Source organism: Dunckerocampus dactyliophorus, chromosome 10 (genome assembly GCF_027744805.1).
Source record: "Dunckerocampus dactyliophorus isolate RoL2022-P2 chromosome 10, RoL_Ddac_1.1, whole genome shotgun sequence".
Taxonomy (NCBI): Eukaryota; Metazoa; Chordata; class Actinopteri; order Syngnathiformes; family Syngnathidae; genus Dunckerocampus; species Dunckerocampus dactyliophorus.
The window spans coordinates 1,978,027-2,038,974 of record NC_072828.1 but is presented as its reverse complement, the minus strand read 5'-3'; the positions used below and the strand labels follow the sequence as shown (position 1 = coordinate 2,038,974).

The 60,948-nt window shown below is 40.8% G+C and overlaps 4 protein-coding genes across 9 annotated transcripts in view; 1 reads left to right on the top strand and 3 right to left on the bottom strand.

Moving 5' to 3' along the window:
- Positions 1–5,753: 5,753 nt before the first annotated feature.
- On the bottom strand, positions 5,754–17,875 carry loxl5a (lysyl oxidase-like 5a). 2 transcript variants are annotated; one of them, XM_054790661.1, is made up of 8 exons: positions 17,803–17,875; positions 14,803–15,767; positions 13,217–13,325; positions 11,375–11,512; positions 8,537–8,693; positions 8,360–8,455; positions 8,178–8,293; positions 5,754–6,037 (listed from the first exon to the last, which is right to left on the bottom strand). In XM_054790661.1, exons 2-8 carry the CDS (start codon positions 15,566–15,568, stop codon positions 6,031–6,033), a joined length of 1,389 nt encoding a protein of 462 aa, XP_054646636.1. In that variant the 5' UTR covers positions 15,569–15,767; positions 17,803–17,875; the 3' UTR covers positions 5,754–6,030. The 2 variants fall into 2 exon arrangements, with proteins under 2 accessions (XP_054646636.1, XP_054646638.1); XM_054790663.1 differs by lacking the exon at positions 8,178–8,293.
- A 1,088-nt stretch (positions 17,876–18,963) lies between these two features.
- Positions 18,964–29,049, bottom strand: mibp (muscle-specific beta 1 integrin binding protein). 2 transcript variants are annotated; one of them, XM_054790664.1, is made up of 8 exons: positions 28,717–29,047; positions 27,938–28,028; positions 27,535–27,583; positions 27,210–27,384; positions 25,694–25,765; positions 25,508–25,614; positions 22,737–22,822; positions 18,964–19,592 (listed from the first exon to the last, which is right to left on the bottom strand). In XM_054790664.1, the coding sequence occupies exons 1-7, from the start codon at positions 28,740–28,742 to the stop codon at positions 22,737–22,739; spliced, it is 606 nt and encodes a 201-aa protein (XP_054646639.1). In that variant the 5' UTR covers positions 28,743–29,047; the 3' UTR covers positions 18,964–19,592. The 2 variants fall into 2 exon arrangements, with proteins under 2 accessions (XP_054646639.1, XP_054646640.1); XM_054790665.1 differs by lacking the exon at positions 27,535–27,583 and having other exon boundaries at positions 28,717–29,049.
- A 2,956-nt stretch (positions 29,050–32,005) lies between these two features.
- Positions 32,006–52,155, bottom strand: atcaya (ATCAY kinesin light chain interacting caytaxin a). Of its 4 annotated transcripts, XM_054788816.1 has the most exons (13): positions 51,686–52,155; positions 45,341–45,439; positions 40,218–40,276; positions 39,889–40,137; positions 39,646–39,819; positions 39,478–39,580; positions 39,274–39,405; positions 37,755–37,841; positions 36,425–36,523; positions 36,268–36,303; positions 35,635–35,700; positions 34,860–34,918; positions 32,006–34,235 (listed from the first exon to the last, which is right to left on the bottom strand). In XM_054788816.1, the coding sequence occupies exons 2-12, from the start codon at positions 45,415–45,417 to the stop codon at positions 34,885–34,887; spliced, it is 1,116 nt and encodes a 371-aa protein (XP_054644791.1). In that variant the 5' UTR covers positions 45,418–45,439; positions 51,686–52,155; the 3' UTR covers positions 32,006–34,235; positions 34,860–34,884. The 4 variants fall into 4 exon arrangements, with proteins under 4 accessions (XP_054644791.1, XP_054644794.1, XP_054644793.1 ...); XM_054788819.1 differs by lacking the exons at positions 45,341–45,439; positions 51,686–52,155 and adding an exon at positions 42,828–45,330; XM_054788818.1 differs by lacking the exons at positions 45,341–45,439; positions 51,686–52,155 and adding an exon at positions 42,800–45,330 and having other exon boundaries at positions 32,007–34,235.
- A 631-nt stretch (positions 52,156–52,786) lies between these two features.
- The window catches only part of zfr2 (zinc finger RNA binding protein 2), a 35,056-nt gene continuing 26,894 nt past the window's right edge, over positions 52,787–60,948 (top strand). The window contains exons 1-4 of the mRNA XM_054788812.1: positions 52,787–52,859; positions 56,595–56,850; positions 57,167–57,278; positions 60,648–60,878. Of these exons, the coding sequence (XP_054644787.1) occupies positions 52,807–52,859; positions 56,595–56,850; positions 57,167–57,278; positions 60,648–60,878 (652 nt within the window). The 5' untranslated portion in view covers positions 52,787–52,806. The remainder of the gene's footprint in view (positions 52,860–56,594; positions 56,851–57,166; positions 57,279–60,647; positions 60,879–60,948) is intronic.

The following is a 60,948-nucleotide window of genomic DNA, read 5'->3' as shown; positions in this document are numbered from 1 at the left end:
TTCACAAACAATGCAACATCAAACCAAGACGCACGCACCTCAACTCAATAGAAGGAGAACTCAAATTAGCAACAGGTGCAAGTGATCAAAAAAAGCAAAGCTAGCGGACGCAAACCAGGCAAAACAGGAAGCACTACCAAAATAAGAGCATTAAACAGGAACTAAAGCATAAAAGTCAGGCAGGTTAACTCATGGATCCTGACACTTTCACGGTGATTAGCTAGCTAGCGCTAGCACGCCTGCTATTATTTACATCAGTTCTCGTCTTCAGTCATGGTAAGCTATCGAGCATGCGCGGCAATCCCTTCGCCAGCAGCCCAGGCATCTTCAAAGAGCAGAGGTCAGCTTTTGCAGTGTGTTCCTTGTATTACTGTGGAGGGCACTGTAGAGTATCATATGTACAGCATACCTCCATGTGTGGAGCCTCTGGGCGTTGCTGCGTGTTTGCCCTTGTGGGCCGCCGTACTGTACGTACTCCATAACCCTCCACAGCCTCCCTGTGATTTTGCAAGTAGTTGTTTCACAGCAGGGGTGTAACGCTTATTCCAGCAAAAAACATGAAAGGATGCAACTTTGCCACTTTGATGTTTTGTAAGATGTGCTTAGAAGTCGCCCGTTATTCACATCAACTTTGCTCTTTTCCATTTTTGATGTTGTTTTTTTACATTTTTAAAATTATTTCCACTTCTTTCTTCTTCTTCTCGTAATATTATGGCTTTATTCCCATATTATTTGGACTTTATTAGACCATTTTGCCCAGCTTAAATATCCGAAAACTACAACTTTATTTAGTTGTTTGTCAAAATGTTGCATTTAAAAAAAAGGACATATTTTTCTTCAATATTTCAACTCTAAAAGGACGTTATCCCATAATACTAGAGTTTATTTCCCTAAAATTTCTACTTTTGTCTCTTCATATTTTGACTTTATTCTTGTAAAATTACAACTGCTTTTTGTTTCCATTTCTGCTGGAAACAGAAATGGAATTTCCAACTGTCTTCTTGCAAATTTTCTCCTCGTAATTTGGTTTTGCTGCTCTTTTTTGGTTTTTATGCTTTTATTCCCATAATATTTTGACTTTATAATATTATCATTTTTCTCCTAACCCAAGTATCCAAAAATGACAACATAATCCATTTATGTCTTTGTTTCCCGTCACATTAACACTTTTTTTTAAAACTCTTTTTTCTTCAATATTTCAACTTTATGCTACTAAAATGATGTTATTTTTCCTCACAATATTTATTCTTATTTCATTCTTAACATTTTGACTTTATTCTTGTAACTTCTTCCGCAACCTAATTTTCAACTTTATGCTATTAAATTATTATTTTTTTCCTCATAATATTATGATGTTATTTTCATATACTACAATTTTTTTTCTTGATATTTTGTCTTTATTCTTCCATTTTTTTCTGTTGTTTGTTTTCAAAAAATCCTTTTGTCACGTGTCGGCATGTTGACGTCGCGGCGGCGACCCCGGGATGTGAGAAATGAGACCCCGCTGCAGGCAAAACGTTATAAATAAATAGTAAATAACCGCCATCTGCAAAAGAACTTTACACCGACAAACTGAACTAAAGTAGGAGAACGGGACTAAATAAGGGCACGAAACAGGAAGTGAGACATGAAAGGGAAAATAAAGCAAAAGTCACGGAGCGTGATGCTTTTTGTTCAGTGCTATTTTGAGAATGTGCTGCTGGCCAATGAAAAACAGCTGTGGGACGCAAACGTAGTTGCTTGTTGCTCGTGGATGATTGTTACATCACGGTTGGCTCCGATACTTGTTGACTGCCAGCCTCTCACACGCACGCACGCACGTCAACATAAGAACAGCTGCTGACGTGCGCATTTTGCAATCTGGTTTTCCTGGTTTTGCCTGCGGATCTGTGAAATGTCTCTCCTGCCTGCCATGTGGGGTGGAGGAGGAAGGCTGACAGGCATCTCTGTGCACCACCACCTGCCCTCAGCAAACACCCCCCGGGGCACCCAACTGTCTCTCTCATTCACCCCCGTGCTTCCCTTCCAAGAGGCCAAGAGGGTGGGGGTGGCGTCATGGGGGTTGTGGAGTGAGGTCAAATTTAGGCTGATGTGGAAAAATGTCAGTGCTTCCTACTTCCGGGGCGGCCCGCCACGAAGACGCTTACACCACATTTGGCGCTACCTGTTCACTCTTGCTCATAAACGTAAGCACTGTAATGTTTCCCCGTGGGACGAGGTGGCCATTTGTGGCTCGCGGACGTTGTTTTAGTTATGAAAAACAGCAAAAATGGAAAAACCAGCGGTCATGTCACAAGAACGAAGTCAAAATGTGAAGAGAAAAAAGTAATTTTACGATCATGATGTTAAGAGGAAAAATAACGTCATTTTAGTAGCTTCGAGTTGAAATAATGAAGCAAAAAAAGACGTTATTTTAAGGTTGTACCATGACGAAAAACAAACAAACAAAACAACAAATAAAGTGGTAACATTTGGAGAATTAGGTTGCAGAAAAAGTGACGAGATTACGGGAATAAAGTCAAAATATTGTGGGAAGAAAATTTACAGGGAGAATGCTGAAGTACTTGGAAATATTTTTTTTCAAAAAACAGCAGCAGAAATGAAAAAAAACAGCTGTAGTTCTTCTAATGAGAAAAAAGTCACAATTTTACGAGAATAAACTCAAATGAAACAATGAATTAAATGAATACATAATTAAATAAACAAAAATATTATGAGGAAAAAATAATGTCATATTAGTGGCGTAGAGTTGAAATATGAAAGAAAAAAAAGACGCAATTGTAAAGTCCTAAAAACATATAAAACAACAAATAGCGTGGTAAAATTTAGAAAATTAGGCTGCAGAAAAAGTTATTGTATTATGGGAATAAAGTCACAAGGTTATGCACATTTACAGGAAGAATGTTGAAGTAGTTGGGAATTTTTTTTTTTTTTTATTTTGAAAAACAAAACAAACTAAAGATGGGATTTTTGGAAAATGAGGTTGGGGCAAAAAGTTATAATATTATGGGAATAAAGTCAAAATATTGAGAGAGAAAAAAGTCACATTTTTACAAGAATAAAGTTGTAATATTATGCGGAAAAATAATGTCATTTTAGTAGCATAGCGTTGAAATATTAAAGAAAAAAATATATTTTAAAGTCTTTTCATAATATTATGACTTTATTCCCATAACATTATAACTTTTCCCCAACCTAATGTTCCTAACATGTTCCTAAAAAGTTTATTTTGTTTTGTTTGTTTCTCATCATACTATAACTTAAAAAAAAATAACACCTTTTTTCTTTAATATTTCAACTTTATGCAACTAAAATGACATTATCTTTCCTCATAATACTACAACATTCTTCTCGTAAATGTATAACTTTTTCTCATTGGATTACACATTTTTTCTCTTAATATTTTGACTTTATTCTTGCAAAATTACTGCAGATTTGTCCATTTTTGCTGTTGTTGTTTGTTTAGTTTTCTTGGCAGAAAAGCCAGGTTTGGCTGTGCAGTAATCAAATATTGCTCCCTCACTATATCGCGTTTTTTGAACTAATAAATGATGGCTGTTTCGTGGTTGACTATGGTCTATTAGTTAAAAATATTGAATTACAAGTTTATATGCAGTATTGTGGTCACTATACATCCGTAAAGCACTGAGATGACATTACCTTTCACACTGCAAGGAGACTGGCTATTGAGCTAGCAGAGCCGAGCCGACATGCCATGGCTGAGATGGAGTGAAAAAAAGGTACTCCTCTCATTCCGTCTGGAAGTGGTAAGTTTTTGTCTCCTTTGTTCTCCTTCCCCACTCTGGTTGAAACAGTTTCTTAAGTTTAGTATAAGTACATTGGAGAGGCCAACTAGTTAGCTCGCTAGCTTGCTATGCTAGCGCAGCAGTCTGTTAGGTCCACTGATCTAAAAAAAAGACTGGATCGAGCTTCTATTGTTTTATTTTTGAAGCCAATGGAAATTTGCGGCGGCCATCTTGGTGAGACCACTTTGCTGTGAGCCAACAGTATGGCAACGCACTGGTAAAACTTCGATTGATCGTATAGCCACCAAAATCAACTGCTAAAGGTTATAACTACTCAGATTTATACGCTTTTGTGTCATTTATCAAGCTAGTAAGATGTATTTTAGCTTCGAGACGGACGAAAAATTGGCTGTGTGGCAGCCTGCAAACATTGTTTACGTACGGAATTTAAAGTCTATCTTTGTCTAATTATTTTCCTACGGTAAACCATTATTTTTTTAAATCTCAGGATAAGGTTAAGGCAGGAAGAAAGCAGAAATTTTGTCACATGTCTTCTACCTTTGCGTGAATCATGTGTGGTATCAGAATTAATGTAACTTGGTAGTTGTGGTAGCTTTTAAAAAAGCTGTTTTTGGTACAAAAAGACATTAGATAAGTGCAAATACTCAAAGTCTACTGTAAAAAACTGCATAGAAATAATTTTATCATTGATTGCTAGGCTAGGCACCAAAAAAGGCCTCGTTGTTACAGGAAGGTGTAACTAGAAAATTCTTGCAAAACCACCCATCAAAGTTCATACTTTAACTTTTGGTTACATTTCGAGAACTTTTCAAAGCAAAGCCGTTCAAGTAGTGGCACATATATCAGGTCAAAAAAAGGTGCCAAGTAAAAGTACTTACGAGTGGAAGGTTCTTGGGAAGTGCTTTTTAAGTTGTGTTTCCTCATCCTCGCTTCCTTCACTGGCACTCCTGATGTTTTTGATGATTTTTCACTAATTCTGCGTTCGTATACCAGCACAATCACAAAGCTGTGGCGCGTAAGGTGGTCTCACCAAGATGGCGGCGATCGAAAAAATCTGGCTTCAAATTTTGGCGCGTGAAAACAATAGGTTGCTCGATCCAGTCTTTTTTTTAGATCAGTGGTTAGGTCCCTGCAGTGATCCCGTAGCCTGAGCAATGTGACGTAAACAAATAATGATATTGTAAAAGTGGCTATTGGGGAGTTATTTCATGCCTACCGGGCTCTAATAATTTTGAAACCCCTTCTTTTGAAAGCCATAAACAGGTTTAAAACTCTTTCGTTTGTTGACATAACGTAAATTGGAGAGGCTAGCGAGTTAGCTCGCTAGCTAAGCAGTCTGTTCTGTCCCTGCAGTGATCCCGTAGCTTGAGCATTGTGACGTGAACAAAGAATAAGAGTGTAAAAGTGGCTATTGGGGTGTTATTTATTGTCTACGGGGCTATAATAAAGTTAAACCCCCTATTTAGTGAACCATAAACAGGTTTGAAAAGGTTTCTAGCTTTAGATCAAGTAAATTTGAGAGGCTAACGAATTAGCTGGCTAGCTTGCTATGCTAGCGCCAGCAGTCTATTATGTCCCTACAGTGATCCCGTAGCCTGTGCAATTTGACGTAAACAGAGAATAAGATTGTAAAAGTGGCTGTTGGGGTGTTATTTCATGTCTCTCTAACAATGTTAAAACCCGTATTCAGGAAAGTCTTGTATGTTTACGTTCTATGCCATAACTACCAAAATATTCAATTTATTAACATGGACTCATATATTGTGGAAATTCATTGAACACTTGTCAGGCGTGGGACCAATTAGCCGCAATAACCAAGGGATATTAAAAAGACAACACGAGGTGACACAAAGACACAGCAACAGTTGCTGGTAAAAGTGGTGGCGGTATGTTGATGTCTTTGTACCGATGTCAAGGCTGCCTTTTGTGTGACGTGTTTTGGGGCAAGCGAGGTAAAGCATGCCTGCACCTTTTGTGGGGCTCAATTCTTTATTCAATAACAGCAGGTCATACATTCAAATACACTTTCATAAATACACACTGTCAGGGTTGAAAAAGAAACGTTAAAAATGTTTAAATAATTCATGCAAAGAAGTAAGCACCTACTTTTTGTTGGCTATTACACCTCAAGGACGAAAACACACACTTTTCCTGTTCATTTACACAAAGGAATGAAGATTTGAAACGTCGCCAGGCTGGTTGCGTGGAAGGAATGAAAGGAATTGACGAGCTCCAGCGTGAAGATCATGTGACGTCCCTCAGGTCAGCTTCTGTCCAACACACAAAAAGCTATTATGGCACCAGTTAACTTGACAAGACAATGTTGCCACATGGAGTTGCAATGTGCATGCCAGGCCAGTAGATGGCAATGTGACTTTGTAAGGCTTTCACGGGACTGTATGAGTCAGTGTAAGTGGCGCTTCTGCTCCCGAAGCGCAGCACACACTAGGATGAAAATTGGCCAAAACATGCACGCCTACTGTGCTTGCTGTGCTATTATATTTCGGACAAATACACCACATGGTGGCGCTGTTGGGTGACGTTTCTCACACAGCTCAACGCGCACCACAAAACGCCCGCTGTAACTTTCGGGCGTTTTTCCCAATCACCGTGGGATTTGGCACACACCTTTAGGGGACCGACGAGCACGTGTGTGTAAAATGTTAGCAAGATCGGTTGAAAAACATGGCTGCCACGAAAATACAAACAGGCACGGGCGGGCAACAAACGGTCCGAGTGATTGAGCATTTGTCTAATGGTGTCCAAAGTGGTCCCGCGGCTTGTCTGCGATTGGCCAGCAGCACTTCAGAAAAATACAACTCAACAAAAAACGACGGCAGAAAAGGAAAAAAGAGCAAGAAGGTAAGAAAAATGTTGACAATATTAACACTATTACTCATAATAATGATAATAATATGCATTGTTAGCAATAACTAGCTTAATTGATATCCGAAGTGCGCCACAGGGACCACGGCTCGTTTTTTTTAGCCGGCACATTGTGAAAATACAGTAAAATACAGTCCCTCGCCACTTGGCGCTTCCAATTTCACGGCTTCACTGTATTGCGCGTTGTCAAAAATATATCCATGAAGAAGTCATCACTGTTTCCTGGTTGAATGCGGGCGATTATTACTTCAAAAACACAAAGGTTGCGATGATATGTAGTATTCCACTCTGGTCACTAGGTGTCAGTAATGTTACATTGATGAGCTCATAGCTACCGCAGGAAGTACTGTACAGAACAGGAAGTCAAAAAGAACAACAAGGAACTCTCCCAATGCTAACATGTGTGGGTCTATAATATGTCTTATTTTGTCTTATTATGTCTACTATATTGGGTAAGAAGAGTGTAAAGGTGACTATAGGGGTGTTAGTTCATGTCTAGAGGGCTCTCATAATGTTAAAAGCTGGATTTAGAAGGTGGGGCAACTCCCAAAATGTTCCATTTATGAATAACAAATCCTACTTGGCCCTAAAAAAGTAAATATAAAAAAATATATAAATTATATATATATATATATATATAAAGCAATAAAAAAATGGAATAGAACTATATTCTAAAAGTTAAAAATCATTGAAATATATGTAAAAAAAATTCAAATTAGTCAAATAAAATAAGTGTGTTTTTGATGTGCATTATTTCCAAGCTTTTGCCAGCCACCTCATATCATATGGATATATTTATATATATATTTAGATGAGTAATAACATTGACTACATTTAGAAACATTGCAATAATATTAAAAAGAATAAATAAAATAATACAAATATAACAATATTTAAAAAGTAAAAAATATATAAATTAATAAAAATGTAAATATATGTACAAATATTTTAAAAATAATATTAAAGTAATAAAATAAAATAGTGTCTTTTTGACTTGCATTATTTCCAGGCTTTCGCAGGCCACATACTGTAGAATGACATGGATGTATATAATACAAACATTCCATGAGGAAAAAAGAAAAAAGTAATAAAAATTGCAATAATATTTACAAAAAAATCAAAATGTACAAGATACCTATATTTAAAAAGTTAATAACATATAATTCATAATATGAATACAATTTATATTTTTATATACATATTTTTAAATATAACAAGAAAATAATAAAATAAAAATAAGTGTCTTTTTGACATGCATTATTTCCGGGCTTTTGCGGGCCACATCAGATGATATGGCGGGCCGAATCCAACACCTGTGTCCCAAGCTTTTGGAGCGCAACCCGCAAGGGGCGCCAGTCATGTGAAGGAAGGCTGTGGTAAGTCTGCTGGACTGACTGCTGGACTGCAGTAAACATACACGTTGCTAGACAAGCGTTACGAGCTACATCAACGTTGCTTGGGCTGTAACTTACTCGTGCGTTCTTTTTCACAGACACACGTAGAGCAACGGAAACCCTGCCTTACTTGCTGATTCTGCAGTTTGTGGCTTGCACGTGGCTTCCTGTGTAGCGGATGTCACACTGAGCCACGTTGTTGGAGAAGTCCGACTCCTGAACCAGCCGACTGGGGTTCACCGTCACCTGAGAAACACGCACAACACACGCAGTCGGCAAAGTCACCTTTCATTTCTCGCACGTCTGCCTTACCTGGAGCGTGTAGTTCCCCGGTGGCACGTCGGTGATGTCGATCCACTGGCAGTCGATGTTGGCGTGGTAGGTATCGTAGCAACCCGGACTGAGACCCTGACGGGTAAGACAAATAAAAAGGGTGTATGAGTCTATGCCGCAGCTAAAGTCCAAGCCACAGCTGATTAGAGAGGAGACCTGTGTGTGAGTGGTGCAGGCAAAGCGTCTCCGTACGCCCCGGTCGCACGACGTGTCCTCCAGACAGAAACTGGCCTTGTGTCCCTCGGACACTTTGCGTCCGGTGGAAGGATCCAGCAGGTCGTAGTTGCTAAAGGCCTCCATGCTGTGGTAGTGCCTTCACACACACACACACACACACACACACACACACACACAGGTCAGAATTACTGGAGTGCCTAAGTCAACTCCAACCACCTCCACAGAAGCTATTCTCGTGCTTGCCTTGTGCGAACATACACGACTTCTGGACAAATGTGCAGAACCAGAAAATTCACAGAAAGAAAGTTGAAATAGTTGTAAAAATGTAAAAAAATAAATAAATAAATAACAGCAAACATGAAAAAAACTGCTGTCATTTTACGAGAATAAAGTCAAAATATTGCAATAAAAGTCATATTCTAACAAGAAAAAAAGAGAATAAAATAATAAGTCATTTTAGTAGCATAGAGTTGTATTGAGAAGTATTAACAAATAAATTACTTTGTAAAAGATGTAATATTATGATAAACAAACGAAACAAAATAAATGTATGGAAATTAGGTTGGGGAAAAGTTCTAATATTATGGGAATACAGTCAAACCTGCCTATAGCGGCCACTAAAGGGAGACGCCAAAAGTGGCCGCTATAGGCAGGTGGCCGACATATTAACATGTCTGTGATTAGAAGCTTGTTGTGTTGCAGATACATATAATTATACTGTTACATGTTGACCAGTAGAGGGCACTGTGGGACTGCGGATAAAAGTTGTAAAGCACTACTAGGTTAATAAACCGCTGTTAATAAAGCAATTAAAGTGCATCGGCGACGTGAGTCTCTCCTTCCCCACAACAAGGGGCATTACAGTATTGACCAGTGCATATTGTTTCACACCAGGAAATAAACGGTGTCACTTTCTGCAACAAGCTCCAAAGAAGACGGCTTTTTTGATGTGGAACAACTGACAGTTTGTGTGGATCTTGTGAATGATTGTGACTGAGCTAGGACTCAGTAATTAAAGACTACACACGACGGCTTCTTTGCTTAAAAAACGAAACTTTTTCGTGCATGAAGCTTCTGCTTGAGTCGGCATTTTGGCCGCTATATGCGGTCAGATATTGACCAAGGGAGACAAAATGGGTGGCCGCTGGCTGCGTTAGACAGGTGGCAGCTATACACGCAAATTTTCTGCGGGGATTTTCAGTGGCTGCTATAGGCAGGTGGCCGTTCTATAAAGGTGGCCACTAAGACAGGTTTGACTGTATAGTCAAAATATTATGAGAAAAACATTTACAAAGATTATTGAAGAAGTTCAAATATTTGGAGAAAGAAAACCAAATCAAAGCAAAAATGGGGAAAAAAGAGCAAAGAGTGAAGTTGATATTAATAATAGTCTTTTTCACCAATATGACAAAGCTGAGATGCACTTTTTCTTGAAGTATATATAACTTGTTTGCATATGTGTGTGCATCTGTGTCATGGTGCGGGGAGCTTGCACGGGAAGTGCCGCTCTAGCCGCTGGTTGTTTATACTAGGGACCGTCAATAAATTACCATTGCATTGAGGAGGGCATTGAGGAGAATGATTAGTCTTACCCTAAAATTGAATTTGCATGCCCGTTTTTTCACATTCAATCTTTTATTGGATGGATCTTTTATTGGCTCTTTTATTGGATTCGGGACCTGACTCACGGAGGTTTGTTACAAAAGCCAAACAATATTGTTGGTCTTGCTGTGGAACCAAAAAACTTTGTACAAAAACTTATTAAAAAAAAAAAGAGGATCGGAATGGGATTGACTATAACTATAGAAATCGATCGGAAGCCAAAAAATGTTGATCGGGACATCCCTGATATCTGTGTTGCTTTACGAAATGTCAAAGTGGTTGCATCCTTTCATTTTCCACACTGGAAAAAGTTTGGACACCCCTGCTCTAAACGCAAACAATGAATTAAAAGAAAAGCACAAGATCGAAATAAGTACAACGGTACCTCGGTGAGCGTCCACCCCGGTTAGCCTGTTTTTTGGTGAACATCCAAAATTTTTGCTAAAATTTGGCCTTGGCTTGCATTCGCCTGCTCAGTTAGCGTGCAGTTGGGGCGTAACAAACTGTCGAATGGCTTGCTTGGTTTGTTTTGGATCACACCCCAAGACAAAGTCGTAGTTCACCCTGAGCTACGGCAGCTTGTAAGGCACATACAGTACATTACATTTCATGCAGAAGCTGGTGCTGGTGTGGACTAGCGTCATGGTGAGGTGACTGGATCTCAAGTCTGTTGATGAATTTAAAGCAAGGCCGAGAACAGGCATACACAGCGTCCTGAGGCATGCCGAGGTTGTGCAGACAAACGTGCCTCCAAACTTTGTGAAGGGCGTCCACTAGAGGTAAAATCATGTTCCTATGTCCTGCTTGTGTCATTCTTATTTGAATGTAAAACTGTGCATGATAAAAAGCCTTTTACTGCCCCATGAGTGCAAAAATAAAAAAAGGGCTTGCCCTGCAAGCACAATCTCCTCTCCTCCCTTTCCCTCTTTGCAAAACAAGGTAAAAGTGATGTTAAAGGGATAGTTGGGATGTTTTGACATGAAGTTGTATGACATCCCCATCAGCAGTGTCGTGTATCAACAGTGACTTACCCCCCACTTTGTTCCGTGAGCCGAGGAGCAACATAGTCACGGTTAGTTGCTGGGGTCACGTAAGTAAAGAGTTTGGCTTCTCAAAAGAATATGCGTTCCAAAGAGCAATACATTTGCATCACAAAACCGTATAACCACTGTGTAATGAAGCAATAGCTACAAAAATAGCGAAAAATGATCTCACTGATGACAGCTGTGCCATTCCCACTGGTGCCTGGGCTTCATTGGGAGGAAGTCTGCTGTTCCTTGGTTCTTCACACGCTGGGGGAACCTCAGAAGAACCCTGTAGTCCAGCTCTCTCACGCTGGGATGGTACGCAGACCTGCACCACAGCAAACACCAGTGAATCAGTGAAAGTGGTCTTTATGTGAACTAACTACCGTAACTAAGGGTGGAGGCCCCGCTGCTGTCAAATTGTGTGATCAACGCTCCTCATGCCACATTTTTCATCATGCTTGCACTTACTGCTCATTTCCTCCTCAACGTGTCGGATGGTTTTGCTACTTTTTTCTTTGCATTCATCTCAGGAATGCTTCTCTTTTCCTTGGCAAAGCGGTTCTTCCGAGTGTGCCAGCCAGGGAATGGGGCCAGCACACATCCCAATGTGCTACAACGCACGGGAAAGCGAGGTTTTCCCCCTTAGATGTGTCACTCTGAATAAACGTCCAGCTACGTGCAGTAGGCGCTGGTTCACGTGGCTCCATACACACTTGCCCTGACTGAATGCTGCTCAGTCCTTGCTAACAGGATGCCACTTTGCCACTGTGATATTTTGGAAAGCAGCACATGGACATATGATAAGAACTTATGTATACTTCGAGAAAAAAAATGCATCGACCAAAATAGTCAAGGTATCCTGGAAAGAAAGAAAAGCCGACAAGGAAGTACTAAGAATAGCAAATAGCAAGAATAAAGAATAAAGTCGTAAATGTAAAAGAATGAAGCCATAATCTTATGAGAAAAATATCGTCATATTACGAGAATAAACTCATCAATTTACTAGAAAAAAAACATGTAATATAACAAGAATAAAGTCATAATATTATGAGAATAAAGTTGCACATTTCCAAGAATAAAGTTGTAAATTTAATAGAATAAAGCCATAAGCTTAGGAGAAAAATGTCGGAATGTTACGAGAATAAACTCAGCAATTTACTAGAAAAAAACGTGTAATATTACAAAAACAAAGTCATAATATTATGAGGATAAAGTTGTAATATTATGAGAGTAAAGTTTTACAGTTACAAGAATAAAGTCATAAATTTACAAGAAAAAAGTCATAATATTACAAGAATAAAGCCGTAAATTTACTGGAATAAAGTCATAAATTTAGGAGAAAAACTCGTAAAATTACGAGCATAAAGTCGTAAATTTACGAGAAAAAAGTTGTAATATTACAAGAATAAAATTGTGAATTTATAAAAGTAAAGTCATAAATTGTAATATTATGAGAATAAAATCGTAAATTTAGGAGAAAAAAAGCCGTAAATTTACTAGAAAAAAGCTGTAATATTACAAGAATTAAAATCGTAAATTTATAAAAATAAAGTCATAAATTGACAAGAAAAAATCCTTACCCCGCCCCCTCCACATGCCCAAGGCCAAAGGTCACATAAGTCCCCTCTTTTCACAGCTATAACTTTGTTACAGTCCTAAATTTACCACTTTTTCTTGTAATATTACGACTGTTTTCTTGTAAATCTATGACTTCATTCTCATAAATTTATGACTTTATTCTCGTAATATTACGACTTTTATCTCGTAAATTTCCAACTTTATTCTTGTAACATTACAAGCTTTTTTCTTGTAAATTCATGACTTTATTCTCTGACTTTTTTCTTGTAATATTCCAGGCTTTTTTCTTTTTTCTCTCGGTGAACCATAACCTCCAACCTTCCGCCAGAAGGTGCGACCAAATGATGACGATGATGATCTTATCCTGAAGTGGACGCTTTGTGTTTGAATGAGCAGCGTAGAACGTGAAGGTGTAACATAGATTGTACAATGTGAGGAAGCGATGACCCACCTGGACAGGCAGTTCTCCTCAGCAGCGCAGCGCAGGGCGTACATCTGCACTCTCTGGATGTAAGATGCAGCTTGGATGTAGTACGGGTCGGGGATCAGGTCCGGGAGACCTGGAAAAGACCGTGAGGTTGCTGTCTGAACAGCCACTACATTAGGTACACCTGCATGACCTAATGCAGGGGGGTGTCACAACCTTTTCCAGCAAGAGCCTCATCCTAAAAAAAATCGATCTCATTTTGCAAAAGAAGGCTAAAACCAATCCAGTGGATCTGTGCACAGATTTTGGTCAAATCTTATTTCCTCCCAAAATTAGCTATTTTTTTCCCAGAAAGCACATCTCATCCACCGTAAGTTGCTAATCATTTAGAAATAGCTGATCATTCAGCTAAAATGTAAGCATGTGGTAAAGAACAACCTGCAATTTTGACATGTTTACGTCTTTATGCTTCACTGACAATGTTTTTTTCCGCAAGTGTTGAGATTTCGCACTTTTTTCGCTGTCCCTTGAACACAACGCAATCGTGAGCCGAGACGCAATGTTTGCTTGGCCACGTTAGCGCTAGCTTCCGCTCATAACTTGGTGGAACGACAACAGGCAAGCAGTGTGGCTTATGTAGACCTGCTAGCCTGTAGCGCTAGCCGGACGACCAGGCGAAAGACCACACCGTGACTCCCATTCCAAGCGTTGATGGATCACCGTACATGATCCTTGATCAGCCGTGAGCAGCTGGACATTTTCTACGTGAAATGCACTTCATAAGTATATGAGGCATATTCAGGGATTAAACCTGATTATGTCGCGAGTGAACAATGGCAATCGAAGAGAGAAGGCAAGGATTATGGATCTGAATCTGGTCTAATTGTACAACAATTACTTTTATTGCAATCGTTGATCCGAAATCTTGTAAGATTGCAACTCTAACGTGTTTTTTCCCGTATATTTTTCTTGTTAAATTGACAACTCGGTTGTAGTAGTAGAACCCGGCTAAGTCAGTCCCGCTTACGTCGACAAATGTTTCTCCTCGTAAGTTTATGACTTTTTCTCGTCCAATGTGAATTTCATTCTCATAAGATGACAACTTAAATGTGTTTTTCTTCCTGTAAATTATTTTTGTAACAATTTCTACTCTGATAGTACAGTGCAACCCGTTTAAGTCGGTCCGCTTATGTCGACAAATGTTTTTCTCATAATTTTATTACTTTTTCTGGCCCAATGTTTTTACAACTTAAAAAAAAAAAATCCTGTACATTTTCTTGTTACATTTTTACTCTAGTAGTACAGTGCGACCTGTTTAAGATGGTCCGCTTATGTCAACCCCCAAAAAGCGGGGATGTACTGTATCAGCATCAACACTTCTACTTTTTTGTTGTACTTGTTGCAGTTTTTGGTTGGTTTCTTTAGTTAGAATGAGCCGTGGGTCCATTACAAATGAGCCGGATGCCGCAAATGGCCCCCAGGCCGCAGTTTGGGCACCCCTGGTCTCCACACATGTTAATATTTCCCTAATGCTGTTTTAAAAAGGTGCTAAGTTATCAGCATTTAAAATGTCAGGTTTCAGGCAGTTTGATTGATGACTGTGGTCATACCGTTGTAGAAGAACCTGGTGCCGTGGCCCGGTCCTGGTAGAACTGGTCTTGCAGGGACTCTGTTCCTTTGGTCCGGTGGGTAGACGTTATAAAAAACGGAGTTCCTGTGATGGATACTGTGCGGATCCCGCGGGTCACTCACATCCGGATCCGTGCTCTGTTGAGAGTAATGTACCTCCACCACGTTGCTGGACAGTCTTGAGGGCTGTGCCGGCTCCGGTCCGCCTCGTCTGTGGTCCAAATTTGGCGTTTCAGTGCGACCCGCATCTCCTTCGTCGTTAGCCACCGTTACCCATCCAGATGTGGGCCGGGGAGTGGAATCCAAGCGTCCCGGCGGTCTCTGCGTAAAATCCAGAGATGGCGCATCGGTCGGCGCGCCGGTGTCGTCTCCGGACGCGCTCCGCTCTCCGCCGGAGAACTCCTGGCTGCTGGAGGCTGCCGCCGCTGCTCTGCGCTCTGACCACGCCTGGTCCCTCGGAACCGCAGCCTCCGCTCGACCGGGCTCGCTGAGATCAACGGACGTGCTTCTGGGAGGCGAGTGAGCGTTTGTGGTGGTCAGCAGCAGCTGGGTTCGTCTCCTGGACTGCGCCACCGGTCGGTACTGGGTCCCGGTGCTCAGCAAACTGTACACCCGGCCGTTGCTCTCCCACTGGAAGCGCTGCCTCCACGGACCCGCCCCCGTGCGTGCGAGGTGATGCTGAGCGCCGCTCAGAGCCACCAGAACACCGAGGACGCAGAGCAGCAGGAACTCGGGGAACTTCTCCATCTGTGGTGCGGGGGCTCGTTCTGGGCGCGAGGAGGTGAGAGCGTGTGAGCGGGAGCGGCTGGCGAGGCAGCGCTTATAAAATCCCTTCCGTCACAGCCGCCTGACACATTTTCCTCAATGTTTGCTGAGACCCATGTGACTCACTTGTCAGCACACCGTCAGCAGGACCTCCGCCAAGGCGCAAACATTTCTCAGCTGCCTGAACAAGAAATCAACACAATCACAATACCGCAAAATATCCACAACAAATCACATTCTGCAATGGGGGGGTTCTTCCTCGATTCTTTTCTTAGCAAAATCACAAGTTTATTGGAGTAGCGCAGGAGAGCTCGCTTATGTCGACAAACGTTTTTTTCCGTCATCTTGTGACTTTCTCTCGTCAAATGTGGACTTCAGTCCCGTGAGACTGCAACTCCAGTGTTGTTTTGTTCCTGTTAAACTGACAACTGTAGTGTGGTGGTGCAGTGAAACCCCTTGAAATCGGTCCGCTTATGTCGACAGATGTTTTTCTCTGAATTTTATGACTTTTTCTCATCAAATGTGGACTTTATTCTCGTAAGATTACAACTTAAATGTGTTTTTTTCCTGTAAAAAGACAACTTTATTGTCGTAGTCCAGTGGAGCCTGCTTACGTCAATCCCGCTTATGTTGACAAATGTTTTTCTCGTAATTTTATGACTTTTTCTCCTCAAAAGTGGACTTCATTCTCGTAAGATTACAACTTAAATGTGTTTTTTTCCTGTAAAAATTACAACTTTGTCGTAGTGGTGCAGTGCAAGCTGTTTAAATTGGTCCGCTTATGTTGACAGATGTTTTTCTCCTAATCTTATGACTTTGTCTTATCAAATGTGGACTCCGTTCTCTTAAGATTACAACTTAAATGTGTTTTTTTCCTGTAAAAATGACAACTTTATCGTAGTAGTCCAGTGGAGCCTGCTTAAGTCAATCCCGCTTATGTCGACAAATGTTTTTCTCGTAATTTTATGACATTTTCTCATCAAATGTGGACTTAATTCTCATGAAACTACAACTTAAATGTGTTTTTTCTGGAAAAATGACAACTTTATCTTTGTAGTCCAGCAGAGCCTGCTTAAGTCAATCCCGCTTATGTCGACACTACAAATGTTTTTCTCGTAATCTTATGACTTTTTCTTGTCAAATGTTGACTTTAATCTCGTAAAACTCCAACTTAAATGTTTTTTTCCAGTAAAAATGACAACTTCATTGTAGTAGTCCAGTGGAGCGATTAAGTCAATCCCGCTTATGTCGACAAACGTTTTCCTCGTAATCTTGTGACTTTTTCTCATCAAATGTGGTCTTTATTCTTGTACGATTACAATTTAAATGTGTTGTTTTTTCCTGTAAAAATGACAACTTTATCGTAGTAGCACAGTGGAGCTTGCTTAAGTCAGTCCTGCTTGTGTTGACAAATGTTTCTCTTGTAATCTTGTGACTTTTTCCCCTCAAATGTGGAATTTATACAACTTAACTGTTTTTTCCTGTAAATTTGTTTTGTTAAAATGGAAACTTTACTGGAGTAGTCCAATGGAGCCCGCTTAAGTCGATGCCCCTTATGTTGACAGTCCGTCTAAGTGACCAACTAGCCGAGTTCCGGCCCACCCTGTTCTTCTTATTCCTAAAAGGTGTCCACTTAGGATGATTGAAATTCGTGCGCGCTGCTAGCATGAACTATTACCATTAAATTATTATTTTATAAATAAATAAATAAATGAAAAAAAGAGAAAACGCGCCGAGCATAAATCAATAAAAATGAGTCTTTTGTTTCTCTGGCATCCTTGCGGTGCCCCCTAGTGAATGCCACCACAGACTGCACCGCAGGGTTCAACTTGTGTCACGTGTTTCCTTGTGCCTGTCGCAGCAGGAGTGCGCGGTGAACAGGGTGCATGCTTTGCTTTCCTTCCACCACAAGGGGGCAGTGGAAGCTCACTGGAGTCAGCAGCTGCGCACGGACGCTCACTGGCCATAACATTAGGTACAGAAAATGTTACAACAAATGTCACAATTCTAAGAAAATTGTTTTCTGCATGTAAAACTAATTAGTCTATTTTTTGTTCATATTTTTGGGTGCTAATTCAAATAAATGAAAATGAAATGAATTGATTGGATTGACATGATTTCCTATTGCTGGTGTTATTGTGCGTTCCGTTTTGTGTTGGACCTTTAGGAATGAACGGGTGATGGCCGTGACGCGTGGGTGGAGCGTGCAGGCGTACTTAATAAAGTGTCCAGTGGGTACAGCATGCAGACGGCGACTGAAGGAGGCGTGGTGAGTGTGTGAAAGCTTCCTGCACGTACCGTATCTAAATATACACACACACACACACACACACACAGAGAGAGAGAGAGAGAGAGCACTGGTAACAAGGTGGAAATAGAAATCCATCAAGTGTGAGCAACACGAAGAGGCGGCCCGATGTGAGATGGAATCACGAGCGTGTCAGGATGTTTGCCGTCGCGCCGTCTCATTCTTTCCAAACGCTCCTGGCAGACGTGATGTCAAACACGTACAGTACGTCTGACGTGGAGGACATGTGACACCATCAATGAGTTCGGCGTACCCTCGTTGCATGGGGGGGTCTAAAAGGGCAAACCTGTGCCTTGTCACTCATGCGGTCTCTTTGCCTTGGTGAGCAGAGGCGGGGCGGCTAGCGTACGCACAATGCAGAAGAGTGCAGCCTCCTGAGGAGCAATGCAAGGTCACCGAGTCATTTCGCTACCACCTAGAAATGTTACCAAGTAAAGTCGTACTCTAACAAGAAAAAGCAGTTTAGGAGAATGATGATGTGATATAATGAGGAAAAAAGGGGTTGTCTTTTGAAAAATAGCTGGGATTGAATGAGTTAAAATGAGTCTTTTTCACTTCATTTTTCTTTCATCACCAAGCTGAGATGCACTGAAATATACATCACTTCTTAGCATGTCTTTACAAAACATCATAGAGGCAAAGTTGCGTCCTTTCATTTTTCAGTGTGGCCTTCGCTGGAAAAACCTTTGGACACCGCTGCACTAACTTCATTCTTTTCAATCACTCGTGCTGAAAATACAGTGTTTTTTATTTAGCAGCATGCGTGCGTATGAGCTGATTGACCTTGGGTTGTGACATTGAAGGAGAATGCTTGTGGGGGGAGGAGGGAGGGACATGTGGCCTATTTTGTTAATGAAGGTCAACGTCTGCCCGTGCCTTGTAGGCTAAGCTGGTGGTGAGCCGCTGGGGTATGCCGTCCCGAGGTTAGCCTCCCAAAACATTCCAGTCAAAGTCAACATGCAGCCTGCAGGCCGAAGAAGGAAAATGGTGTTCAAGTTCATCTTCCCAAAGCTGACGCTCAGTCGGGCCCGGCTTAATGTGGGCCACGCCAGAGCAGGAACGACCCAGATTCCCCAAACGGGACCAAAATAGGATAAGCCCAGAAATATCTACTTGCAACTCTCCCAAATGTGACAGGCAAAAACAAAGCAGGTCAGCGTACATCTTCTGACAGCAAGAGACAGAGCGTTTAGACGGAAGAAGACGTAGCAGGAGGGATCGGTGTTGCCTTTTTATCAATGTTGTTGCTAGATTGAGGAATCGATTTGTTTTGCTTTTCACTCTTTGCTAGTGTCAATTTGACAGTTATGTCACCCCCGGCAAACCAACGCAACCACAAATAGATTGTCGTCCTGTGGGAATGAATAATCAATGAATTTTAAGAATAATTCAAGGCAGTAATGAGCCACAAAACACTTTCCAATTCTACAAGAATAAAACAGAAGCTTTATGCTAAGGTCTTCATGATGAATCCATGCATTTATTGCTGGAAGAAAGAAGGTGATTGGCCAGTCAAAGCTCCAGCGCAAATAACAGCAATAAAAATTAAAACAATGATGGTCGCACAATGGAAGGAAACACTGATAACTTAAAGTTGATCCAGTCTATTTACAAAAACAACAATTAAAAAACTGCCATAAAAAAGGATGAGTGGACTATTTACAAACATCTGTACAGCAATGGAGTGGTGTCTTCATGCTGCAACAAAAACAAACACACACAAAGTCAGTCTGGACGGCAGGAAAAGGCTGCAAACAACTTCATATACAGTGTTCCCTCCTTTATGGCGGGGGATAGGGTCCCAAAATAGACCACAATAAGTGAAATCCACCAAGTAGCCAACTTTATTTGTTGACAGTGATATGTGTTTTAAGGCTGTAAAAGCCCTCACCATACACTTGATACACTTTTCTCAGACAGGCATGAACATTTGATCACATTTCTCTCTTGTGTAAACACTTTAAATTTCCTTTGAATTTTAATGATTCATTTACAAGCTAGCAAGCAAACAGCAATGACACAGGAGACCTGGCAGGGCGGCATGAAGGACATTGATTGACAATGGTCTACAGCCAATCAGGACGCAGAAAACAATGGGCAGTGCAGAAAGACACTCAACTTCCCACTGTGCAATTCTTCTTAAAGGGCCAGGCTCGGCCTGGAACAGTGTTCATACGCTGTAATACCTTTTTTTAAAATCCATGAAACAGCGAAGCCGTGAAAGGGGAATCGCGAGAGAACACCTTGTTATATGATATACTGTGTAATATATGTATGTGTGTGTGTGTGTGTGTGTGTGTGTGTGTCTATATATATATATATATATATATATATATATATATATATATATATATATATATATATATATATACATACATACATACATACACATACATACACATATATACACATATATACATATATATATATATATATATATATACATACATATATACACACATACACACACACACACACACACATATATATATACTGTATATACATATACAGTCAAACTTGTCTATAGCAGCCACTAGAGGGAGTCTGCAAAAGTGGCCTCTATAGACAGGTTGGTGTCCAGTTTGAATGTTGACCAGTAGAGGGAAAAAAAGAAAAAAAAGGGATAATAATAATAATAATAATAATAATAATGTTGACCAGTAGAGGGCACTGCGGACTGCTGATAAAAGTTGTACAGCACTACTAGGCTTGTTATTATCATGGTTCATGGTTTTAATCCTGAACATGCATATGAGTCAAACAGTAGCACATCACATAGTACAATTCACAATTTTGCATGTCCAAAAAGGAGTAGGAAGAAGCAAAGCTTATTTAATCCTACCCCTCATCAGTTTCACATCAGTTGCAATACATTTATTCACCTCTTGTTCTTCCAAGTGTACTTTGTAGGTCTACATGACAATGTAGTGCAATCATAGCCAAGGTTTTTACTTACTAAAAGGAAGCTAGAGGCTTAATAATAACTGATAGAATATATCCACCACCCACAGAACAAAGCTGTGCTAGTAATGTCTTACGCTTGTTTTTAATATTTTACTTTTTATACGGCAGAGTGTCATTATAGCTTTAGTTCATCAGGAAGTGACGGGAAGTGACGGTGGGCGTCCCGAGCAGGAGAGCTAGGCTCAGTGCTAGCTGTGAGTTTGGAGAGAGTTGGGAAGTGTGTTTATGTTGGCGTGGATGTAAAGTCCTGCAGTGTTCTCCGCTGTTAATAAAGCCATTAAAGTGCATCGGCGACGTGAGTCTCTCCTTCCCCACAGAAGGAGAGACTACAGAAGATGAGGACTTTGATGGATTTGTGGATGAGGATTGATGAAAAATAACGTGAGTACATTCTAAAATACTTCAATTAAGTAAAAAAATTAAGTATTTTGCTCCCGCTGCCGCATGCATGCTAGCGTATGTTTTTTTTTTATTGTAGCGTCGCTGGGAGCACGTCCTGTTCCCAGCCTACTTTGCGGTAATGTTTTGGTGCAAATGCTCTTAAAGTTACATGTTTGACCAGGAAATAGCAAGCTCAAAAGAAGACGGCTTTTTTATGTGGAACAACTGACAGTTTGTGTGGATCTTGTGAATGATTGTGACTGAGCTAGGACTCAGTAATTAAAGTCTACACACGACGGCTTCATTGATTGAAAAACAAAACTTTTTCGTGCATGAAGCTTCTACTTGAGTTGGTAATTTGGCCGCTATATGCAGTCAGATATTGACCAAGGGAGACAAAATGGGTGGCCGGTGGCCGCGTTGGACAGGTGACTGCTATACACAGGGTCTATAACATCTAAATTTGCTGGGGGGATTTTTCAGTGGCTGCTATAGGCAGGTGGCCGTTCTGTGTATGGAAAAAAATTCACACCGTATTATAACTTTTTCCCCCAGTTTAAAAAATGACAACTTTATTTTGTTTTGTTTCTAATATTAAAACATTAAAAAAATATATGCTAAAATGACATTTTCCCTCATAATATTTTGAGTTCATCCTTGTAAAATTGCTTCTTTTTTTTTTTTTTTTTTTTTTAAATACGTTCTTCCCCCAAATATTTCAACTTTCTTTTTGTAAATGCTCCCATAATATTTGGACTTTATTCCCATATTTTTTCCCCAACCTCATTTTCCAAACATTGCTACTTTGTTTCTCATTATGACTTCTAAAACTTCAGATATTTTTTCTTTCATATTCCAACTCGATGCTACTAAAATGACATTATTTATCCTCATAATATTACCAGTTTATTCTCATAAAATTGCAACTTTTTTCTTGTTAGAATGTGACTTTATTTTCATAAAATTCCAGCTGTTTTTCCGCATTCCTGCGGTTATTTTTTACATTTATTTTTTATAATTTTCTATGGCAACATTCTTCTTGCAAATGCTCTTCTCGGAATATTGTTGACATTGTTCCCACAATATTAGAACTTTTCCCTCAACCTGGTTTTCCAAAAATTACAACTTTATTTTGTTTTGTTTCTCATGTTACGACTTTTAAAAAAACAAAACATTTTTTCTTTATTAATTCAACTTTATGCTACTAAAATGATTATTTTCCCTCATAATATTATGATGTTATTCTTGTAAAATTACAACGTTTTCCTGTTTTTTGTGAAATGAATGAGCCACAGGCTGCAAATGGCCCCCGGGCTGCACTTTGGACACCCCTGGTGGATGCAATTCACAATTTAAAAAGAGAGAAGAACATAAATAAATACTACTTGACTTTTCTTACCTACTTCCTCAGGCGCTAAGAAGAATTGGAGCATTGAGGGTGCTAATGCTAACATGTGCAGCCTAGAGGGACATATATTGTCTCGTGTGTTCTCTCACCTATAAACGATTAAGGAGGTTGTTCTGAATGTCCTCGTACACCTGGTTGTAGATGTCTTCTTTTGATTTTAATCCATCCAGGTACTCTGGAAAACATCAAACCCTTTTGTTAAACAAAAAACAGCTAAAGCAAATAGAGACTGAATGTTGAGCAGACTGCCAATAATACATTGGGACCGCCACAGATAGATCAGCACTACGTGTTCACCCTCGCTCATAAGCACAAGCAAGCACAAGCAAGCACTCTGTGCATTGTTTTCAGCACCCTGGCCCGTTTGTTCCATAGAACAACGGCATGAACGGAGTTTTGTCAGTCATACAGTCTCTTGGTCTCGGTGGGTGGAGGCGGGGCCGCTAGCATACATACAGAGTGCAGAATAGTGTAACATAGTAGAAGTTCACTTATTCAACACCAAAGACGTAGTTATGTTTTTAAAACCCAAACGCCCCATCCCAACAACCTATTTATCCATCCACGTCTATACCGCTTCTCCTCATTAGGGTCACGGCGGCATGCTGGAGCCTATCCCAGCTGACTTCGGGCGAGAAGTGGGGTACACCCTGGACTGGTGTCCAGCCAATGGCAGGGCACATATAGACAAACAACCATTCACACTCACATTCATACCTATGGACAATTTAGAGTCTCCAATTAACCTAACATGCATGTTTTTGGAATGTGGGAGGAAACCACACCCACACAGGGAGAACATGCAAACTCCACACAGAAATGCTCAACGGAGATTCAAACCAGATCTTCCCGATATCCAGACTGTGACTGTGTGGCCAACATCCTAACCACTAGCCCACCGTGCCGCCCACAACCTATTCATAAAAGTCTTACACTTTTTGCGCGAGAGGCTGAGATGATTATGCAACTACCCACCAATGTATGATTTTTAACGTGCGCACACACACACACACACACACACGTACGTACATGCACACACACATAGTTCAGTTCCAAATGTGAAAATTGTAAATAGTTCATGGTGTTGTATTTGTAAATAAATTGTTATTTTGATGTCAAACAAGCCCTTTTTTGTGTTGTTTATGTTGGTATAGTTGTTTAGATGTTTGAGCTGTCACAAAAGCAAAAAATATTTGTGTCAAAGTCAAAGTTATGCTTGAAATTAGGGCTCAACGTTAAAGCATTGGGAACGAAAGGCACCATTTCCCGCTATGGAATGCGCTCTAACTTCTTTCATACTTGGCATAGAGAAGTGAATGAGGTACACTAAGTCCCCAACTAACGAACACAATTGGTTGCAGACGACCGTTCTTATGTCGAATTGTTCTTAAGTAGGGAAAAGGTAATATTAGCAGTGATATAGGTACTACATGTACGTGTATACATATACAGTATATGCGTATGTATGTAAATATGAGTTTGGATGCAGTAGTAATATTAAAACAGGATTCTTGAGACATCAGCTGTGCTTCTGTGAAGAAGGTACTAAGCCTTTCCCTCGATGGACAACTCCTGTACGACTGAGAGCCTACACAGACGCATTAAACCAGGATAATGAATGAAAAAAACAATAATAAAAGTGATATAATAATACGTAATGATAAATGTTATTTACCTTTGAAGAGGAGTGGTCGAGCATACGTTGTTGTGGAGGAGGAGGAGGAGTTATTGAAAAAAAGGACAAATGGTGGTGGTGGTTAGACTCTTCTAAAAGAGGTAGTGTTCTGTGGGTGGTGTAGAATTAAGCAGGCCTATTAACTCTTCATAAACTTTAATCACACCCTCTGTCCGGGTTGTACAATTTAGCTTTCCATTTAGCTTTACACTGTATCTCCCTAGTCTAACTCTTCCTGTGTTGGTCCCATTAGCAGTGTCACAGTGCCCTCTACTGGTCAAGCATGTACAGTATAAATACTGATGGAGCGACTGACTACAAGGCAAAATAAAATAAAATATAGACCAGTCGGCTTGTGTTCGTATCCGCGAGTGTTCGCTAGTCGGGTGTTTGTAAGTTGGCGACCTACTGTATCAGATTAAAGTTCACACGTTTTATCAGACAGAATTAATCAGACTTGATCGTGTTGCTTGCACTTTATTCAAATAAAACGTGAATGCTTACTTGTTTGTTTATATCCATAATGAATTTATACCTGATTCCCTTACAAAAACAAGGGGAATCTAGCAAACTTCATCTGCACTGTCCAGTACCCAGGTTTTTATTTCACTGTCCCACTGGTTGAATTTTTGGCTAAAAAGTTACGGAATAGATTTAAAGTTACTGAATCGTATCGTTCTAAATGAACCAGTATTGTCCTTGAACCGTATGGGCAAAAACCAATCATTATATGAATCGAATGGTTATTCAAAGGAATCATTACAGCCCTACTTGAAATGTGTCTTTTCACAAAAAGCTACTTTTCTCCGTTTTCTAGTTGGGAACTGATATTTTCCTGAAACCACTAATTACTAAAGAGTGGAAAAGGCTGAAACGAACTTTTTTTTCCTCATGAAAGAGTCTAATGTTTCTTTTGGTAGGTTCCATGTTTATATAGCCATAGAAGACAATATTCTGTGTGCCTTGAAAGATCAGTCAAAATGGCGCTTACTGAAGGGGTGAATCTCAGGTTTAAAAACCTGAGATGTTGTCGCATTTCTCATGACACAAACCAAGAAGCTCAGTTTTATCCGTCCGCACACAAGCACCAAGTTAAATTATGGAAATTAGGTAATGACTCCCCCTGCTGTGTAGTGTAGTTGTGTGGGAAAGACAGAAGGAGGCAGACAAAGTAGTTGCGTTTACCGATATGTAAGCTGCTGTCCTCCATCTCTCTGCGGTGCTTGAGGTACATGGGCCAAACGTGGCCATCAAACAGGCCGGGGGGGTCCGGGACGGTGTATTGTCTCGTGCTGTCAATGAAGACGCGCATCATGACAGGAACACGTGCAGTTATGTGAAAAACACAAGTTACACCGGTGGTCCGCTCACCTTCTCCTCCTCTTGCACTCCTCGTAGGGAATGGTGATGTAATAGCACTTGTCATACACGTCCAGCAGCTGCCTGTAGGGGGAGGGGGCAGGGGGTGTAAAAAAGTGTGAAACACTTGACGTAAAGCAGGGGTAAGTGCATCACGCGCTCTTTATCTCGCCATTCATGTTGAGGGCAGCCTTTCACTAGAATTTGTTATCTCCAACTGCAGCGTACGACCCAGTCATGTGACACTTGCACAATGACACACCTACAACACACTCCCACAACACACCAACTTGCATCCTTCACAGTCTTTATTCATGGATTCATGCTCCAAGCAGCCGGTGTGCCGCTACGGAGGTCAGGAGAACCCGAGTACAGAGTGGGAGGAGCCACCTGGCGTGGCACTGCAAGATGCACTGTACTCAGGCATGGAGGCATGGAGGTCTCTGGCAAACCTTTCGCACTTTTCAAACGCTGCGGAACTGGCGTTTCGGGTGGCTGATAAGGTTTTTTGTGTGCTCGATGTCTTTCCACCCCCCCCCCTTGTGGAGCATTTGGAACAATGTCCTTCCTCTTAAAGTCAATGTTTGTTTACAAGTTAGCTCAGGGGAAGTTATCATAGGCTGTTAACGTCACAGGCAAGAGAATAAAGGAGCGCTTGATTTGCTCACCCGCACAACACGGGTAATCTCGCCTCATTGGAGCGTTTTTTTTTTATTATCGTTTGCTAGATCTATTTTTAATGTTATCGGATTTATCTATGACGTCATAATTCCCTTATTTCTGTCAGCTTTTTTTTTTTTTTTTTACAAAGTTAAAAAATACATAATACATAAAATACATAGGTCTCTAATTGTTAAAAAATGCATATTTAGAAGGTTGTAAACAGGTTTTCCATGTCTAATTTTCTCTAATTATGTCAACAATATTGGGTAATAGGAGTGTAAAGGTGACCATAGGGGTGGTACTTCATGTCTAGAGGGCTCTAATAATGCAAAAGCGTATTTAGAATGTCGTAAACAGGTTTTCTATGTCTTATTTACTTATTTTATGTCAACTATATTGGGTAATAGGAGTGTAAAGGTGACCATAGGGGTGTTATTCCATATCTAGAGTGCTCCAATGTTAAAAAGCATGTTTAGAAGGTGATAAACAGGTTTTTTATGTCTTATTTTCTATAATAATGTCTACTATATTGGGTAATAGGTGTGTAAAAGTGACTATAGAGGTGTTATTTCATGTCTAGAGGGCTCTATTAATGTTAAAAGGCGTATTTAGAAAGTCATAAACCAGTTTTCTATTTTATTTTCTTTAATTATGTGTACTATATTGGGTAATAGGAGCATAAAGGTGAGTATAGGGGTGTTATTTCATGCCATCTCTAATAATGTTAAAAAGCATATTTAGAAAGTCATAAACAAGTTTTCTATGCTGTAGCTACCAAAATATTCCATTTATAAATCAATTTACTTATGGTAGGAACTAGAACCGAATTACCGCGATTGCTGTGCCTCATAAAAAAGGTACTTACGGGTCGTTATAGAGCAGGAAGCCCTCCACAATGAGGATGTGGATCTGCTTCTCCGGGTTGGCCACATCAGGGGAAGACAACAACGTGACACCGTGAGAACGGGCAAACTTCACCGGGTTTTCCATCCAGCCTTTGACTGTGTTGCCCATGGCCTCCATGTCCAAAGCTGTGATCACTGCGGACAACAAGCAGAAACAGGGCAACATTAAAAAAAAAAAAACACCAAAAACGTGGACTAAGGGTAATTGCACTGTCCAAATGACTGGACTTGTTTAGACGTTTACAACATCGTGGAGGGGCTGGCAGGGCTCCAGTGAGGTCTTACCATCCCATTGTTTAAAGCCGTCGTCCCCGACTTCTATCTGATCGGGTTTCTGAAATAACAGTCACCAATAAAACACTGATGCAACCTCACAGCCGTCTGAACACTTGAAGACCCCCACTCACATGCAAAGGCCCGAAAAAAAGCATACATGCACTAAAAATGATAACCACAGAGAAGGAAATGATTGTTCTTAGATTTGAGGTTTTGGCTAAAGAGGCAAAAGTCCATTGTGAGTGAAGGAGGCTATGTGCAGAGGCCTCTTAGTAAGCATACTGTGTAACTTTAATGAATGGATTCAGCAGTTAGATAAGCACAAGCAGTTCATAGTTTTCCTTGTGTGCAAGGCTGTGTTCAAACAATAAGCCAAAAACACTAATTCATTCTCCACTTGTCCGAAACTCACCTTGAAGAAGTCATCCTGGTGCACAACACAGCAGTTGGGCAAATTCTTGACCAACTTATCTGTCAGGGTGGTTTTACCACCATTTGTCACTCTGTAAATAAAGAAGAAGTGAATCAAGCAAATGTAATTCAGAGTAAAGAGATCATGTATCACCTTTTCTAACAGAGACGTGTTAAATGTTTGAAATAGGACGCTAGCGTAGCTAAATGTAACGTCACCACAACACACGTCAACATCAAACGCTTTGTAATTAACACAATGTCATTCGACCTTTGAATCAACGTAAGCCTGGTTAAAGAATCCGTGCTTTTCAGTTCTGATCGACGCCCCGTGTTTAAATCTCCCTCCATTTTAAGCCTGGGTCTCGCGCTCACATTTCAAATGTCCCGCCCAAGACACGTACGCCTGACTGGTCCGGGCTCGTGTCGGGCTGATGACGTCACGAAACTACTCAAAACGATGGGGACACCAAATATTGTATTGTATGTACTTTATTGATCCCACAGCGGGGAAATTTACTTGTTACATCAGCAAGCAAGCAAGACAAGTAAAGAGAGCAGTAAAGTAAAGCACTACAACATGGTGTACATGGTTACAATAAGATCCGAATGGTCACCGAGGGCGCCACAAATGGCACACATACTGTTTTCGTGTGATCCTTGTAACTCTTGTAACGTTTTGGCAATTTGTGTGCGATTTTTTTTCCAAGTTAGTTTTACAAAACGACGTGGTTATGTTAGCAAACAACTTGGCGCGTGGCACAATTCAATATCACTCACCCGCCAATTCCTATAACGTATTTCATCTTCTGACGTCTCTTCTCGTTAGTCTTGCTCAAGTAAAAGTCCGGTATTCTCTCAAAGCGAGGATTTAAAAAAAAAATCCCAAACAGAAAACGTATAGAAGAAGAATGCCGGTGAGTTCCTGTTGCTTCTTTCAAGTCAAGCGCGAGCCACCACCGGTTATATTCCCTCCGAGACCCGTGACGTCACAGCCGACGTAGCCTTCTCGTGCTCGGGTGTACTCGTGCACTCGTGCCCCATTTTCCGAGCGTACGGCGGCAGCCAATCGTCTGCTTCGGCGCTTGGCTCAGACAGCCAATCACAACCTTTATATTTGCATATTCCTCAGCACCTGCTTGTATCGATCATCGTCTGTATTTTTCCCTTCCAACTGCTGGGATTGGCCGATACTGCACATTTACTACTGTACTGTACTGTATTACAGTGTTACTTTTCAAGGTCATTGAATGATTTTATTTGGCCTTTAATTGGTTGAGCATGATTAAAATGCCACTAAAACACAGCGTAAAGACTTTACACAAAAATATAATGTAATATAAATATATATATATATATATATAAAAAATATAATTATATTATAAATAATACAATAATAATAATACATTTGAAATATATATTTTAATATGAATAATTATAAGATTATACTATAATACGTATTATAATTATATTATATTATAAATAATAATAATAAACTAATAATAATAAACTAATCATAAGCATTTATATATATACAGTATATACAGTATTAACTGTGATGATTAATTTGAATATGAATACAAATAAAAAATATAAAAATAATCAAATGATTCCCCTTTATTAGACGTACATATTATTAAACATAACAATGTAACAAAATGAACAACACAACAACAAAGAAACCAGATATTTGTGCAAAAAAACATAGACGTTAACTGAAAAATATCAATCTCATCGCACAAGAATCAATTTGATACTGACACTACTCTTGGTAACAATATGATGTACATTTGGATGGATTCTCCCACCCCTACCAAGTGGTCCTTCTATGCTGCTGTGGTCACCACAGTGTGGAGCACCAGGAGTAGAGTCCTGGTGATTGCTTTAAGAAGCGTAGTACCAAAGTGTTATCGGTCAAGTTAGTGTCACTTCCCGTTTGGGCTACGTCGACAACCGCTGATATCGACGTCAGTCGGCCAGTCCGAGGGGCGTGGGTGTTGCAGCGTTGATCCCTCACCTTTACACAGACTTTTCTTTCCTGACTGTTTCTATTTGTGTGAAAGCATGCGTGTGCCAGGTGAATCCTCTCCCAGAGGTCAGGAGGTGAGCTGTCGGGGGCCGCATGCTTCCTTCCCCCATGTGGAAGGAAGCATGCGGTGTGTGTCTCATGTGACCGTGTGATGTCACAGGACTCCCCCGGGGGTGAAGAAAAGACACAGGAACGCTGACGTGGGTACAGTACAGCCTCACCAACAGCCGAAAAAAGCATCTCAGCTTTGTCATACGGGTGAAAAAGCCTATTATTGATATCAACTTCATTCTTCGCTCTTTTTTTTCCATTTTTGCCGTGTTTTTTTGTAATTTTCCAAATATTTCACCTTTCTTCTTCAATAATGTTCATACATTTTCTTTCCATAATATTATGACTTTATTCCCATAATATTAGAATCTTTTCCTCAACCTAATTTTCCAAAAATGACAACTTTATTCAGTTTTTTTTGTTTCTCATAAGCTGTGGCCGCAAAGTGGTCGGTGTCAGTCGTGGCGGCAAGCCCCGATCTCGATGGTGGACACCAGAGGTCGCAGAAGGAGTCCTATCGAGCACGGGTGGCTCGTGGGACTTCCGAAGCAGCTGACAGGCACCGGCAGGCCAAGCACGTCGAATGCAAATTCTGTTCAGAATTTTCATGGACACAATTTCTAGCTGTCAAAGGAGTCCAGTTTGAGGGCCTTAGGATCTGGTCTGCGACCTTCAGCGTTTACTGGGTAAGTTTGCATCTGAGTGTGAAGCTTCTGGGATGAGACTCAGCACCTCCAAATCCGAGACCATGGTTCTCAGGGCACGGTGGTCTAGTGGTTAGAACGTTGGCCAACACAGGAACAGCTCGGAGATCTGGGTTTGATTCTCCCCTGGGCATTTCTGTGTGGAGTTTGCATGTTCTCCCCGTGTGCGCGTGGGTTTTCTCCGGGTACTCCGGAGAAAACGACTCTAAATTGCCCATAGGTATGATTGTGAGTGTGAATGGTTGTTTGTCTATATGTGCCCTGCCATTGGCTGGCCACCAGTCCAGGGTGTACCCCGCCTGTCGCCCGAAGTCAGCTGGGATAGACTCCAGCATGCCCCCGCGACCCTAATGAGGAAGAAGCGGTATAGAAAATGGATGGATGGATGGTTCTCAGGGTGATTGCTCCATCCGGGTTGGGAATGAGGTCCTGCCCCAGGTGGAGGAGTTAAGTATCTCGGGGTCTTGTTCACGAGTGAGGGAAGGTTGGAGCGTGAGGTCGACAGGCGGATCGGCGCAGCGTCTGCAGTAATGCGGTCGCTGTACCGGACCATCGTGGTGAAGAGAGCAGGAAGGGAAAGCTCTCAGTTTAACCCTACATCTAACATCTACAGTATATTCCCACCCTCGCCTATGGTCATGAGATTTTGTTTGTGACCCAAAGAAGGAGATCGTGGATACAAGCAGCTGAAGTGAGTTTCCTCCGTAGGGTGGCAGGACTCACCCTAAGAGACAGGGTGAGGAGCTCAGTCATCTGGGAGGAGCTAAGAGTAGAGCCGCTGCTCCTTCACATGGAGAGGAGCCAGTTCATGTGGCTCGGGCATCTAGTCCGGATGCCTCCAGGACGCCTCCCTGGTGAGGTGTTCCGGGCATGCCCAGCCGGGAGGAGGCCCCGGGAAACAGCTAGGACACGCTGGAGGGATTACGTCTCACAGCCGGTCTGGGAACACCTTGTTGTCCTCCCGGTGGAACTGGGAAAGGTGGCCCGGGACCAGGAAGTCTGGGCTTCCTGACTGAGACTGCTGCCCCCGCGACCCGGAAAAGCGGAAGAAATCAGACGGCTGGATGGATGTTTCTCATAATATTCTGACTTTTAAAAATAACATTTTTCTTGAATATTTCATCTCTATGCTCCTAAAATGACATTATTTTTCCTCATAATATTACTACTTTATTTTCATAAAATGGAAAATTTTTTCTCATTGAAATACATTTTTTTCTTAATATTTTCACTTTATTTTGGTAAAATTACAGTCGATTTTTTTAAATTTCTGCTGTTCCCCCCCCCCCCCCCCAACTTCAATTCAATTTCAACTTTGTACATTTTTTTCTCGTAATTTTGACTTTATTCCCATGATATTTGGACTTTGTTCTCTTAAGACAACAACATTCTCTGCAACTGAACATTCCAAAAATTACAACTTTATTGCTTGTTTTGTTTGCTTGTCACAGTATTACAACCTCAAAAAAAGAACGTCTTTTTCTTTAATATTTCAACTTCAAGCTCCTAAAATGACTCATAAAATTGAGTTTATTCTCATTTCAAATTTCTTCATGTTTATTCCCATAATATTTTGACTTTGTTCTCATAACATTACAACTTGAAAAAATATATCATTTTTTTCTTTAACATTTCAACTATATGCTACTACATTTTCCTGAGAATATTACCAATGTATTCTCATTTCTCATTGAAATACGATTTTTTTCTTAATATTTTGACTTTATTCTTGTAAAATTATGCAGATTTTTTTTCTGCTGTTTTTTCCCCCCAACTTTTTTCTTTTCAATTTTCATCTTGCAATGATGACTTTATTCCCATAATATTTTGACTTTATTCTCGTAACATTATAACTTTTTCTGCAACCTGACTTTCCAAAAATTACAACTTTATTTGTTGTTTTGTTTGCCTCTCATAACATTACAACTTAAAAAAAAAAAACTTTTTTCTTGAATATTTCAACTTCATGCTACTAAAATAACATTTTTTCCTCATAATATGGTGATGTTTCTTGTTAGATTACAACTTTTTTCTCGTAATATTTTGCCTTTATTCTTGGAAAATTACTGTTGATTTTTCATTTTATGCTGTTTTTTTCCTTTAGTTTTCTTGTTAAATGATATTTTTAGAATATAAAAAAAAAAAAAACAGCCACTTGCTGTAAATGGCCCCTGGGCCTGGGGCCGTCTCTACACTGGGCCCCCCCCCCCAAATCAAAATTTTAGAGGCGAAAACTCCACCAGAAGCAGCCAAAGACACAGGAGGCATAAAGCAAAATAAAAACGAGATTTTTGGTGGAGGTACTGTTTATTCTATTCTGTTGTATTCACAAGGCAGATGCAATAACGGGTGCTGAAAACTGCAAACAATAAATTACCCGTTTTATAGCAAACAATATCGCAAAAAATATCAGAATCCATCAGATTATTTTGTGCTTTTTGTTGACTTGAGTTCATGTTGCAAAACATGTGCAGGGTTTGGCTACATATACCAAGTCTATCGGACTGAATGCTTCGTTTGGTTATGACTCGTTTATGAACTTAATACAGAGCGTAACAATTTTAAACACGTGTATTTTTTTCGTCCTGGCGGCGTTCCGCTGTACTGTAGCGTTTTTGTATCCTCGATAAAACATATTGCCGTAGTCCTTCCAACCGAAGATTCATTTACAAGCTAGCAAGCATGCAAGCTAGCGATGACACAGGAAGCACGGTAGGGCGGTACGAAAGAGATTGATTGACAAGGGTCCACAGCCAATCAGGATGTAGAAAACAATAGACGGCGCAGAACAGACCAGTGAAGGAAGAGAGACACTCAACTTCCCACTATGCAATTCCTCTTAAAGGGCCAGGCTCGGCCTGTAACGGAGCTAAAGAAGCACTAAAAAAATAACAGCGAACCCGCCAAAGGTGAACCGCGATGGAGTGAGGGAACACCGTATTGGTAAGAAAGCCAATATCATCAATAGCATCCCTGATCATAAGCATGCAATGAGAATATAAAAGTAAGGTTGCACTGCTTCCTTTTTTTCATGAATGTCTCCCTTTCAGTAAGATGTTTCTAATGAGGCTACACGGGCTACACGTGAGAGATTTAAAGCGGTCTTAGTGCATCTGAATAATTGCCAATTGTCAAACTCGCTTGAAAAGGCGTTACTTCACAACAGGATGGCGCTAAATAAAGAAGACTGCTATTTACATAAACATACACGAAGCCTCTTTCTCTCTGTCTTGCATCACATGTCTCTGCGTCCACGAGGCAGCATTTCTTTGCGGACTTTCCATGTTCCAAAAAAGAGCAAAAGCTTTCAGTCTTCCAGTGCATGAGTTCACCCGTCAAGTCCAAAGAAGCGCTCCTTTGCAAATGCTACAAAGTGTGAACCCCCGTGGTAGAAAGGGCAAGGATGAGCGTCTGATGAGCAGCTGGATGGTGTCGGGACAAGGAAGCACGGGGAGAGAAGTTGGATTTGCTGCCTCTTTCAGCTTGAAATGAATACATTCATGCTACGCGGGGCACTGCAAACACAGAAGAACATCACAACGTATGTTTATGCTATTTATTCATTGCTTTGTCACCCGTCAGCAACCTGCTGATGTGGTTTCTCTTTCTCTTTGCTGTGCGTTCTAAAGGTATAAAAAGAGCTAAAACGCAACAAAGTCTTTTATTATGGAAATGGAGCTTTGTTTGGAGGTTTTTTCAGAAGGCTTTATAGGCGGAATAGATGCGTCCCATTACGTCCCATATTTTAGCTTCCTCTTTTTGGCTGTTTTTATATCTTTAGAACGCACAGAGAAAAACGTGTGTGGTCATGTCTCACATGAGGATTGTGGATGACGGGCAAAATTCCTAAAAGAGTGCACTTGTCCTTTAACAGCGTTGTCTACCTCTGCATGCGCTTTCAAATGTCAGTTGCAATAGCCACTTGTTGGTGTGAAACGGGCGCGTGTTGCACTTGCCGTGCTGTTGTTTACAATGCACTCGCCAGTGTTGAGCAGTTTGTTATTACAACATTGGTTGTGTTGCTGCTGTACTTGTTCGTAAGCCAGCAAATGGTTAGAAAGAGACACATTTTTCTTTCCAATTTCTCATGCACTCTAAATCATGAATACAAAAACCTTTCAGGTGAGTAATCAGCTTACCTTTAGTCCGAGAGTTCCTCCCTTTTCATAATCCTTGCTCTACAATCGTTGACTTTGGCCTGGAATGAGAGACATTAAGAGTCATTGAAATGTTGAAAAAGTCGATCCAAATATCCATATTATCGATACCCGGGAAGTATCAGTACCCGATCAATACTAGCGTGATGACATCTATGTTTATTGTCACAAAGATATGTTTGGTTTTTGTTGTGTTGTTGAAAAATATTGCACGTATATTTACTAGGGCTGTCAAATGAATTAATCATGATTAATCACCATTTGCTCCAATGTGTGAAATATGTCCATTTAGACTGTACTTTATGAAGGAAAGATAAACGAGTGGCCACCATTATATACTGTATATTGGGGGTGCTAATCATCAGGCTAATATGAGGGAATTATGATGGCATAAATCCAGTAACACTAAAAATAGCTCTGATAACCGAGAATTTTAAATGAGGCGAGATTCCCCGTACTTCAAGTATTTACATATCTAAATGAATACTTTCTTGACTTTTGTTTGAAGTATTGACTTCACCAATTGTATGCAATAAAAGGAAATCATCCTATTATTTTGCTGATATTGGATTCATCGTTAAATTGTCTGCAAATACGTGTGTTGATGCAAACATTGTCTTTGTTTGGCCTGATCTTGAAAAATGTATTGGTATCGACGATACGGGCCCTGTATTTACTTGGTATCGGATCAATACCAAAACTTGCAGTTTCGGCGCCACCCCTACGTAACAGCTGTAGGGAAACCTTAGACCAGTACCTCTCCGATTTTTTGTTGACTGGTTCCTGTGAGACTGACTGTTGATGCTTCTGCTCTTGCTCCATCCTACACATACACACACACACGCACGCACACACACACACACACACACACACACACAGACACACGCGCACACACACACACACACACACACACACGAAACATGAATGAACTGCATTTTTCTTGGCAGGAATAAAGTAAAATAAAATAAAAAACAAAGTCAAAATAAAATAAAATACTGTAAAATAAAATACAATACTCTAAAATAAAGTAAAATAAAATACTGTAAAATAAAATACAATACAGTAAAATAAAATACTGCAAAATAAAATAAAATACAGTAAAATAAAAATAAGGTAAAACTAAAATAAAATACAGTAATATAAAATTAAATAAAACTAAAATAAAATACAGTAAAATAAAATAATGTAATATAAAATTAAATACAATAAAATAAAGTAAAATATATTACATAAAAATAAAGTAAAATAAAATACTGTTAAATAAAATAAAATACAGTGATATAAAATACAATACTGTAAAATAAAATAAAATACAGTCAAATAAAACCAAATACTGCAAAATTAAATAAAATAAAATACAATAAATAAAAAAATGTGATTAAAAACTCACCTTTCCTTCCTGGCTGTAATCCTTTCCTCATCAAAGCTGTAAAGAATAAAAGTCTTTTATCCTCACTGCACAATCCAAACAGGACATTTGTGAACTCTTAACAGAGTTTCCGATGGAAAAGACTCTTTTTCTCCACCTAGTGGTGACAAGCACTTACTGCACTACACATTCTGGGACATGGACATGCTCCATGGGGACCATCTGGGCCAGTTCATCCAGGCTGTGGACATACTGGATCTTATTCATGAACTTCACACTGAAGATGACAACAGGAGAACAAGGCAGTGAGTGAATACATGAACGTCTTCATGTCCCTCATCAACCCTGGACAGTTTTTAGCCTTTTTACATGCTTTTGTGTTTACCTTTACAGTGGTGTGAAAAGGTGTTTACCCCCTTACTGATTTCTTTTTTTTTTTTGCATGTTTGTCACATTTTCAATGTGTCAGATCATCAAACAAATGTAAATATTAGTCGATGACAACACAACTGCGCTGTGGAGGAATTTTGGTCCACCCATCTTTGCAGAATTGTTGTCATTCAGCCACATTGAAGGCTTTTTCTTTTGAAGGTCATGCCACAGCATCTCAATAGGATTCAGGTCAGGACTTGGACTAGACCACTCCAAAGTCTTCATCCATTCAGAGGTGGACTTGCTGGTGTGTTTTGGATCATTGTCCTGCTGCAGAACCCAAGTTGCTTTCAGCTTGAGGTCACCAACATTCTCCTTCAGCACAATTCATGCTTCCATTTATCACAGCAAGTCTTCCAGGTCCTGAAGACCATCACACTACCACCACCATGTTTTACTGTTGATATCATGTTCTTTCTTTGAAATGCGGCGTTACTTTTACGGCAGATGTAATGGGACACACAGAGCCACATGAATCATCTCCAGCTCTGAGAAGCTCAGGGAGGGGTCTCCTGCGGGTGCCCAGAGTCAGGACTAAACACGGTGAGGCTGCGTTTCAGTTTTATGCAGCCAAAATCTGGAACAATCTTCCAGAAGATGTGCAACAATCCTCAACTTTGACAATGTTCACATCCAAGCTGAAAACACTTCTATTCAACCGTGCATGTGACAACTCCAACTGTTTGATCTGCACTCTTCATTCTTAATCTGTTTTGTTTTATGGAATGATTTGTGGAACTTTATGTCATGTCATTTTAGAATGATTTTACGTTTTTATGGAATGATTTTATGAAGTGGCTCTGTAAAGCACTTTGAATTACCTGGTGTATGAATTGTGCTCGATAAATAAACTTGCCTTGCCTTCCATGTTGTGGCCATCACTTTTTCACACAGGATCATGTAGCTTTGCATTTGTTTTCCTCCCTTAATAATAAAAAGTTTCATTTAAAAAGTGCATTTTGTGTTGAGTTGTGTCGTCATTGACTGATATTCACATTTGTTTGATGATCTGAAACATTTAAGTGTGACAAACATGCAAAAACATAAGAGTCTAGAAGTGTCCATAAGTGTCTCACCTGATGAAGGGCCTGGATATCGCCAGGACCGTGCGTATGAACCAAGTGGGATGAGCAATGACCAGAGACTTCAAGTTCTTCCTCAATCTGGTTACACAAGACAGAAATAAACAAATGCACCGCCACGAATGCTTACACGCTAATACCCGCAAGGCATGCTGGGTAGCGTCAACATATTTGTGTTAATGTTCTGCATACTGCAGGCTTGTCTCCAAAGCGCAGGCCAGAGGCCATTTGTGGGCTGCGGGACATTCCAAAAATATAATTCAACAAGAAAAGTAAAAAAAAAAAAAAAAAAAGCCAACAACAACTTAAAAAATGGTAAAATCTTCGGCAATTATACGAGAATAACGTCAAAATATTGTTGGAATAAAGGAAGGAAATTTTACAAGAAGAAAGTTGAAATAGTTAAAAAAAAAAAAAACAGAAATTGAAAAAAATGGCTGTGATTTGATGAGAATAAAGTCAAAATATGATGAGAAAAAAGCTGTGTTTTAACGAGAAAGTAAGTCATAACTTTACGAGAACAAACTCGTAATATTATGAGGGAAATAGTTTTAAAAAATAACAACAGGAATGGAAAAAAAAAATTATTTAAAAGGAAGTAAGTCAAAATATGAAGAGAAATAAGTCGTATTGTAACAAGAAAAAAAGTCAAAATATTATGGAAATAAAGCCATCATATTCCGAAAAGGAAATGTACAAAGATTATTTAAGAAAAAAGTTGAAATATGTATAGCGATGTAATTGATCTCATTTAGTATGTATTGTGGAAAACTAAGACAGCAACAACATCACATGAAAAGCACAAAGTGAATGCAGAGCCACCATCCACCAAGCTTGGAGTTTGAAGATGATAGCGCTGCTTGATGTGTGTGCTAACAGGCTAGCTAACAGGCTAGCACGAATTAACTTGAAGCTGTGCACTACAAATACACACATTAGCACTCGATAACCTCATCAAACTTTACCTTTATGCATTCCCACAGAGTATCAGCATTTGGGAGCAAATATGAAGTGAAAAAACCCCGGTAAAAATACAGTATAGTTGACAGTCTGTACAGAGTGGGAGAAGGCTAGTGCACGTACGATGGTGCGTTCAATGACTGTCAAACAAAGTGGGACACTCGCAATAAACAAAATAAACATGCAAAAACTTCAAACTATATTATTTTTTCAATAAAATAATGGCCCATATTTCCAAAATTGTTATGCATTTACTTAAAATTGTATTTAGTTCTTTATAAAAGTATTTTTTTTGTGTGTGTATTTTTTTATCATTGTGCCTGAAAGGTTTCCTCGGCCCAGTTCGGCCCCGCCCACAGACCGGTACTGGGCCCCGGCCCGGTGGTTGGGGACCACTGACCTACAGTATATCACAAAGCTGAGATGCAGTTTTTTCTTGAAACATATAGAACTTCTCACAAAATAAATAAAAGTGGCAGAGTTGCATCCTTTCATTTTTCCCGATGTGGCCCTGGCTGGAAAAGCCTTGGGACGGTTCTTCTACCTTTCTCACCTTCTGTCGATCATCTGGTAGCATTTCTTGAGCCAGCTAATGCCGGGCATCTTACTCCTGGGCGTGGCTCCGTTCATGTAGATAATCAGGTAGTCTTCGGCGACCAGCATCTCCAGGCTGCTCACCACGTACCTGGAGGAGCAGGAGCGTGCCATGCTCAGTAGCAGCGACTGGGGGAGTCATGGAGGAACCCGGTGGACTCACAGGAAGAGGTTCTCCATGATGTAGTGGTAGTCTGGAACGCTGCTGTCAGGCAGGTAGCAGGCAGAGAACACGATGATGGCGTTGAGGCCCTCACCAAAGTAACCTGAGGAGAGAGTTTGAGTCGGATGATGATTGTGCTGCTAAACGTTCCTCTGCGACGTGACGCACCTCCATGCGTGATGACTCTCTGGTACGGGCGGATGATCTGCATGTCAATCCGGTGCTCCTGTTCCCCGATGATCACCGTCCTCCAGAGGCGGGCGCTGTTGGCGTTTCCCTCCTCGTCCACGTCGCCTGGGCCGCCGGTCGGACCCGCCTTGGCCGATGCCACCGGGGTATCATCTGGAGCGACACAGGTATCGTTACGACCTAAAAGATGAAACGACAGGACATAGTCGGACATCGTCCGACCTTCCCATTCCAGATCGTTGCCGTTGGTGATGAACTCCAGCGAGTCAGTCTCATCTGGCGTGTCGATGTCGTCCACGTTGATGTCCAGGTCGTCGGGTGTGTCCAGGAAGTCATCAGACAGCAGAGAACCCTCGCTCTTGTCCAGGGACAGGTTCATCTCCGGGGCAACCAGCGTACGCCTTTTACGGTGCGAGGACGAGACCCCTGCGCCTCCTCCAGGTGGGCTCACGTTTAAGGAGTCGGGAGGTGCTTTCAAGTGAAGAGAGGAACCAATAATCAGGAGGAGTGCTTTGCAAAAAAGAACCAATGAGATGCCACCTTTTACTTACAGGCTCTGTTGTCTGTGAGGCCGCATGAGGCGTCCATGTCTCCGTACTCCGGTAGAAGCCTGACAGAAAACACGAAAAAATCCAAAATCCCCAAATTCCACCACGTTTTTCCCATTGAAAATGAATGAGCCAGTTGTTCAAACTTCCACCGTTCTCACATTTCTCAAAGGATTCCAGCCACTCCACCATGAAACCATTCCACTCACTCTGGCCTTTCAAACTCATCATTTTTCACATTTCAAACATTTAGATTTTTTGCAAAAGTCACACTTTTTGAAACACTACTTCCTCTTCTTCTAAGATTTCTTTCCAAGTCCAGATTCTTCAATTCATTCAAGCCATTCCAACATCAAACTTTGCAATACGTTCAGGACATCCAGGCTACCTATTTTTCACGTGACAAACATTTTTTTTCAAGCAAAATTATCGCTTTCTTTAAAAACAAATCAACTGGTTTCTACTACCACATTTCTCAACCGATTCAAGCCATTCCAACATCCAACAGGACATTCAGGCTACCTGTTTTTCACATGACAAAAAAAAAATGTTTTACGGAAAATCACACTTTTCTCTAAAAATATCGTGTATCAATTGTTTCAACTGCCACCAAGAACGTATCAATTGTTTCTACTACCACATTTCTCAACTCATTTGAGCCATTCCAACATCAAACTCTTCAATGCCTTCATGACATTCAGGCTACCTACTTTTCACATTTTTTGTTTTATGCAAAATTCCCACTTTTCTCTAAAAACATATCAGTTGTTTCGACAAGCACATTTCTCAACCAGTTCAAGCCATTCCAACATCAAACTGTTCAACATGTTCAGGACATTCAGGCTACCTGTTTTTCACATGACAAAAATGTTAATTATACGCAAAATTCCCAATTTTATCTGAATCTAAACATAACAATTGTTACTGCTACCACATTTCTCAGCTGATTTAAACCATTCCGAAGTCAAAATGCACAGCTCAATCAAGACATTTAACATTCCTGGTGTATTGCCCTATCATGCTATGTGTTAGCAGTTAGCATGTTAGCATTGTTAGTATGCTAACATTAGCGTAGTAGCATTTTCTGCCATTGTTATGAGTATTAACATACGTAGACACGTAGCACTACCATGCGATGTGTTGCATGCAAATGTTAGTATGCTAAAGTTATCATAGTATCATTTTAGTACAACTCATAGAAACACTTTTTGATTTTGGTTCTTTATCATGTTAAGTGTTAGCATGCTAACATTAGATGGACTCAAAGACTTGCGTTTCACTGATTTCTGGTGTATTGCCCTATCATCCTACATGTTAGCATGCTAGCAGTTAGCATGTTAGGATGCTAACATCAGCATAGTAGCATTTTCTGCTATTGTTATGAGTATAAACATACGTGGACCCTTAGCACTACCATGCTAGGTGTTGCATGCTAACGTTAGCATGTTAGCATGATAACACTAGCATCGTAGCATTTTTAGCCATTTTTATAAGTAGAACTTGTAAAAATACTTTTTGTGATCATGTTAAGTGTTAGCATGATAACATTAGGTAGACTTGAAGACTCGAGTTTCACTGACTCACGGGTGCTTGAATAGGCATCGACTTTCACTTACTCACAGGTGCTTGACAAAGACTCGAGTTTCACTGCCTCACGGGCGCTTGAAAAGAACTCGACTTTCACTGACTCACGGGTACTTGACAAAGACTCGAGTTTCACTGCCTCACGGGTGCTTGAATAGGACTCGACTTTCACTTACTCACAGGTGCTTGACAAAGACTCGAGTTTCACTGCCTCACGGGCGCTTGAAAAGAACTCGACTTTCACTGACTCACGGGTACTTGACAAAGACTCGAGTTTCACTGACTCACGGGTGCTTGACAAAGCCTCGAGTTTCACTGCCTCACTTATACTTGAAATGTGTTGAACACGTGTGTGAGGCTTATGAAGGGAAGGATCAATTCTAATCCAATAATTACAACAGTCACTGTTATTGCAAACGGTGATCCAAAATCAGAGAAGAACGTCAACGTCAGGCTAGCAGGAATGTAGCTAATGTTGTGGCCCATGCCTGTCCAATGCCGTGTGTGAGATTGGGGTAATAATAGCCTCTAGAATATTGCAATTACTATAATGTCCAACGGAGCATTTCGGGCTATGCTTTTGCCACTAATCCGTGTGAGCAGTAAAAGTGGCAGCAAGAGAAGAAGCGGGGATGAAGATGGTAATTAACTTCTCTCGGGGGACAGATGAAGATTACATGGCTGCCAGGCAGGAGGACAGAGAAGGAGGGAGAGAGAGAGATAAAAGGGGTGCGGTCAAACAGCAGCAGCTATGCAGAATTGTTTACATCACGTCTACGCATCACGGAATTCTCAGGAGGAATGCAAGCGAGCAGCACTGCAGCTGAGATGGTCTTAGCTCGCCAATGCTTCATCAGCCCTCTGCAGGAGGTGGCAGCAAAGGCAGCAGTAAAACAAGCCCGACAGACGCATGAGGGAGGATTTTCTCTTCATCAAAAGCAACATAATCCCTTTTTGTTCCAGTCTACATCCCAAGCCTCAGGATCAGCAGTGCTGCTTACCTTCCAGAAAGGAGGTCCAATCACACACCTTTATCTTCAGCATGTGTGTTCATCTTGCCTCCGTCAGACTGAGACAGAGCATCTCTCGGAGGCCTCAAGGTTACACCTGCTTGCCGTGCTCTCCTCCACTAAAACCCGACACCATTTTAATGACGACGCTGTGTTTTGGAGGGTTGACTGCTGCTGCGTCACATGACCGGCCCCACCATTCACAAAAGAGAGAGTCGCACCTGCTCTCTGCTTGCCGAAGAGGAAGAGGAGGAGGGAGCATTCATCTCGTCACATGTCCGCCGTTTTCCAGTCCACTAAGCTTTTTAGCCTCCACCCGGAACATCATGACAACGACTCGCGAGTTTCTTTCACTGAATCGTGACTCACGGGTACTCGTCTTCGTTAACTCCTCCACCGACTCACCCTTGCTAGCGCGAGCTAATTCACTGTGCATTATTTGGATAAATGGATTCTTCTGGATTATTTGTAGAAGCGCATGAACCTTGCCTCAAATCAACTCTCCTATCACGCTCCTGCGCAACAAACACTCGAGTTTCACTGACTCACAGGCGCTCGAGGAATACTCGAGTTTCACGAACTAACTCGTTGACGAATACTCAAGTTTAATTCAGTCACGGGTGCTTGACAAAGACTCAAATTTCACTGACACACAGGCGCTTGACGAAGACTCGAATTTCACTGACTCACAGATGCCTGACAAAGACTTGAGTTTCACTGACTCACAAGTGCTCGAGAAATACTCAAGTTTTACTACCTCACTGGTTGATGAGTACTCAAGTTTAATTGACTCACGGGTGCTTGACAAAAATTCAAATTTCACTGACTCGCGGGTTGAAAAGACTTGAGTTTTACTGACTCACGGGTGCTCGACAAAGACTTGAGTTTCACTGACTTATAGGTGCTTGCCAAAGACTCGAGTTTCACTGATTTGTGGCTTGGCAAAGACCTGAGTTTCACTGAACCACGGTTGCTCGACGAAGACTTTGGTGTTACTGACTCACGGGTGCTGGACAAATGCTTGCGTTTCACTGACTCACAGGTTGACAAAGACTCGAGCTTCACTGACACAGAGGTGCTCGATGAAAACGTGATTTTCACTGACCAAAGATTCGAGTTTCACTGATTCATGGGTGTCAATGACAAAGACTTGAGTTTCACTGACTCACAGATGCTTGACAAATACTTGCATTTCACTGACTCAGATTGACAAAGACTTGACTTTCACTGACACACAGGTGATCGACGAAGGCTTGAGTTTCACTGACTTGCCAAAGACTCGAGTTCACTGACTCACAGGTTGACAAAGACTCGAGCTTCACTGACACAGAGGTGCTCGATGAAGACTTGAGTTTCACTGACTTACGGGTGCTCGACGAAAACGTGATTTTTACTGACTTACAGGTGCTTGCCAAAGATTCGAGTTTCACTGATTCGTGGGTTGACGAAGACTTGAGTTTCACTGAATCACAGATGCTTGGCAAAGACTTGCGTTTCACTGACTCACAGGTTGACAAAGACTCGAGTTTCACTGGCTCGACATAGACTTGAGTTTCACGAACACACAGGTGCTCGACGAAGACTCGTGTTTCACTGACTTATGGGTGCTTGCCGAAGACTCGAGTTTCACTGCCTCATGGGTACTCGAAAAGAACTCGACTTTCACTGACTCACGGGTGCTTGACAAAGACTCGAGTTTCACTGCCTCACCGGTGCTTGAAAAGAACTCGACTTTCACTGATTCATGGGTTGACAAAGACTCGAGTTTCACTGACACACAGGTGCTCAATGAAGACTCGAGTTTCACTGATTCATGGGTGCGCAACGAAAAATGAGTTTCACTGACTTACGGGTGCTTGAGGAAGACTCGGGTTTCACTGATGTATGGGTTGATAAAGACTTCAGTTTCACTGAATCACAGATGCTCGGCGAAGACTCGAGTTTCACTGACTTCACATAGACTTGAGTTTCACGGACACACAGGTGCTCGCCGAAGACTCAAGTTTCACTGATTCATGGACTGAGAAAGACTCAAGTTTCACTGACACACAGGTGCTCAATGAAGACTCGAGTTTCACTGACTCATGGGTGCTCAACAAAGTCTCACGAGTGCTTGACGAAAACTCGAGTTTCACTGACTGACGAATGCTCAACAAAGACTCAAATTTCACTGACACATTTCACTCGCGCTTCACTGACTTGTGGGTGCTGGATAAGACTCAGTGTCACTGATTCATGGGTAAACAAAGACTGAAGTTTCACTGACTCACGGAAGCTTGACAAAGACTTGAGTGTCACTAACTCCCATCTGCAACACATGATTTGTCTTTTCTTTCACCAAAATGAGTTTTGTTTATCCAGGGTCGTATTATATTCTTGATTTATTTCTGCTTTTTATCCTAACATGCATGTTTGGACTGTGGGAGGGAAAGCGGAGTAGAAGGAATAAAAATGCTCGATAAAAGTACGATGAAACAGTGAAACAGCAGTGAGAGAGAGGATGGCCGCCGCTAAAAAGTCAAAGTGTCTCACCGGGGGAAGTCTTCATCCTGCCACTCGTCCTTCACTTCCATGTTCTCCATCCTTAGAGTTGCTTCGGTGGTGCCCATCCCTCAGCGAGGAGAGCGGGGGCTGACATGTGAAGACACACATTCATTTCAAAACACGTGCAGGCGTGCAGGAAAAAAACGACCACAAACAAAGATAGGAAAAACTAGTCCGAGAGACACACTGCAGGAGTTTCATGTCGATGGCAAAGGAAATGGACTCAGTCCTAACGGCTCTTCATGGTGACATTTGGGGGCGTGAAACTCCTGTGGGTCACATGCCTCTAACCCACAGGAGCACATGTGAGAGGCATGTGATGGGATGAAGCCCATTTTGGTGAACTCAAGTCAAAAGTCAGATATAAAACAAACATCCTGCCAGGTGGAAGTCAGGAGGCCGTTGTTGGAGATACAGTGGTGGGAAAAAGTGTTTGCCCCCTTCCTGATTTCTTTTTTTTTTTTGCATGTTTGTCACACTTAAATGTTTCAGATCATCAAACAAATTTAAATATTAGTCAATGACAACACAACTCAACACAAAATGCACTTTTTAAATGAAAGTTTTTATTATTAAGGGAGAAAAAAATCCAAAGCTACATATCCCTGTGTGAAAAAGTTATCTATCAGTGTGGAAAAGGTTATAAAGACATTTCTAAAGCTTTGGGACTCCAGCCAACCACAGTGAGAGCCATTATCCACAAATGGCCAAAACATGGAACAGTGGTGAACCTTCTCAGGAGTGGCTGGCCAACCAAAATCACCCCAAGAGCACAGCCACGACTCATCCAAGAGGTCACAAAAGACCCCACAACAACATCCAAAGAACTGCAGGCCTCGCTTGCCTCCGTTAAGGTCAGAGTTCATGACTCCACCATAAGAAAGACACTGGGCACAAACAGCCTGCATGGCAGAGTTCCAAGACCAAAACCACTGCTGAACAAAAACAACTTTAAGGCTCGTCTCAATTTTGCCAGAAAACATCTTGATGATCCCCAAGACCTTTGGGAAAATACTCAAAAGTTGAACTTTTTGGAAGGTGTGTGTCCCATTACATCTGGTGTAAAGAAAAAGAACATGATATCAACAGTAAAATATGGTGGTGGTAGTGTGATGGTCTTCAGGACCTGGAAGACTTGCTGTGATGAATGGAAGCATGAATTGTGCTGAAGGAGAATGTTGGTGACCTCAAGCTGAAAGCAACTTGGGTTCTGCAGCAGGACAATGATCCAAAACACACCAGCAAGTCCACCTCTGAATGGATGAAGACTTTGGAGTGGTCTAGTCCAAGTCCCGACCTGAATCCTATTGAGATGCTGTGGCATGACCTTTAAAAGGAAAAGCCTCCAATGTGGCTGAATGACAACAATTGTGCAAAATTCCTCCACAGTGTTGGAAGTGGACTAGTCCAAGTCCTGACCTGAATCCTATTGAGATGCTGTGGCAACAAAAAACTTTCATTTAAAAAGTGCATTTTGTGTTGAGTTGTGTTGTCATTGACTAATATTTGCATTGATTTGATGACCTGAAACATTGAAGTGTGACAAACATGCAAAAAAAAGAAGAAACCAGGAAGGGGGCAAACACTTTCACACCAGTGTGTTTCATGCACCCTCACTTGTCGCTAATCCTACCTTAAGTGTGTTACAGCGTGTGTTTGTGAGTGTAAGTCTGCATCTGCTTGGCACGCCCAGGTTTGGATATCACCACATCATGATAGAAATGCTGTCCACCTCATGAAAGAATATGACATCATTAAAGTGTCAGTCCTGTGTAGCAATTTCAAAGCCATGATGCGCTTCTCCGTACCAGTGGAACACTTGAAGGCAGTGTTGGCTTACCCTCGGCCCTGTCCTTCTGCAACCAAAACGGCCTCTAATGCTTTGATTGCTTTTTGTCCCCCCACCAATACAAAGGTGGTGTCATTTTGTCATTTTTATTTTATTTATTTTTATTATTTTGTACACTTTTATTAAAGTGATTTTGAATTTTTTGTTATTTGTATAATTTGTTACGCTTTTAATTGACTCATTTTTATTATTTATATTTTTACACTTTTATTGAAGTCATTTTTATTTTTATATTTTTTCATTCCATCTTTGATTTATTTATTTACTCATGTTTATTATTTACTTTGTTGTTTTTTTTTACACTTTTATTTTTCATTTTTATTTTCATATTTATTCATTAATTGATTTATTTATTTTATTTATATATATTTTTAATAAATGCTAAATGCTCAATTGCTGTGTTTTGCTGCCACGTCGTAAATAAAAGTTGCCTGAAGCAAGAGGAACGTTTCCTTCCTTCCTGAAGAGCTATGCTCTATTTTCCCTCTCATACGTACGACACTATCACTCCTCATATCAACACTTTATTCTCATACATTTAACACTTTATTCTCATACATTTAACTCTTTATTCTCATACATTTAACTCTTTATTCTCCTACATTTAACACTTTATTCTCCTAATATTAACTCTTTATTCTCATACATTTAACACTTTATTCTCATACATGTAACACTTTATTCTCATACATTTAACTCTTTATTCTCATACATTTAACTCTTTATTCTCCTAATATTAACACTTTATTCTCATACATTTAACACTTTATTCTCATACATTTAACTCTTTATTCTCATACATTTAACACTTTATTCTCCTAATATTAACTCTTTATTCTCATACATTTAACACTTTATTCTCATACATTTAACTCTTTATTCTCATACATTTAACTCTTTATTCTCCTAATATTAACACTTTATTCTCATACATTTAACACTTTATTCTCATACATTTAACTCTTTATTCTCATACATTTAACACTTTATTCTCCTAATATTAACTCTTTATTCTCATACATTTAACACTTTATTCTCATACATGTAACACTTTATTCTCATACATTTAACTCTTTATTCTCATACATTTAACTCTTTATTCTCATACATGTAACACTTTATTCTCATACATTTAACTCTTTATTCTCATACATTTAACACTTTATTCTCATACATTTAACTCTTTATTCTCATACATTTAACACTTTATTCTCATACATTTAACTCTTTATTCTCCTAATATTAACACTTTATTCTCATACATTTAACACTTTATTCTCATACATTTAACACTTTATTCTCATACATTTAACTCTTTATTCTCCTACATTTAACTCTTTATTCTCATACATTTAACACTTTATTCTCCTACATTTAACACTTTATTCTCATACATTTAACTCTTTATTCTCATACATTTAACACTTTATTCTCATACATTTAACTCTTTATTCTCCTAATATTAACACTTTATTCTCATACATTTAACACTTTATTCTCATACATTTAACACTTTATTCTCATACATTTAACTCTTTATTCTCATACATTTAACACTTTATTCTCATACATTTAACTCTTTATTCTCATACATTTAACTCTTTATTCTCATACATTTAACACTTTATTCTCATACATTTAACACTTTATTCTCATACATTTAACCCTTTATTCTCATACATTTAACTGTTAGTTATACATTTAACACTTTATTCTCATACATTTAACTCTTTATTCTCATACATTTAACTGTTAGTCATACATTTAACACTTTATTCTCATACATTTAACACTTTATTCTCATACATGTAACACTTTATTCTCATACATTTAACTCTTTATTCTCATACATTTAACACTTTATTCTCATACATTTAACTCTTTATTCTCATACATTTAACACTTTATTCTCATACATTTAACACTTTATTCTCGTGCATTTAACACTTTATTCTCATACATTTAACACTTTATTCTCATGCATTTAACTCTTTATTATCATACATTTAACACTTTATTCTCATACATTTAACACTTTATTCTCCTAATATTAACACATTTTTTTCTCATACATTTAATAAAGTCGTAAATTTACGAGAATACAGTCGTACATTTACGAGAATAAAGAGGTATTTTTTTTTATATTACGAGAATGAGGTCGTAAATTTACAAGAATGACGTCATAATATTACAAGAATAAAGTGTTAATATTACAAGAATAAAGAGGTAATAATATGAGAGTAAAGTGGTAATATTACAAAAAATTACAGACTTACAGACTATTATGTAGTATTACAACTTTTTTTGTGGTAAATTTACGACTGTATTGTCATAAATTTCCGACTTTATTCTTGTAATATTACAATGCCAGCAAGGAAGGGGAGGCCTTGGCCTAACAACTAGCCGCCCAGCCTGGAGGAATGCCACTGCTCCAGTGCGGAGGAAGATGGTGGTGAAGGAAGTGCGACGTCAGGAGGAGATGGCAAGATGGGCCAAGGCAGTCGCCCTTGGCAAACAGGGACTGTGGACACGGTGGGAGAGTGTTGAAAGGAGGAGGTTGAGCTGGAAGGATGTGTGGGCCATGGAAGCAAGGGGCCTGAGCTTTGCCATCAGGGCCACATATGACGTCCTCCCAACACCAACTAATCACCACCAGTGGTTTGGGGAAGATCCCGGGTGTGTCCTGTGCTCCACACCAGCCTCCCTCTGGCATATACTCACGGGGTGTAAAACCAGCCTTGCTCAAGGATGATACACTTGGCGCCATAACCAAGTCCTAAAGAGCCTTGCTGCTACACTGGAGGAAAAACGAGCCAGCACCAACGCCCTAGCACTGCCAACGTCTAACACTCCAACAACACCATGGGCAACGGCCTTTGTCCGTGAAGGGGCTACAGCTACCAGAAGCAACTCAACTCCATCAGAGAGAAGCCAGCTGTCCCTTGCACGTGACTGGAAGATGCTAGCAGACATTGGCAAACAGCTGGCAAACAGAGATTGCCACCACCACCTTGAGGCCTGACCTGGTGCTCTGGTCCCCCTCCATAAAGAAGGTGTACATAATCGAACTTACCGTACCCTGGGAGGATTCTATGGAGGAGGCTTTTGAGCGGAAGCATCTGCGGTATGCCGACTTAGCCGCCGACGCAAGGCATCGTGGCTGGAACAAGGAAGTCCGCCCAGTGGAGGTTGGGTGCAGAGGGTTTGTGGGAACATCCACCACAAAACTGCTGAGGGACTTGGGAGTTAAGGGCAAGAACCAGCGCGCAGCCATCAAAGCGGCATCGGAGGCCGCAGAAAGAAGCAGCCAGTGGCTCTGGCTGAAGAGGACAACCCCAGTTGGGCCAAGTAGGTTGACAGGAGGTATGCGGTCGGCTTAGGCTTGACTCAGGGAACAGGACACCCCTGCCATGCATAGTCCCATGAGATGTCCAAGGTGATTCTCATGGCTAATTGGACTTGGGACGCAAGCTGAGGACTGATCACCCTGCAGCTGGCCGCCTCTGGTGAGGGTGTTTTGTGTAAAAGGCTGAAACACCCTATGACCCAGAGGAACACTACTGAGGATGCGTCCCGTAAATTTCAATTCTTCCCACAACCTCCATCAAGTCTACTGTCCACTAAGAGTTATTTGCGTGTGCTCGCACAGGAAATCTACATCTCATTTTGTGTTGTTTGGAACCTTATTCTTGTAAACTTACCACTTCATTTTCGTAAATTTATTGACGAAATTTATTAGAATGAACGAGAATACAGTACAGAAAAAAACATGTCGTAAATTTACAAGAAAAAAGCCATAAATTTACAGGAATAAAGTCGTAAATTTATGAGACTAAAGTCTTAATGTTACGAGAATAACGACGTTATTACATATTACAACGTTTTTCTCGTAAATTTACGACTTTCTTTCTTGTAAATTTACAACTTTATTCTCGAAATCTCTGCATTTTTTCCCAATGTGGCCCTAATACTCCGTCGTGTGAATGAGCTCAGTTTATAATTTTACTGAATCTATCAGGCCAGAATTTCAAAACTGTGCACTCTACTTTATTTTTATACAGACGTTTGTGCAGAAACGTGCAGCTTCCCAAACGTATCAGCATTATTTCATTGGACGCCAGCCTATTTAGCTAACCTGTCGAACTTGTTGCAAGTAGGAGGTCACTTTCTTTTAGTTGAACATTGCTTTTTTCATGACTCTTTTAGCGAGACAAAATGTTTAAAATGAATACGGCACTTTTTCCATAATGCGTATTTTGTGTTTATTTGTGAAATGCATCCAGTGGCATCACAGTCCAAGAAGCATCATGTGTTCATTACATGACAGTAGTCGGAGGGAAGAGCTGCTGCCCACATTGGTATCGGCTGATATCGTTCGCGGCACATAGGATATCGGTACGAAAGCATCGCTTTCCCGTACATAGCATTCCGGGGGAAAACCAGTGCAGCATCTTTTCTTATGTCTGTGGCTACGCGGTACTCACATGAGATGTTAGAGACCCCCTTCAAAACCTCTCGATGCTCCGATGCTCCTCACTCGCGGGAGCAAAGATCTGTGTCAAATTCATCGGTCTCCTCTCCTCTTCTCTCGCCTTTATTGACATGCACGGACGCACAGACGAGCAGTGTCCTCAATGTCAGATGCTAGCCAGCAGCAGGTGCTTGAGGACAGGGGGCACCTCTGTGGCGGAAAGCCCCCCCCAACGCACACACACCGTCCTCGTTTCTTTTCCTCCGTCTCTGTCCACCGTTGTTGGGGAAGACTGCTGATGTCTTCAATCAGAATGAATCTTCATCTTCTGCAAATATTCCTATTTTCCCAACCCCCGCTTCAAGCCTGGTTTTCCCGTGGGAGCATCTTATTTAATCCTGTAGTAACTTGGGTAAAACAAGCACTGATCTCTGCAGTTGTTCCCTGGCAACAGCATCCCTTTCTCCCCTCCCTTTCACACCCAATGGCCCAACTCGCAAACCCCGGCTGCACACATTCATTATTCAGCTCCTTACTTCACATGCGCTCAGCCAATCAGAAAAGCCGTGCACCAAATGCAGCCCAATGCAAAGGTTATGTACACCTATATGATATTTGGTGGATTGTAAGAGTGTTTTCTTAATATTTTTGTTCCTCCACCTTGCCTTAGTTTGGGGCTTTTCCTGGGAGTAATTTTGCTTTCTGAAGCATCGTTTTTAGCGTACAGTAAAATAAACACGGATATTTTAACTGCAAATGTTTAGATTTGTTGAGTAAATGCCCAGAGTTTGGTTGCCTTTGCTTGTCTGTGACATTAGAGCCTGCAAAGATTGCAAGAGACCCAGCTATGGAAGCAAGATAATTCCCTGTAAACCACTTCCGGCAACGCCGCCGCGTCGTGTCTGGGAACATTTCTAAATCGCAATGAATCCATCAAACAAATACTTGAACTATTAAACACTAAAAAATAAAAGGAATTTTTAAAGCACTGTCGAAATATGTATATATACTTTGAAAGTAGAAAACACGTACTATCTTGTCGTACATTTGGCTGCAGAGGAGAGGGTGACCTCTCTTGTCTTCTTGCTGTCAGCGACTCTCTCTGGTGACTGTACTGTACCGGAGAAGCCCAAGATGGCTGCAAGTAATTATTTCGGCTTCACCCACGCTGCCGGTTCCCAGTACAGGTAAATCACACTATATGTGCCTGCGTGAGCTGGGCTAGCGCTTGAGTCATAAAAACGTGTCGTCGTTCTGTTTCTAGAGAGCCATTTGTTGTTCTTTTCCGTCTACGCCTCTCTGCTGACACGAGCTAACTTTAGCCATTGAGCTAGCCGCGTAAGCTAGCTGGGCTCGTGCAGCCCGCCGTCAGTTCTGTTTTGGTCGGTGGAAGGTCGGGTTAGTCCGTACTGCTGCTGACATTTTAAATGTCAAGCGGCAAGGCCAAGTGTGTGTGCCGCCGTTAAAGTAGCTTGTTGTCGGATAAAGTGTCTAATGGAACCTGACTTTACTTTAGAGCACAGGTGTCAAAGTCACAGCCCGGGGGCCAGCTCTTGGCCGCCACATCATTTTATGTGGCCCGCGAAATGGCCCGCCTGGAAATAATGTGCATCCAGAAACCCAACTTCATCAATCTTGCGAAATAGTAAAACCCCCCCAATGTTTTTCAAATTCATTGTTAAAAATTAATGTTCTTTCAATTTGGACAGAATAATGTATAATAATAATAATAATATCTGATCATGCAACAAGCTATCTCAACCATATTTTGCTATCAGCAACACTATCTGCGTGTCACCTTGATTTATCCATCAATTTGTTAATAAAAATATCTGATTACCACACACATGGGTAATTACAGTATATTGACTGTTACAGCCGTAAACAATAAAAAGACACTCCTGCTTTAGAGCTTAAATGATGATGACGTGCTGCCACAGATAAAAGCATACACTTTAATCTACCACTTCACAACATAGACACATTTTCTTTCAAGATTGCTGCCTTTAAAATGTAATAACGTACCACTGAGTTAAAAAGAGGTATTAAAGTGCACTTTTTGTGGAATTTTGCCCATCATTTGCAGTCCTTATGCGCGACATGAACACACGTCTTTCTTTTCTGTGCGTTCTAAAGAATAGAATAAAAATGTCTCAACAGCGGCGGCTAATTAGTGCACGTAATGGGACAAACCTATTCCGCCTATAAAACCATCAGAAAAAAAACTCCAAAAAGCGCAGAAGACGCCCCATTTACATAACGTGCCCTGCATATTAACCGAGCTACAGCGACATTGTTATTGTAGGTGCTAAGACGCGTGTGGCGCTGTCAACAGGCACGCAGACGGAACCACGTGACACTTCAAACCATAGAAGAAGAAAGAACGGATGCGCATAAGTTCGTCTTCCGCGAGTCATTATGGCGTATAAGACAACAAAATATCAGGAGCATGTCGACTGAGGTGAGTCATGTCCGTCTAAATAATCAGATATTATGTTGGCCTGTCATCAAAGCTCACTTCTGTACACGTGACAACGACGAGGTGGCGGTGGGTTTATGACGTCATCGTTCTCGTGTTGCCTGTATACACGCCTGCTCTGGAGGTCATTTAAAAAAAGTACCGTTTCAGGTCACCCGGAACGTCGTTCCAGTGTGGATGAGAGGCTGAAACGATAAAATACTTTATGGCCTCAGTTGATGTTTTCATTGTACAGGAGTGATAGGAGTACCGGATACTGGCACATCGACTAAAAAGAGAGAAACTTATCTCTTTCAGAGCGGACGGGAACATCTCATCTCTAGCATAGCGGCAGCACTACTGACAGACAGCTCCTCCATACAAGAGACATACTCCAAAGATGCCTAACACATTAATGCAGGGGTGGACAAACCTTTTGACTTGCGGGCTGCATAGTTATTTTATCTGTAAAAGTATCACCCAATGGTTAGGGTTAGGTTTAGGAGGGTTGGGTTAGGGTTAGGTTTAAGTTGTGTGTCACATATTTGTTGACTTGTGTGTGTTTGGCACCATGGGTGAGGTAGCTGTCTGGATGACTGCATGTGAAAAGCTACTTCAACCATCAAAAGGTTGTCTAAGATTGATTACTTGCAAGTCATGTTGCCAGCTTGTATGTTAAAGTTTATATGAAATGCTGTGGAAGCAACTGGCGGGCCGGATTCAAACACTTGGTGCGCCTGATGTGGCCCCCGGGCCGTAGTTTGCCCACCCCTGCATTAGTGCTGTCCAGGGGCATTGATGTGTAGCAGCATGACACATACAATATACAGTATAATGCTGGCACACAAGCCTGGAGCGCCCTCTTGTTGCTGTCAGTGTGGAAAAAAAACAAACATACATATAAGGCGCTCCGGAGTACAAGTCGCAGGACCAGCCAAACCATGAACAAAGTGTGACTTATAGTCCGGAAAATACGATATATTTTTACTAAATATGAAAGTAGCAAAGTTGCATCGTTTAATTTTTCACTATGTGGCTTGGCTGGAAAAGGTTTGGACACCCCTATGATTTAAAAAAAAAAATGTGGCCAATTTTGGAGATATTAGAGGAGAGGACAAACACTCTCCTCTCACAGGAGCTTTTTTATGATGTTCATTTTCACTTTCGTGGTGATGGCTTTTCTTTTCCTTGGCGCACGTCCACCAGAAAAGCCTGCCTTACACTCGGGAGACATACTGACGTGCAAAAAGTCCATTAATAAGCAACGTTATCCACTCTAGTTCCAGTTCTCGAGCGAGTCAAGTGTTAACAGACCAATGATGTGACACATTCCTTGCCTGTAGTCATTCCAGTACTGACTTAGGAGCAACATTAACTTTTGTTCACCTGGGCAGGTTTTCCCACAAATTAAAAAAAATAAATAAAAAGGGATGCAGGATAGTTACTGACCGATAATTATCCAGCAGATATGAGGCAATTATGTCATACCGATAAATCCAGATAATAAAAAAAAACACTTCTTTTTTTCTCCTGCCTGTGATGCTAACGGCCTGTCCTAACTTCCTGAGCTTACTTGTAAACAAACATTCACTTCCCGAGGAAGACATTTCGCATGCTAATTGTACCAAATGCTCCCCGATGAGGGGGGAAAAAACCCCGTCGAGCACACAAAAAACCATGCCAGAGACCTCTGTGGCATCACGGAACATGCGGCCGAATACAGTGCACCTTGCTGGGCCACAGGAGGTGGCTCCTCCCCCTCTATGCTCTGGTTCTCCTGATATTAGTGATGTGGTCGTAGTAATGTCATCATATTTGATTAGGACTAATCAACAAATCCTAATTTGTTCCAGTCCTTCTTACCTCCGGGTGTGCACAGATCAAAATTTAAAAAGTAGACATGCGAAGCAGGATGTTACCATTACTGTATCTGTATCGGTTTGGAAAAAAACGAAATCATGCATCTCTGGGGGAAAAAAAAAAAGACAAGGAATGAATGCTGAATGGCAATAGTCACCTTTACACTTGTATTTTCCAATGTAGCAGACATAATAAGAGACATAATAACACATAATGTAGACTCACACATTTTCGCTTTGGGAGAGTAACTTCTTTTTTAAAATTGTTTTTACTTCCTGTTCTGTACAGTACTTCCTGCAGTGACTGTTGTCTCAATACTGTCACATTATTGAACCTGAGTGACCAGTGTAGAATACGACGTATCATCACAACATCTTTTAATGCATCTTAGCCATTTTTATGTTCCATTTAGGCAAAATAATACATATAATTTGCTTAAATATGCGTTTTTTTTTTTTTTTTTTTTACTAATAATAGTCTGTATTCAACCACGAAATAGCATGATTTATTCATTTTGAAAAAACGGCTGCAAATTTGGCATAGATTACTGAAGTAACCCCCCCTGCTGACCCATCTGCTTTTCTGCCCCCCCCTGCTCACTTAGTGCACCTCCTCCCCCAGCCTACTCGCATCCCTCTGCGGCCACCTATAGCGCCCAGCAGGCTCCGGCGGTGCCTCACTCAGTGACCGCCTCCTACTCTCCTGCCACGGCGCAGGCAGCCCGGCTTGCCGTCACTGCTCCTTACGCCGCCTATCAGAGCCACCAGCCCCCGCCAGACTACGCCTTCAGGCAGCCCGAGCCCCCGGCACGTCCCCAGCCTGCCACCACCACACAAACGTATCAGGTGTTCTCTGATGCGGTGAGATTTTGTTTATGTGTTGACATCTCATTGTGATTGTATGTTCTATAGTTGTGGGTTGAAGCAAATGCAATCAAGCGATGCGGTTCCCATGTTTTATTTTTAACTTTGCGAATACATTTTGCTTGTTAGATAGCGAAATAAGTAAAGTAAGTAATGCTGGCATGCACATTCGTTTATAGCCCTCTGATTTACAAAACGCACTATTATGTATTTATCAAGCTTGAATTCAAGCATGGGAAATGTGTCTGACGGTTTGAAGTTGGATGGTTTAGTACACTGCACTGACAATGGATGCCTTTCTCCTGTGCAACAGGACAGCTACAGCTATGCACGTCCTGCTGTTGCGACCACCTATGACAGTAAACAGTACTACCAGACAAGTGCCGCTCCAGCCCAGAGTTCCACTGACAGCTACTACCAGACTGGTGAGACACGCCTTTGCATCGTGCCCGTTCATCTCTTTGAAGTGTTCTAAAGAATCATTTATGGCAGGGGTGTCCAAAATTTTTCCAGCAAGGGCCAAAAACAAAAAAAAATGAAAGGATGCACGGGCCAGTTTGATATTTTGTAAAGCAAAAAATAAAGTGAAAAACTGTATTATTAGTATGAACTTCGCCCTTTTTTGCGACCATCCATCCATTTTCTTTACTGCTTCTCCTCTTTTTTGCAACCATTTTCCCTCTTTTTTGCCCCCCCAAATATTTCCTACTTTCTTCTTAAATAATATTTGTAATTTTTCTTCTCATAATATTGTAACTTTTCAACTTAATTTTCCACTTTATTTTGTTTGTTTCTGACTGTATTTTGTCTAAAATATTGCAACTCTATGCTACTAAAATCTAAAATGACATTTTTCCTCTCAATTCTAAAATCATAAAATTGCAAAATGTATTCTCATTAGAATACAACATTTTTTCTTAATATTTTGACTTAATTCTCGTAAAATTGCAGTTGTTTTTTTTTTAACCATTTCTGCCATTTCAACTTTCTTCTCGTAATCATGATTTTACTCCCATAATATTTTGGCTTTGTCTTTGTAACATAACTTTTTCCAAAACCTAAAAAATGACATCTTTACTCGTCGTTTTGTTTGTGCCGCATATTTTGACTTTATGATCGCAAAATTCGTATTTTTCCTCACAATATTACGTAATTCTCATAAAATTACGACCTTTTCTTGGTAGATTCTAACTTTTTTCTCTTAATATTTTGAATTTATTCTTAAATTACAGCTGAATTTGTAATTTTTGCTGTTTTTTGTAGTTTTCTTGTTAAATTATATTGTTACAATGTGCCACGGGCCAATAAAAAAACCCCCATCCTCGGCCCACACTTTGGACATCCCTGATTTACGGCCTCAACCTAGCATAGACGGCTTGTCCCACAGGACTGCAATGTATTAGTGGTACAGTCTTCCTTTGTTTAGCGTGGTTACTTTGTTCTAGGCCCGACTGCGATATGTGAATTTCCATAGAATGTATTAACAAATGGAACATTTTCATAGTTAGAGATAGAAAGCCTGTTTATGGCTTTCTAAATACAGTCTTTACCATTATTAGAGCCATGTAGACATGAAATAACAGCCCTGCAGTCACCTTTACACTCCTATTATTCTTTATTTACACCACATTGCTCAACTGTAACGCACAGGCGTTAACCATTAGCAAGCTAGCGAGCTAACTAGTGAGCCTCCAATTTATTTGCCGTATTCTAAACTTAAGAAAGGGTTTCAAACAGAGTGATGAAGGACAAAGAAGCCAAAAACTTACCACTTCCACAGGGAATGGGAGGAGAACTTCTTTTCATTGTATCATGTCGGGCATGCGATCGCTGACTGATGGGGATCTAATTTCATGTTCAATAATGGAACATTGCTGACACCAAGTGGCCAGAATACTAAATATAACTTGTCTTTCAATATTTTTTGACTAATAATACTCCATAGTCAACCGCCAAACAGCCATCGTTATTCATTTTTGAAAAAGCTTGATAGAGCTCTATTCTTCTATTATCGCCCATAAAAAAAACGAGCCATGGTCTGCAAAAGGACTCCATGTTGCATTTTGGACATCCCCGTATTTCTCTGGGAAGGCAAGGTATTCCCAAAGATGGAAGAGTGTCTCCAAGTGTTGTCTTCTAGTCTCTATCGCTAGTGTAACGGTTGGGCTGCACGCTTCCACACCTCCCCTTTCACGGCGGAGGTAATGCACAGTCTTCTCACTTGTGGTGGCACCCTACATGTCTGGATCTAAAACAAAATGGACATTTTTGATAAGGAATTTTTTCTGTCACGATTACAATGTTGCTGGTCGATAATTGTGATTATCACAGATAATCGATAATATCGGCACCATTTTTGGAAACCATTTTTTCATTATTGTCACAAGAGGTGTAATTTACATTTGAACCACTAGATGGTAGTCAAGTATAGTGTACCTGTGAGCGACATTCGCTTGACACAGAAGTTGCCTGTATCATTACTGTATCATTACTTTGCCGAGCAAACGCCTCAGTAAGCGTTGGCTGTCGCAACGAAGGCTCTGCTGCACCTCCAGCAATATACATTTTTCCCCCAGTTGGGAAGACTGAAAAGAATGGTTGTGTTTCAGGTGTGCTTGTAAGTTGGTCGTGTTCCCCTGCTTCTTCGTCACTACTTTTGAACAAATTATTGCCAACTTTAGCGTTTAAAGGGTTAAAACACCTCCAAAAAGCTCCAACAAGGTTTTATGGTATTATGTCCATGCTGTAAGCATACAGTAACAGGCACATTCATGATAACATGTAATACTCACAGTATTTCGGTCACCTAGCTCCAATATGTCGCGTTACTTTTCACTAGTGGCCTGAGGCATGAGGCATTGTGGGTGAGTGTGCGGTGAAGCTAGGCGCTAGCCGCCTAGTAGCTAGCCGGTATGGTGTGGCAAGGTGTCACTATGTCAGTGATGTAGTTCTTGAGCGTAACAATGTTAATAACAATAATAATAACAATGTCGCTGTAGCTTGGGTAACATGCAGTTCACATTCTGTCAGTAGAGCGTTGTTGCCGCTTTTTGGAGTTTTTTTCCAGAAGACTTTCTAGGCGGAATAGTTGTCCCCCATTACGTGCATGAATTATCTGTTTTTATAGCTGTAAAACTCACAGAAAAGAGAAAGACACGTGTGTTCATGTGTCACATAAGGATTGTGGATGACAAAATTCCAGAAAAAGTGCACTTTTCCTTTCAATCCAGCTTACCCTTGTTAGGAATGGAATATTTTCTACTGTTCTGGATGGGTACTGCAACATGTATGTGCTTACCTATAGAAGAGAGAGAAAACATTCACAAGACCTTTCACTTGGAACAAACACACCCTGTTCTTTTCAATGATTTCACACACACACACACACACACATACATCATTCATTATGATTCACCTTCCTGCCTCCTGGATTGGTCGCTCAGCCACCTGGGCTGGACTGATTGGAACCAGATCAGACCATTACACCAACAAACTGGAAGTTTCTTGATCAGGGACCGCCTCCACAGAGGCCTTATGAGGAAGAGGAACTCAGTTTTACTTTAGAGACTGCTCCGGCCATTCTCTCCAGTGCTGGCATTGCAATTGCTCGCATTCACTCTTAATAGAATAAATCGTTAAAGTGACTTTTTGACTCTGATAGTTATTTCACAGTTGGAAGAATTAAAGAACCCGGGTGGTTCCCACGGGACCCGAACAGCCTGTCAAAAAAAACCTATGACAGATCCTTCGGACATAACAGAGTCCTGACTCACTCCCTCGCTTTCATCTTTCAGTCGGTGTGAAGAGTGCTTACAGTCCAGCCCCTGCCACTGCATACAGCCACCCACCAACTCCTCAGCGGCAGCTAACGGCGCTGAAAGCGGTGACCCCGAGCAGCTCCGTGTCCTCCAGTTACAGCATCTTCCCGGTGTCCAGCAGTGCGCAGCAGTCGCCGCAAACATCCATTTCGTCCTACACCCTCGGCTCCACGTTCAGCTCCACCGCTTCAGCCACTTCCTACTCAGGTAAAGCAAGTAGGGTGAAAGCCATTGGCAACATTTTCTTCTTTGTCAGCCTGTGTTGAAAAGAATCTAT

Coding starts and splice junctions, on each gene's coding strand:
- loxl5a (XM_054790661.1), bottom strand. CDS start 15,568: ATGGAGAAGTTCCCCGAGTTCCTGCTGCTCTGCGTCCTCGGTGTTCTG. Junction 13,326..14,802: donor CACCAGGTTCTTCTACAACG/GTATGACCACAG, acceptor GGTCTTTTCCAG/GTCTCCCGGACCTGATCCCC. Junction 11,513..13,216: donor GAGGAGAACTGCCTGTCCAG/GTGGGTCATCGC, acceptor GCTGTGGTGCAG/GTCTGCGTACCATCCCAGCG.
- atcaya (XM_054788816.1), bottom strand. CDS start 45,417: ATGGGCACCACCGAAGCAACTCTAAGGATGGAGAACATGGAAGTGAAG. Junction 40,277..45,340: donor CAGGATGAAGACTTCCCCCG/GTGAGACACTTT, acceptor GTTTTCTGTCAG/GCTTCTACCGGAGTACGGAG. Junction 36,304..36,424: donor GTCCCAGAATGTGTAGTGCA/GTAAGTGCTTGT, acceptor TATTCTTTACAG/CTTTGATGAGGAAAGGATTA.
- mibp (XM_054790664.1), bottom strand. CDS start 28,742: ATGAAATACGTTATAGGAATTGGCGG. Junction 28,029..28,716: donor TACGTTATAGGAATTGGCGG/GTGAGTGATATT, acceptor CTTTATTTACAG/AGTGACAAATGGTGGTAAAA. Junction 22,823..25,507: donor GGACAGCAGCTTACATATCG/GTAAACGCAACT, acceptor GATGTTTTCCAG/AGTACCTGGATGGATTAAAA.